The following is a 72,089-nucleotide window of genomic DNA, read 5'->3' on the forward strand; positions in this document are numbered from 1 at the left end:
CGCCCACATAAACCAGCACTAGTGCTTGAGAGGGGCTCCGACACGCGATGGAGTTCCAGGTCTGGTTCAGTTAATAAGGTTTTGAGTCTTTTTGATGGAATATTAGAAACGCTTGCCGAATTTTCTGAGAGCACTGGTCATACGAAAATCGAGGCTGACTCTCTCTTACAACAAATCCAGAACAAGACATTTGTATTTCTTCTCGTAACATTTAATATGTTGTTTGAAATGAGTGACTTCGCCACGAAGGGCCTGCAATCCGCCACTATATCTATAACAGATTGCATACATCTAATCGAGGGACTTAAGGAGAGCTTCACTGCATGCAGGGATAATTCCAAAAATGACTTGGACAAAGTAATGAAACTGACGGAGGATTTGATGTTGAAATACAACATTATGAACTGGGACGTCACTGCCTCCCGAAAGAGGAAGATGCCAGCCAGGTTGGGTGACTCTCATGTGGAATCGACAATGGGCAAATCGACCACTGTGAGGGACAACTCTGATTTAAGAAGATTATATAATGACATCTTGGACAGGCAGATAATGTAGCTAGACACTCGTTTCCAAGCAGACTCATATGGGCTGATGAAAGCCGCAGCGGCCTGCATGCCCAGTTCCGAGACATTTGGCGAGATGGCAGCAATACAGTCACCCAGTGCCCACTGTGGAATAACAGTGGAGGCTGCAGAACACACTGTTTTTGTACAGCAGCTAAAGAGAAATAAGGAAGATGGCAGGCTCTTTCCATCACTCATGGAAGCTATCGACACCTGCCCAAGTGACATATTTCCAAATATGAATTGTCTGCTGAGGGCACTCGTTACTCTACCGATGACCAGTTGCTCTCTGGAGAGACTATTTTCTACAGTCAATCGAATCAAGACAGATAACAGGGCATCGATGGTGACTGGCCGTCTGAATAGTTTATCGCTCCTGTCATTTGAAAGAGAACTGGCCGAGTCTTTGCAGCATGACGAGATCATCTCAGTGTTCAATACCAAGCCCCGTCGTCTCCTGCTGTGATCATCAAAAAGGTAGGCTAATTCACATTTCACTAATTTGTCATTTGTAATGAAGCCTAGCTATTTGGTGTGTCAATATAATATAATTGTTTATATTTTTTACTTTTTATTTGGGTGTTATTTGGATTTTTTATCCAGTCATGTGGATGCGGGATAAACCTGAAGCCACCGTTCCAGTCATGTGGATGACAACACCACTGCTATCATCGTAGCGATGAGCAGCCAGTTCCTCTTCATGAAGCGTTTGATGTCCATGCCTCGTCGTTGTCTTTTATCCATCAGTTCCATTTTGTTTATCTACTCTTCTCTCCTCCGTCTTCTATATACGAAGACGCGCGATGGGGTCTCACAGCAGACACAAAAGACTGTTGCATTTGCAACAACAGCGCAGCTGCGGTTGCAGACTATTGTGTGTGTGTGTGCGTGTGTGTTCTAGTCGCAGTATCGCCGCTCTGTATGATGCCAATTCAAGGATGCCGTCGCTTCGCAGGCTATAGCGACTCCGTGTGTGCGACTGTCAAGGATAAACAACCTGAGGCCGCCGAGCCTGTGTATTCTGTGGCCGCCGAGCCAGTCATGTGGATGTCAGTTTTACACACATTCTGAGGCCGCCGTGCCTATGTTTTTGTTTTCACTGCTAGTTTATGCTTATGCTTATGTTTAATTAGTGCATTAAAAAATAAATACAATCATTAATGACGTTTGAGCTCAGACCCCATGCTTAATGAGTCTCCCCCTGGCCCACTTACATTTCTCCAGGCCCACCCACACAATAATTCCTGGCTACGCCACTGACTTTTTTTTCGCTGCTATGGACAATCTGCAATAAATACACATTGTATGGACAATCTTGCACCAAAGATATTGAAGTGACTGTTATTTTGTATATATTGATTGTTGTGTTTTTTATCTTAATGTGTGCATATGTGTAAATGTGTCTGTTGATTGTGTATATAGGGTATCATAGACTATATATAAATGGATGTAGTGTCCGTGACGTCACCCATAGGATTTTGCAGAGTTGCTGAGAAGCCTAAAGTAGGTGGTTTCGGCCACTAACGGCTCGACAGTGACGTCAGAGTCTAACTCCAGCCTGCTCCAAATAAGGGCAAAGAGGCGGAGGCGGGACCTGCTGCCACCGAGCTGGAAATTCCAGAGCTAGCTGAGGCTACCAAGCTAAGCTAACATGCTCAGCAGTAGTGGTGGGAATTCCGGCTCTTCTTGGTGAGCCGGATCATTTGGCTTGGCTCAGCAAGAAGGCCGGCTCCCAAACGGCTCTTCAGTTTACCACATATTATACCTTTTATAATTCAATCAAATGTAGCCCTGACTAATGAATGATTTATATGTGTACACACATATCAATTAAATTTTTCAATACATCCTTTGTACTGAAGTATTCAAAAGTAAAAATTACATGTTTAATATAAATAATTTGCTGTGGCCAAATGTTTTCATTGCATTTATAGACCCTTGTAACTCTCTGATACCACCCAATGAATGCACTGACTTGCTTGTAGAACCACGCTACACAAAGCAGATAGCAACACCTATAAAAACTTAAGCATAGACATTTAAAAAAAGGGGCTATTGTATCGACATTTTAAAATTATATTTAAAGAAAAGGCCCTGACAAAACAGCAGGGCTCTATTTCAGTAACTATTAACTATAGAAAAAAAGACAGCAGCAGCTGACATCAAATCTTTGCTGAGCCTAAGGATAATCATAAATAAATAACATAGTGAAAATAAATATATTGCAATGCTCAAAACAGCAGCATCCAACCGTCTCTAATCCTTGGATATTACATGTCACTGCATGCATGCACGGAGCAGCTGTAGCGCGGAGATCATCATCATCATTCTGTCTTGTATTACTTAACAAAAAATAACAAAAAACGGCTCGTTGGCGGGCGCAAGCCGGCTCCCGTCGTTCACTTAAAAGAGCTCTTTGAGCCGGCTCGTTCGCGACCGACACATCACTACTCAGCAGTGCTGCTCTGTGATGCTAGCCGGCTAACCTACGTCTGTTGCTCCCGGTCTGCACATTTTACATTGCTTAAGGTAAGTGAACATGAAACTATTCAGCAAAACTTTCAATAATAATCTACAGTATTGAGTTTTTGGGATAATACTTGCATACAAATCTTAAAATGCCTTCAGGTTTCTAAAATATATATTTTGTGGTAAATTCAACAGTGGATCCAGCAAAGATTCAAATATTTGCATGATTTTAGTTATTGATTTTTTGCTGTCACTTAATTATACTTTTGATAATTTCAAGTCAAGCTTAGTTACATGTGATGGTAGCAGTGACGTGCGGTGAGGTCAATGCCTGGGGAGGCACGGACAGTATATTACAAAAAATGTTTTACTAACTACCGCTATTCATACATTCAACACAAATGAAAATATTAAATGGCCAGGCCCTTACCTTTACTTGTAAATGAAGTCCATTCGCCTATCCTTCTGGACAAAGATGTCCGTGACTTTGTTGTAGAAGTCCTCTTTATTGTGTTTCAGTTTTAAAAGTCTCTCTGTTTCTATAGAGATGATCGTCAGGGATCAAAGTCGTCTTTGGTCAGTCCGATTCCGACTGTATGTTTTGAGTCGTTTCAAAGCAGAGAACGACCTTTCGACAGACGCTGTTGTAGCAGGTATTGTGAGTACCAGCTGGAGTAACTTTGTCGCATCAGGAACCGTCTGCATCAGATCATTCTGGTCCAAAAAGCTGAGGAGTTGTCCGGGTGATTTGCATTCATTCCTCACGGTTTGTGAGCTATACAGTCCGATAAGATCAGTCTTCAGTCTAACAAAGTCAAAGTGCCTTGCATATTTTGATAGGCTCTGCAGTTTGGTGTCATCAAAATGTTGTGACATTTCATTGAATTTTGTGCAATCGACCAAACCATGGAAAGCCAGCTCACCGAAATGATCAAACCTAGCTTTCAGTTGAACACTGATATTTTCCAGAATGCAATGAAACATTCTGTTCCTCTCATCTCTGATCGGATGTCTACTTCGGACGTTGTCTGTCAGGCCAAGTGTGATGCATTTCTGCTCGAACCCATCATAGAAACTGTCAAACTCTTTTCTCTGGCGTTCCACAACTCCCATTGTGTCGCGGATTCGCGCACAGCAGAATCCAATGTCCATGACTTTATTCTGCAGCATACGAAAGAGTGCATCGGTTTCACTGAAAATGCCATTATGAAGAAGCAGGTTGATGCTTTTGACAGCCAGTGATCATATCCAGCAGCCATCATCAGGGTGTCATTGTCCCAAACATCGGGATTTTCGCTCATGATCCGGAACACAGCACGCAGATCCGATTGGTACATGCTGATAGTGTGCACTAGTCTGGAATTTGAGCTCCATCTCGTTGGCGCTGCTCTTGGCAAACATCGCTTCACAACTTCATCCAGTAGGTGGGTGCGCTTGGTCGATTTGTTGAAAAACGCCGCAAGTCACTCAACTGTTTTAAAAAACGTCCTGCACTCAGGCATACATTTTGCTGAATGCGAGAGGACGAGGTTCAATTTGTGTGCATAACAATGGGTGAACATGGCCTCAGGCACCTTTTCTCTGATCTTGGCCTGCACCCCGTTAAGAGCTGATGCCATCACAGCAGCTCCGTCATACGTTTGAGCTACCAGCTTTTCAACGCAATTGTATTTCCCCAGCACCCCCAAAACATAATCAGCAATAGCCGGTGCTCGCCTGTCATCACTCACATCATCAAATCCCAAGAACGCCTCCTTCACATCACTTGTATCCACATAACGCAGAATGACAGAGACCTGGGCTTTGTTTGTGACATCCGTTGTCTCATCTACTTCCACTCCAACAAATGGGGCTGCATTAATCTCATGCCTGATATCCTTTTTAATGACATCATTGACTGCTTCTATGAGATCATTCTGTATCCTATTTGAAAGGCCAGAAAATACTGTGGATGTTTCCAAATGCCTTGCTAATTTCTTATCTTTTTCAGCAAAGGCATGTAATAGCTCAACATACATGTAGTTGCCGCGATTCGAAGAATTTGCACTCTCATCATTCCCCCTAAATGCCAACTCCTGTTTGGCTAGGAAGCAGACAGCATTAATAAGATATTTTAAGATCTCACGATTCTCCTTTACCTTGGCATTGTGGATGCTGACATTTAATCTCTGCTGGCATAGGCGGCGCGTGAGGCTCAGGTTTGGGAAGGCTGAATAACTTTTTTTACCTGACGCTGCCCGCCTCCGGCGTCTATAGAAAAGAGATCAACTCAGTGTGCGGAGTTTAAATCTCTCAAGTCATATTACAGGATAAAGGAAATACAGTTTAAACTGCCGTATGCAGAGAAGACGCCGACGTGTCGCACTTATCATTCATATTACATCGTCAATCAGATCATCGATCATATAATATCATAATATATCATATATCTCCTTATCTGAGTCAGCTTCTCCAGCCGTATCTGGCCGTGCAACACTTACAGTGTCACATACTGTATGCAGAAGTATTAATTTAAGCAACACATTATGTTGACGAAACACTCGAGTCAAATGTAATTAAAGTCAGATCCACTCGTGTCTTAGTGATATCATAAAACTGTACTCTTTCAAACACTCGGTAGGCCTAGTTATTTTTCAACCAGTTGTTCTGTATTCTCCTTGCAGGTGCAACTTTGTGGCTTGTATCCTGGATTATATGTTTAAGTCATGGATGTTTAAAGCTCATATTTGTCTAATATTAGTTTACATTTCATTAATGAAGTATGACACTGCGCTGTCAGTACACTTGTCCCCGTTTGTGATTGGTCAAATGTAGCTAACCCCGCCCCTTTCACGTGAACGCGCTCTCAGCTGGTGAGAGAAACCCTGGCTTGATTTACCGAGTTGATAACCAGCGTCGTAGGACCGCTTAGCGAGATCTCGTTTGTTAGTTTGTTGTTGTTAGTTTGTTTGTTACTCAAACATATCCAGGGTATGTTGAACTGGCTTCGTAGTACAGGGCACAGGTGGCTAGCAGCGCTAATGTCAAAGACACAGACATTATACATTATATTTGTATTTTACCAGGATGCAATGACACAAATATTTGGGAAGGCTTAGCCTTCCCGAGCCTACAGCACCCGCCGCCCCTGTCTGCTGGTCATTGAGGGCCAGATCTATCCGAGAAGTGCCGAAAGTTTTTAATGCGATTTGGCTTTGAATGTGAGTGATCGATCTCTCATGTTTGTTGAGGCTCCTTGGTAGATTTTTCAAATCACCAAATCCAATGTTAGTCCAAACGTTGTCGCTAGTGGAGAACAAAAGGCAGGGAAAGCAGTAAAGTCGATTCTTCGTAGCACAGCCACACAGCCAGTCTTTTCTTTGGTACCACTCAGTTTGAAACGAACGTGTTATTTTCTGTCCATTCGTTTGAAGAAGGTCCTTAAGCTCAGGCATCGGTCTTCCATTGTTTATCACTGCTTGTTTTGATTGAAAGCTCAACTTTGAGAAATGTTCAAGGGTAGATATAAGGTTTTTCATTTTTGAAGTCCATTTGGTGGGAGTAAATCCGTGAATGAAACAACAGTTAAAAATAATTAAGTGGAGTTGTAGCCGAAGTGCATTTTTCAATGTTTTTATTTTTTTGATAGAGCTAGCTCAAGATCGCCCCTTCAGTGCGGCAGAGGTTATGGCTGCCTCCCCTGGTGCTTTTTCAGTGCCGTTGTATGATGAGACCAGCGAGCCTAAATATCATATATACGTGAAATAAGTTATTTAGAGACTATGGATGGCGAGGATAAATGTAATAAAGGGATCTACAAACATTACATTGGTGACATACAGTGAGATGGTGCAGGCATGCGCTTAGGGCCCGCTTTCCAGACAGTTTCTGTGGGGTGACGCATTCTGAGGTGAGGCAGATCTAATCTGTGCCTCTCCTTACCACACAGTAACTGGCTTGAGCGCGCTCACAAAATAAGTGCTCGCGCTAAATGAGTGCCCGCGTTCCAGCCAGTTGATGTGGGGTGACGTGAGGCAGAGCTCGTCCCTGCCTCACTCCTCAATCTCATCGCTACCTGTAGTTGAAGCGGAGCTCGGCAAATTTGCCGATTTTTACTATAAAAAGCGATTGGAATCATACAGAAATCACATTTACAACACAGATCAGTGGAGACATTTTATTATTATTATTTGTATTATTATTCTTTTTTTCCGTTACATTGGAGTATGACAGGGGAGGCTGACTGCACGTCGCTGGATGGTAGCTAGTTAGTGCTCTTACCTGTGTGCCTCCTCCAGAACCAGACTGTATTAAAACTCTTAAGTACCAGTTCTATCTACTTTAAACAATTAAAAAGACAAAATCAACTACATTTATTGAAATAACAATCTTCATTTTAGGCTGGAGAGGACTGAGGTGGAGCGGTCTTTCTCTGGGAGGAGGACCAGGCCTTATGAAGAAACCACCTAACTGCATCTGTGAGCCCATACTGGGCACAGCTGTCACAAACAAATGATGGTCCTGTTTGACTACACACTATTCAGTGTGCAGATCCTTCTGTTCACAATAAAAGTGTCTTGTATTGGTCTTTAATGTCATATCCGCTTTTCATTTTCTTCTTGCCCCTCGGAGAAAACGGTGAGGCAGTTGTGTCCTTCAGGTATGTCCTTTCCTAACAGAAATGACAAGAGTCATAAAACATATGACATTATTGCAGAGTAAGTGTGTTATTTATGAAAGAGGTGCGTTAGAGCAGTGGTTCTCAACTGGTCAGGCCTCTGGACCCACTTTTTTCTTTGTCAATAAATCGCGACCTGACATTTTGTACAACTCAAATCTATTCAACAAAAAATCATGCTGTAAAGATACGCTTCAGCATACTATATTAATTAAAGTGAAGTACAGGGCATATATCCCTTCACGGAACTAAAGTATGCCTTTAAAAAAGGTTTAATGAGATGATGGAATCAAAGATGAACTGTGTAACATAAAAAGGCACACATGCTGAAAACCCAACCCCAGAAAAAAGTCTGGAGGGATTCTCCCCCAGGAGATTTTTAGAAATACTAACATATAAACTATGCATTCTGGTACACTCTGAGAAGAAAATAAATGCATCTATTACTACCCGACATTTTAATAATATGTTATGCCATTGCTTGTGTTTCACTTTGTTCTGACAGCTGAACTTGCTGCTCCTTACAGAGAGAAGAGTAAAGAGGAGATAGTTTGTGTGAATTACTTTAAATTGTGGGTAAGGGTAGATAGCTCCCATTGTTCTGTGACCTGTCAATCATCAAACTGGGGGTCATATTTCATTATGTGTTCATTTTTATCTGAAGTTGTACCCATGAATGTATAAAGAATAGTTCTACCGCAAAGTTATTCTCCGTGGGGACTTCCGGCAACAATCTTGATTCTGATCAAAGGCCAGAAGACTCGAAAAAACATCAGCAAAGATGTTTTATTGAGAAGATGATCACTACTTGACAGAAGTTTTCAAAACCGTTTATGGTCTCCGGTACTTCCAGTCCAACGCCTAATGCATGCTCTGAGTTAGAAAATCGGGCATTTAAAATAAAAGTTTGACTTTAGGTAATTTTTTCTTTCTTCACTCAGACATCTGCGACCCACTTGAAACTTTTGGGTCGCGACCCACCAGTTGAGAACCACTGCGCTAGAGGGCTGTAGAAATAAATACAAAATTATTTGAATGTGTTTTTGAAATTCATCACTTTGTACTACAAAGATAATCAGATTATGAATGAACAGTCTGCAGATAATCAACATTAAAATATGTTATTAAAATAATATTCAACTGCTATCAGAACTTAGTGTAAATGTAGAATAATGCTGTTCGGTTGTCTCACAGCAAGAACCACTTTTACAGACAATATGTAGAGACAAATGGTAGTAATTTTCACAAAGTAAAATAATAATTGCCTTACATTTTTATAGACATGTGAAAGCTGACAAAAAAATCATGTTGCTTGTTAAAATCTAAATATAACTTTTTTCAAGGAAGGAACACTCAACTTCCTTGATGTCAGTATTTAGTCATGTTTAACCTGTTAAGCACCTTCCCCACGATACCGGGGGGAAAAACACGTCATCTGAGGAAACAGTGTCAGAGGGCATCTTAATATTTAATAAACTATGAATGTTTTATATCCATGTAATGGGAATAAACTCATCTAACTGATCATTTTTATTTAAAAAAAAAAAACCCACAATGCTAACGCTGAGCCTCTGAATTAGCAACGAGTGAAAAATGCTAACAGATTACTGCACAGAAACTCACTCATAAAACCCTTATTATGTATCTTTTCTGCACATCCAACCCATCGATTCGCATCGGGAGAAGACACATAATCGATGGGTACATACATTATCACTCTATGATAAGAACTCGCAGAGATAATAACAAGAACAGACATTAAAACATGTGGCGCTAGGTAGCTAATACCGGCAACATGGCCTACCTTGGTCGTTGTCTGGTCAAAAGTGATCTTCAATGGCATTAAAATGATAAAAACGCTGCTGAAGTTAATCCATAGGTTAATCCAATGTGTCTGTGTCCCTTTGACATGATTTCTGATAATCCATAAGCAATAAACCTGCTTTTCCGTTTCCAGATGTCAGAGCGAGAGATAGCTTCACTCTCATGCAAAACTACATGCGCAAAGCCCCCACATTTTTGTGTTAATGTTGGTGTCTATGTGAAAACTCCCCTTTGATTCTATTGGCTCTAACGGTCAGAAAGAGATGTCAATCACCAAAATCGACCAATGGGTTCCAGAGAAACGGTAAAAACGCTCATTTCCACCCAAATCACCTCAGAGGTGGAGTTTTTTTTTGCTAAATCTCTCTAAAAAGGTCAAATGTCACTTGTTTTGCATCAATCTTGATACAGGGTACTTATTCAGTGCTTCCCCTAGGATGGAGTCATAGAAGCCCTCAGACACTGTTGCTTGCAGATGTTGTGGTTTCGGACCTGCCGAAGGGTCCGTGGGGTCTAAGAGGGCTCTGGTATTCAGTTAGTTGTTGTCAAATCCTTGTAGGTCATTTGTGAATTCACTTATGTCAAGTGTTCTGGATTGTCCCATGGAGAGTTGTGTGAGTAGTAAAAGGTATTTTTCTGTTGAACATTCACACGTTCTGCATTTGGGTCCACCCTGCTCTGTTCTAAATCATGACTCGATGATTTTCCGGGTTCGGAACCGGCCTGCAACTGTCTCTGCAATAAAGGCACTGTTTGCCCAAAACAATCTTTATTTTCTTTTAAATAATATTTGAGTTTGGAGACAACAGAAACTGGATCATGGAGTTAAGGCATACGTTTAGTGAAAGACACAAAGAGTTGCACTATGGGAAATGAAGGCTACAGTGTTTTATGGAACTTCCTAAATACTTGGGAATAAAAGTGAGAATAAACACTACATGTAGACCAGGGGTCTGCAACCTTTTTGACCAAAAGAGCCATTTTGCTCCTTTTTCCAAAACATTTTTTTGTCTGGAACATATTTCATAGTTTTTTTTATTGTTGTATCAGACAAAAACTAGTTTTTTTGCATTTATTAGGCTATTTATTACATGATTAAAACTGTTAACCTCTAATAAGAAACAAATAACTCTTATAAGGAGAATTAAAAATAATACACAGGCCTACTTTAAAATAAATTAAACACAGCACTTGGGGAGTCCTCTGCACATTTGAAGGATTAAAAAATATTATTAAAATGGGCCCCCTTTGAAATAAATAAAACATATAGCTGCACCCTAAAAAGAGTTAAAGGTAGGGTAGGTAAGAATGGAGAAACCAGCTCGAGCGCGCTAGAATTTGAAAGTACACAACCGGAAGAAATATGCCTCTTCCTTCAGACTTTCTTACAGAGTCCCTCTTCCAACACACACGAACGCGCACATGACCAATGAGGGCACGAGATAAGTTTGTGCACAGATGGAAGGCTGACAGGCAGGTAGGCCATCCAGTTACTTTAGCCGGGCCGGCTCAGATGATTGGTCGTGCTTTTTACAGCGCCACGGCTTCCAGAGATTAATTTTTGTATGTATTTATTGTCAAAGCATTTAATATATTCATTGCTATCGGGACGTTAAGAGCATTCCATGGAATATAACAACAAGTGTTTTCTGAAATAAATTACATACCCCTTTGAATTATGACTGAAGATCGTCAGCTGTCTTCCTCTCCCGTGTTGTTCCTCGATACGTAAAGGCTGCACCACCGTTGACAACTTCTCTCTACATATCAAACATACCGGTAAACCAGCATCGTTTGCTGTGAAAGCATATAACTCTGTCCACACAGAATTAAATCCTGTGTTCCTCCGGTACTTTTCTTTGATTTATCCATAGTTCGCTCATCGAGCCGGGGGTCAGGTTATTCGCCTCCAAGAAAAGGAGCTTGCGCGGGACCGTAGCAGGATGTGACGCATATTTTAGTTGACCTAATTAAAACCGTTTTGTTTTTTATTTATGTGTCACAGTATCACCTCAAAATACAAGATACGAAACATTTTCAACCATGCAACACAATATAAATAGTCCTACAAATACTTTTATTTTATTTCCTTCTTATTTTTGTCTAAACTCAAGGGAGCCAGAGCAGAGGGCTTAAAGGGCTGCATGCGGCCCGTGGGCCGCGGGTTGCCGACCCCTGATGTAGTAGACTAATGAAGATAAAAGCAGCAATTAATCAATGACTGCAGATTTGAATCAGATTCTAATCTCAGGACATATCATGATTATTTATCCTATGATGAAATATGTCAAAGGTTCTGATGCTTTTGCATTGAACCTTAAATTGTCAGTTCAAGAAAAGAAACATTTCTATTCTGTGTTAGTGCTGACTGCAGCAGGGTGGAGATCAGACATGTCAGAGCAGATTCATCTTCCACTCAACCAGCAACACAAAGCTCAACAGGAAGCTCCTTTCATTTATGTACATCAACACTAAATGGACATTAAAGCTCTGTTGTCAGTCAGGTGAAGGTAAACTGTTGTGCAGATGAGAACAGTTAAACCATAAATATTTGTATATTTCTAATACTGCCTGTTTATATGTTTGATTGACAAATCTCAGCCTTTAAAAAGCATAGATTTGGTTGAACAAGGCTTATCTGTCCCAGACTTTATCTCAATTATCAAACACAACATTCACATATGTATAATAGATGTGCTGCCGTCAGAAGCTCAGAATCAATCCTGCAACGCTCCCATGAGTTTCTTTGTCTCTCTGCAGCAGGCAGTGTGTTTGGACTGAGCCCAGCATTTCCACAGCAGCTCTGAAAGTCATTAAAACCTCCACAGACACACAACTGGCTTTCATTTTGTCATTATGGCCCCCATGAAGGCCCTGATTGTTGGAGGGGAACCTCAGCCAGTGAAACAGTGCCATGGAGGGGGAGGGAGAGCAGGCTGACGGAGGGACCACACATGTCTTCATGGACAGGGGATCCCCCGCTAACCCAGGACTTTACCCAGGCCTGTGGGAATCAGCTGCCTCAGAGCACACGGTCAGTTTCTACAAACGTTGGAGCAATGTTCCTGTTGGATCTCGTCCAGTTGAGGTTGAGATGACATGGTTATTATTCAGTTCTTTTTATTAACTTCCTGGAATGCATTGATCTCAGTTGCCTCAGGGCTGGAAGGACCTGGTTATAGGTCATTCTGTTTGCATGTTCACCTTGTGTTCAAGAACGTCAGGCTTTTGACATATTGTGAATCAGTTTCCTGTCTTCCACCTGTAGGGCTTTAAGCCCCGTGTCCACGTAGTGCCTTTCTCTAAACGCCAGCGTGTTTTTAAAATCAAATCCATTCTGAACCGAGCGCATGAAAGCGTCCACCTCCGGAAAAGGCCCAGCGTCCTTCTCTGCAACCCTGTCTCCTAAAAATTACGTTCCCACAGAACTAAACTGCATTCTCAATTACGTTTAGCTAGAAACGTATTTTCTCCCACGTTACGTTTGTTATGAACGTATCTTAAATACGTTTATTTTCTACATATCTTTGCCATTTATTGTCTTGCTTATAATAATGAAAATAGTTATTTATAAATATAATTTTAGAGCACACATTTGAAATCGAGAATCGGGCTCGATATATGGTTAAATTAAAATCAGTAGGCGAGGCTGTCATTTCGCCAGCTGTTACTCTCATGCGTGAGGCAGAACATAATAGTTTTAACATGCCAAAAAGCTGCTGTGTCGTTTATTGCACCTCAAACATTAAAATAAATCCAGAGTTACGTGTTTCTATACTTCCTCTAAGAAGAAAGGACAGTAAAAGAAGAGCTCTGTTGCTTCAGGCTTGATCGCCGTTCAAATGACAGCGTTGGTTTCCCCAAAAGTGGGCGGGGCTGTAAAGTGACGTAGATTTTACTCTCATCTATTATTCAAAACCATTCTATTTATTCTAACGTAAATTACATGCCAGTGTTTTATCTTTTTATTTATTTGTTTTTATTTTAAATCGTATAATGTCGGACTTTTTTTCCGTCTGTGAGGAAAATAAATGGGGCTTAGAGCCTCAAAATACTGAAATCTGTATTTTTTTTAATCTTTTCCTTCTAATTTGTTATTCTTTTCTAAATAACACACTGTTATTTACTCAACAATAACACACAATTATCCTTGTTTTTATTTATTCATTTCATTCTATAATCTTGGGCTTTTTAGCCGTAAATAAAGTCACCGGAAACAGACGGGACATTTCGAGCGATATACACCACAAACCCACCAAACTGATTACCCAAGATCCTCAGCTTGAAGCTCGTTGATTGGATGTTTTAGCCGCAATGTACGCTGGGATATGGTGTTAATAAGATATGATATCCGACAACGAAAAATAAAATAATACCTAATTCAGAGTGTTCTTGCTTTTCTCTTTGGAAGTCATCACATAACGGCATTGAAATACACGGTTCGGCAGCATTAAATATTACACATCTGCCGTAGTTCTTTATTTATAGAGCCCTGATGAGAAGACTTCTGGACAAACAGGAGAACTGCTGCCAAAACTGAATACTTGACGTGGATCATAAATATATCAACAATTAAACAACATCTTCAATTTCTTTTCACAAAATACGTCTCCTTGCAGTATCAATAGTAATTCGGCTGACTTTTATATTTGATCCAATTGAGGTTATATTTACACCATAACGGTGCAGAGCTGATAGAAAAGGACTTGTAGTTTTTAAAGATATTACTGATTTTCTTTGAATATCAGAATGTAAATACTGAGTTGAGAGAATAGTCAGGGGATTTGGGCGATGGGAGACACATCTATGGAATCACAATTTCAATAGCTTACCATTAAATGACGGATATGCCTTTCTGTCTGTGATGTTTTACAAATCAGATATTAATGTGTAGAAGTAAAACAAGAGAAATAGTATAGCAATATCCTGTAAAATTATGTAAAAACATGAATAAAACTACACATCTTCAGATGTTATACATACATAAGTGTCCTACACTAATAATTCAAAGTTATTATTAGTATGCTGTGTGTACCTTGTGTGCACCGCCTAGTGGTTAAAGCATGTTATTAAATTATTTTTGTTGAATAATGTTTTTTTGATTAAAACAATATTAAGAGTACATACTTTCATGGGGGGAAAGTAGAGGGTCAATGATAGAAATATAGAATATAAAAAGTCAAGAAGATACTATAAGTGATCTCTACAATAAAACAGTTTAGTGCCGGATGTACAAAGATATTAATAGGAGGATGTACAAAACAGAAAAACTAATTAGCCTTTATTAACACATTAAAGAATACTTTAGGTTAAGGTCTTCTTTTAAACAAGAAAAAAGCTTTGGGGGTATCTATCTACAGATAGATATATTAAGCCTGACAAAGTACTTAACGTCTAAAATATTGCTTTCCTGCAATGTTAACTATGTTGAAGCACTTATTTTAACTGATATTATACACATTAATTATACTCTTATGTATGTAGATAGTATAAGAAATGTGCAGAATATGACAGTTTAATGGTGGAGGTACACACATATTGATAGATGTCTTGTAATGCGCTGTTGAGGAACCTGCGACCCAAGTTGTGTATAAGATCAATACACCTTAGAAAATCTTGAAATCTTGAAAGGGATGTGCAAAATAGCCATTATACAGTTTTTAATTAACTATTAGTAGAGAATAACGAGTAATGAATACTTTATAAAGATCTGCAGATAAATGTTTAGTCTTCTCAAGCACCAACTATCAAATATCTCTCCTGATGTTGGCACTTGACAATCACCTTCCCTGAATTTTACTCAGGTGTAACTAAAGTCTGCTTTAAGGGTTGTTTATATTCCACATCATTAATCAGAATCTGCAAAGTAACTCAAATAAATGTAGTGGAGTAAAAATACCAGGTTAACCTCTGAATTGTAGTGGAGTAGAATTACAAAGTAACAATGAGCTGTCATGTGGGTATATATTAATGCTGCCCATTATGGATACAAGCGATTTTCACCCATTTAGTAATTACATGTTTTAAATGTGTACACACCAATGTGTTTCCTATCGCCTAAACCTCCAGGGCTGTACACAGTTTAATACTGTCAACTTCTAAATTTGGGAAAAACGTCTTTTAAAACTACAATTCCCAGTAGAGACGTGCCATAGAGAACATGTTGCGAAACACAATAGCCAGCATGTGTATTTCTCGGGGGGCGTTCGAGTCCAGTTTTGAATAGTCTGCCGTGGTTTCGGTCCATTTCAAAGAGCTTGACGCTCGGCGTAACCTTGGCGCACTGCCACTCCAACATCACAGGGTTTGTCAACGGGACTGTAGTCCCAAACGATAGCTGGGGATTATGGGTAGTGTAGTGTCTTCGGCCATCCTAAATCTCGAAATGTCCCGTCTGTTTCTGGTGACTTTATTTACGGCTAAAAAGCATGCTAAAAAGCCCAAGAATTAAACGAATAAATAAAAACAAGGATAATTGTGTGTTATTGTTGAGTAAATAACAGTGTGTTATTTAGAAAAGAATAACAAATTAGAAGGAAAAGATTAAAAAAAATACAGATTTCAGTATTTTGAGGCTCTAAACCCCATTTATTTTCCTCAAAGACGACAAAAAAAGTCCGACATTATACGATTTAAAATAAAAACAAATAAATAAAAAGATAAAACACTGGCATGTAATTTACGTTAGAATAAATAGAATGGTTTTGAATAATAGATGAGAGCAAAATCTACTTCATTTTACAGCCCCGCCCACTTTTGGGGAAACCAACGCTGTCATTTGAACAGCGATCAAGCCTGAAGCCACAGAGCTCTTCTGTTACTGTCCTTTCTTCTTCGAGGAAGTACAGAAACACGTAACTCTGGATTTGTTTTAATGTTTGAGGTGCAATAAACGACACAGCAGCTTTTTGTCATGTTAAAACTATTATTTTCTGCCTCGCTCATGAGAGTAACAGCTGGCGAAATGACAGCCTCGCCTACTGATTTTAATTTAACCATATATCGAGCCCGATTGTCGATTTCAACGGTGTGCTCTAAAATGATATTTATAAATGACTATTATCATTATTATAATTGTCTTGCAATAAATGGCAAAGATATGTAGAAAATAAACGTATTTAAGATACGTTCATAAGGAACGTAACGTGGAGAAAATATGTTTCTAGAAGATATGTAGAAAATAAACGTATTTGAGATACGTTCATAACGAACGTAACGTGGGAGTAAATACGTTTCTAGCTAAACGTAATTCAGAATGCAGTTTAGTTCTGTGGGAACGTAATTTTTAGGAGACAGGGTTGTTCTCTGAGGGCAAGGATAATTTTGTTGGTGCTCATAGTGAAAAAACACTGTGAACAAAATATAATTTAATATGTTGTTGACATACCATTGTCATAGAAACCATAAAAAAGCGCTGGGAGTGTTTTTTGGTGAAACTCCGGGAGACGCCGCTGCCCTCCGACCTGCCAGCACCTTTCCCCAAAAAAAGGCGCTATGTGGACACAAGCTGTGCATTTCCTTGACTTATCAATGGATTTCAGACATGGACACCCTGACTAAGCAGATTCTCTCAGCTTTCTCTTTTCCTTCTCCACAGCTCTTTCTCTTCATGTGAACAACATTTATTTTGCCTCTACAGCTGGCTTCACTTCACCTTCACTGTCCGGCAGTAGCTCAGTCTTAAAATATGGAGTGTGGACTGGTACTTGGAGAGGTCCCAGTTCACCTTGAGGGGCACCGGACTAACCCCCCACTCCAATAGCTCCCCGGGCGCTGCACAATAGCTGCCCACTGCTCCTAGTACATACTCGCTGTGTGTGCTGTGTGCTCTACATGTGTGACCATTAAAGAGGGTTTCATCCTCCAATTCTCTTCTGCTCAGAACAACTGTAAAGAGACCGGTGTTCCTGTAGATATTAAGACACCTGTTAATTTCACTGAATGCCAACACAGATGAAAAAACACTGTAGTTTCTTTTTGTTTTTTTGTACTTGAATTAGACAATTTTGTATATATTTTACATTTTAATATTATTTTTCCACCCAATTTTTACCATTAATTTAAATGTATTTAAATACACATTAACCTGAATCCGACATATTGAAGCGGACAGAATAATGGAGGCAGCAGACATTATCTTTCAGCACGCACACATTCAGCGACACACAGAACTCCCTCAGGCTGGCCACCGTTCACCCTCAGCACGAGATTAGCCTAGCCTCCTGTACACAAAGAGGAGGACCCGCCCTTATCGCTGCTGTGTCAATCACAAGGCCGCATGTTACATGCTGGCTCTGTCAGGTTCCCCGTGATTGGCCGAGAGCCTATTCAATCCCCAGATAGAAAAAAGACACGCAGCATTATTATTGAAAATAGTTGGAGTTTATTGAGGAGGTTGGATGGTATGCCGTACAGCAAGGGTGCCCAACCCTCGATCGCGATCGACCGGTCGATCGCGGGGAGATTCCCAGTCGATCGCGAGATGTGTCTAAAAATAGAACAACAATATTCAGTTTTATCGTTAATGTCCTATAACATAATCTTCCTGTGCCAGAATAATGCACTTGAACGCATCAAAGCTTTGTGATTGGCCGGCGTGACCCCATGTGTCGGGGCGTGGCTGGTGGGCAGTGCACTAGTTCGCTAACGTTGTCCGTGTCAACACCAGGAGTGACAGTCCGCACACACACAAGACCGCAATTATGCCAGAAGCAAAACATATATAATTTTCACTCCGAGTGGGAGGATGATTATTTTTGTATCTATTCCAATTCAAAGTCCATCTGTCTCATCTGCAATGCGAGCGTGGCTTCATCGAAGAAGGGTAATTTAGGAGCGGCATTTCAAAACAGTGCACAAACGCTACGAGACGGAATTCCCTCCTAACGGAGCGTCCACACAGCAGCGTGCGTTGACGCTTGGAGGTGGGCGTATCTGAAGCTTGGGGATTTTTTGCGAGCAACGCGACCAACAACCAATCACATGAATCTCCTGCCTCCGACATACAAAGCAATAGCAATGTTAAAACGAAGTAAACTGGATATAAAATACCCAAACAGGCGAAAACCTACCAGTTTCATCCACTGTCTCTGCCACCTCCCTCCATGCCTCGCTCCTCCGGTTTGTATCCCGGTAGATGAACAGAGACTGATCATACAGCACCGGGTGATTCACTACCGCTATAATGAATTTTCCCTCCATTTTTTGGAATATGAGGAAATGACCTGCGTAGTCTCTCCCAGCATACACGCGGTTTGATTGGCTAGTGCTTGTACTGGCAGATTTGCATAAACGGGATTTCATTGGCTGACGCCTCCGTCGAGGCGTCAAAAGTTGAACATTGCTCAACTTTTGACGCCAGCTACGCCAGCAACGCTCCACGTCGCTTCCCAAAATGCAGTTCGGCTAAAAGTGACGTCACCCCATTCAAAGTGAATGGGCAGAAGCGTTGGAAGCTTCAACGCACGCCGCTGTGTGGATGGGCCGTAATTCTGCCCTACGCTCCCAAAAGGTGAGAGGCCTGAAAGGACAGCTAAATGCACAGCAGTCCATTTTCACCAGGCCCAACAACAAGAGCAAGGCTGCTACCAGAGCATCTTAACGTGTCAGTCACGTTCTTGCGTAACACATTAAGTCTTTCAAAGACAGCGAAGTTGTGAAAGAAGCATTCCTGGAGGCTGCCGATGCGTAATAAAAATAACAGTAGCATTTCAACAGGTTTTTGATATGATAAAAACTCAAGTTATATACCGTTATTAATCAGCTGTAAGTTTGAGTTTGTTTGAACTTATTCATTATAATTATTGTACAAAATGGTATAAGAATGCAAACTTAAATTGATTATAATCTATTATCAATTCAGGTTAAGAAACTAGTGTTGCTTGCATCCTATTTTAAAGGCATTTCTTTTTATAATCTACTAAAATGCAACAAAAAAAGGGTTTGATTCTATTAATTTTGTCTTTTTTATTGTGTAGCTTCAGATCTGAGTTGTCTTATTAGTAAGCCTAATTTATACTTTTGTAGCAACACTATTTTTGTATAATGGCAAAGAAAGGGTTCAGAGTCTTTTCTTTTGTTCCTGTGTCATATGTGGCAGCACTGTTCAATGTTTCTTGAAAACATTACCCACTGTAGTATGTGACGTGTGAATAAACTCCAACTCCGTATCAACAACACTGTTGTGTAACTTCAGTTAAATACTTGTATGTGTGTAGATTAGAAAGAGGTGAGATAAAGGATCTGCAGTATTTTATGAAGTATTCATCGTACAAAGGTCAGTTTTATACAAGTAGAAGTGTGTATTTACCTGGTAGTAGGCTGTCAGTAATGGCTACGCCTCTCTATTTGGACTGGTAGATCTCGGCAGACTGGCAACTTTAAAAGTAGCTCTCGGTTCAAAAAAGGTTGGACACCCCTGCTGTACAGGATGCTATTGCAGTAGTCGAGTCGTGATGTGATGAATGCATGAATCAGGGTTTCAGCAGCAGAGGAGGAGAGTGATGGGCGGAGACGGGCAACGTTTTTGAGGTGGAAAAAGGCAGTCCTGGTGATGTGATTGATGTGGTGGTTGAATTTGAGCTGACTGTCGAAGATGACTCCGAGGTTGCGGATGTGAGGGGGGAGATAGAGTGTGGCTGTCAATGGTGAAGTTGGCATTCTGGATGGTTTTGGTACGGGATGGGGGGCCGATGATGATGTCTGATTTGGCACTGTTCAGTTGGAGATAGTCAGATAGAGAGCCTGCTAGGTCCGATAATGCTAGCTAGCTAGCGGACTAGGGACCGGTGAGCAGGAAAGAGCCAGCAGGTAGGAGATGACAACACACAGAACCATTTTAAAAGCAATGTAAATAATAACACATTTGAAGGAAAAAGAGATAAAATACAAAAAAGAAATACAGATTTCAGTATTCTGACACAGAACAATTTTAGAAGCAATGTATTTCTATTGGTAGTATGTTTCGTGCCTGCACCAAATAATAACAACTTAGAAGAAAAAAAGAAAATACAGATGTCAGTATTCTGAGGCTCTGAACCCCATTTATTTTCCTCGCGTACGGCAAAAAAACTCCGACATTATACCATTTAAAATAAAAGGGATAGGCTTAGGGTAAGATATTGAGTAAGAAAATGTTTTTATGAACCACACAGCTTCTGGTCTTCCAAGACCTGACCGGACAAAAAGACGTGGTGCAGGCACGAAATATAGGCTTGGCAAGTGATTTGGAATCACTGCATGCTACACAGGGAGTCACTTGTTGCCAAAGACATGAGCGCTGAATTGTCAGATGTATGTGTTAATATAGTCAAGAAGAGTGCTTTGCCAACGCGTCTCTTCTCTGATGTCTGCTGCTGAGGGAGAAGAACACACTGCACTACTGTACCATTCTGAGGTTCGATGGCTCTCACCTGGAACAGTGTTGTCACGTGTTTGAATTATGCACGTCTATTCGGGAGTTATTACTTCTCCAAAAGCTGTCATTTTTGCTGAGCTGAACAAACTTAACAGTTCTTTGCAAGGTCGTAATACACATGCCATTCAGCTGTATGACAGAATGGAAGGCTTTCTCCAAAAAATGTATGAAGAATGGAAGATGAATGGAGCGCGTTGGGGAGGGAATATTTTCCATGTTTCCATCAGTGGATGAGCTAGGAGATTCTTCTGTGCTCTTGCCTCCCGTTACACGCGCAATCCTTGCGCACTTGGAGGCGCTCGAGGGACAATGTAGGAAATAGTTTTCTGAGGCTGACTCCTGGCACAGGGATACAGTTTCCATTCAGAGACACACAGCTATGGCACAGCCTGACAGTGACAGAGGAGGATCCGCTCATCAAACTATCCACTGACAGTACGTTCAGAAACATATATGAAGATAAACCCCTAACCCAGTTCTGGATCTCTTGTCAGAAAGACTTTCCACAACTGGCAGCAAAAGCTATGATGAAAGTCACTCACCTTTCTGAAAAACAAATGCAGGTCCAGACTGCAGCCTGAGGCTGATACGAGTGACCCTCTGCCTCACAACCTCCATCCGTCCAAGGTTAGATAGGTTGTGTGCTACTCATCAGGGTCAGACATCTCTCTAATGTTGGAGTATGTATGTTTAAAGTAAGAACATTAATCTGTGGGTTATTTTAATAGCTCAGTGTTGTATGCAAGATATATGTTCATAGATGGCAGTGGCATGGCCAACCTTGCACATATTAAACAAAAACATGAATTCATGAACCTGTATATTAATTGAATAGCTCAGTATTGAATGCATGATAACATGGTAGCTACAGCTCTGGAGAAAATTAAGAGACCACTCCAGATTTTTCTTAAATCTCAATCTTTTACATGAATGGCAGGCATTCCACTTCAGTGTCTGTTGAATTCAAAAACAGAGATATGTTGTCAGTCGCTTATAGAATAAAATAACTCAAAACACATAGATATATAAATAGCGAAACCAGAGAAATGGATAATGCTGCAGTGGTCTCTTCATTTTTTCCAGAGCTGTACGTTTATACATGGCACTAGGCCCGGTTCAATCTAAAACACAATTGTATACAATATATATAGTGCTCCTGTTCCATCAGTGTGGGGGTCCTTGGCCTGGAAACATTGAAGACCCCTGGTGTAAGCTACAGAGCTCTGTGCGAAGGCCATCACTTTTCCAGGTTCAAGCCTAACCCTCAGACACCATTTAGCATCTGGTCATGTTAGATTCAAGTGTTAATTTCGTCAGCTATTTTTTTATTTAGTTTTAGTCCTGTGTTAAAATACTTTTTGTTAATGAAAACTGTTAAGTCTTTTTTAGTCATCAGATTATATAGAACATTGCAATCAAACTAGCCAAACACCAATAATTTGTCATTTTAGTCAAACGTATTTCACAATAAGATTATATCTTGTCCTTATTTGATGAAAAATACAGGTTGAATGATTAAGAAAGCAGCTTTAGTATCTGGTCAGGTTAGTGGTGTTTTTACCAGCTGTGTTATGGCCACATTGCTTCCCTTCTGATAAAACAATGCATTCGCTTTTTTTCTCCGCCTCATTGTAGCGAAAATGGGCCCAAATATCACGTTGTTTCTTTCTCCCAAGCAGTGGTGGCTTTAGACTTTTTCGTTGTCAGTCATTTTGACGGACAGGATCGTAACATTTCCGTCATAATCCATTATTACCCGTCGAGTGCACAATTTATCACTCACTCGCGCTGACGGGGGGTATTCGGTTAACGCGAGTGCGACCACTGCTCCCAAGCCCTGTTGTTGCCATTTTATTTTCTGTTAAATAAGGTTAGTTAGGGTGCATTCACACATAAGTATGCTTCTCTGGTGAGCACTAGACCACAGTTTGTTACATTTTTCAGAAGGTTCGGTTTGCGTTCACACGGGCAAAACTCAAACGGACTATAAACTTTAAACACGGAAATGCTGTTCAACCATTGGTCAGACATTAAGGGGGTAAAAACGCAAATCCCGGCAATTTCTACCGGAGCCTCCACCATGGAGCATCGGCACTTTTGGCAGGTTATTCTCATGCTGCTGTTAATCTGGAGATTAACAGACACTAGCGGCCCGCGTATATGATTATATAATCAGACAACGTCCGTTAAAAAACATTATAACATAATGAGAGACGTTCTGCAGTAAGGAGGGGCGTTTCACCGACGACAGGTGTTCATACTTTTATGTAGCTAACGGAGCATTTTTACTTTACACGACACTGTTCAACACTTAATGCTGCTTCACCCTTTAAATGAACAACCGCGGATGTCTTGAAAGACTCTTTCGCTAAAGATTTTTGAAGACATCTGCGTTCTTGTGACACGTAAATACTACGCTTCCTATGTTTTGGTGTGGACTGCGTTCACACCAGCAATGAACCGCTCCAGAGTTCACTAGCAAGCGTTCCGAGACCACCTATTTTAGCGGGCCAGAGTCCGGTTGTTTAGTTCACTTAAGAGGTCTCGGACTGTGTTCACCCCGACCCAAATGAACCGCACCAAGCGGCTAAACGCACCAGGGTTCGATTCAACCGGACTATAAACGGCTGGTTTGAACCAAGCGGCAAACTCTGGGGAAGAGCCGGGACGCCAATACGGAAGTGCCACACACTGCAGTTCATCTAGTGGCCAGTAGGAGCAGTCTGCAGAAGGGAGCCATTTCCATAGACCCCCATGTTAAAATGCCCAACTTTACAGCAGAAATAAACATGTTTACATCGTGGTTCAAAAAACCATATTCTCTGTAAAGTTAGATTCCCCCTTCATGACTACTGTGTGGGGGGTGCATTTTTTCTCAACTCATCTGTTTAATTAATATTAAGCCTTAAAGTTATGCATATATTAGGGCGTGGTCACATTGAGTGACAGCTCTGTCAAGTGACTGCTGCTGCTAGCTTATTGTCTCTCTGCTAGCAGCTCCGTGAAGCTAGCTACAGGGACTCTGTCTGCTCAGTTCATCCAGGGAACACAACTTGAAGCCGGCCGTGGTTGTTTGTTCTTCATGCTTATATATCGGACTATTGTGACTCGCTCTGCGGTTGAAACAGACGGTGCATGAATGCGGTTTTTGCGGTAAGTGAAATTCGAGTACTTTATTTATGTGTTAATGATTTGAATCAGCTACGTAATGAATGTTAAGGCTTGGGTTAGCATGTAAGCTAGTGGTAGCTACATCGGTGCTAACGATGCTAATCGTAGTCTCCAAGTTAAAACCATAGACTGTATATATAAAGGTTAAAACGAAATAGACAAGTGTTAAGCGTTAAGTGGGATAATACTGTTGAACAAACGGCTTCTGTTTGAGCTTGATAAAATAAGGTTACATCCTTGTAACTTAGAGAGATATTTTATTATGTAGGTAGGAACTGTATGCATCGCTAAGGTTAATTTAAATTGGCTATGCTCAAGTATGTAGACAAGCTAATGTCGAAGTAGTGTATGTGAAATCAACCTCACAATAAGATGTGTGTATATTACAATTATTAATGTCATATTTCAAGATGATTAGTTAGATATTACAATATGGTTGGTTGAGCTGGAGTTCATTATTGAGCTTACACGTTAACGTCACAGTCATCTGAAGAACGAACCCAAACCTTGTTGCTTTTATTAATTGCATTACCAAATGGGTATCAAATAAACAGTAAGCATTGGTAACACAACTTCCAAAGTTACAGTAATATAAAAAGGACCCTGACTCGGACAATACACAATCCAACATGTTCAACAGAAGAGAATCAGTTATATTGTTTGTACACATGGTACTTTACATATATATCTGTTTGTTTAAGGTGTCCAGGTGATGCAGACAGGCTGAACCAGAGAGTGAGGGACAGAACTGGACTCCTCACAGCAGTGAACTTCAGCACAGGTACAAATGTTTTCTTTTTTTCATACTGTACAAAGAATCAAGAAAGATATTTGTTTAAATAAATGAAGTATTGACTTGAATACACTGATATACATTCCATTAAACAATACTAAATACTAGATCACCTACACATCAGTTAAGTTGAGGGGTTTTTCCATGCAAAAGGTTACATTTAGATATTTAGCAATATGATTTTGTCAGCTTTCTAATTTAATGTATTGAAGGCAAATATATTTAACACATAGTGAGAACTGCTACTATTTATCTCTCAATATTGTCTGTAAAAAATGTGGTAAAAGTGATTATTTCAGTCAGACAACAGAGCAACCTTCTACAGTTGCACTACGTTTTGATAACAGTTAAATATTATTTTGATAATAACATATATTTCAATGTTGATGACTTCATACTGTTCATTCATAATCTGATTGTCTTTGTAGCTGACTGTTGAAATAAAAAAAAACATTACAAAATAATTATATCTACAACCCCTAAACACACAAACACACCACTTTCATAAATAACACACTTGTTCTGCAATAATATATTTTATGTTTCATGTCATTTTTCTCCTTCTCTGAGGGTCAAGAAGAACATCCAAGAGGAACATTAAAAGCCGATGTTATGAGATTTTGAGACCAGTACAGGACATTCACTAAGAAACTACTTTTATCGTGAAAACACAGTCAGCTGATCGAATGCACCTATTTCCACATCTACACTCCATCAGCTGATTATTTCTATTTGCCTCACTTTATGAGCTTCACATCGCTTGTGCCTTGTACCGCAGAGTTTGCAACGTCACAAATAAATGGGGCCAATCTTCAGTCAGATGTGAATGTGTAATCTAACATTTTCAGTAAGAATAATGGACGAAAGGAATACAAATACAATTTATTGAAATGTGAACCAAAACTTCATCAAATGTTTTAAATAAAAAGCACATATGGACAGAAGGTGTAAACCTATTAAATGTATAAGTAAACACATTTAGTCAAATAAAGTGACAGACTAGGCCTGTGCAGTTGGTATCAGCTTTGCCCAGCATGGGCTCCTCCATCAGAACTGGTCCTCCTCGCTGAGGGAAGACCCTCAGTCCTCTCCAAACCAACAGACAGGACATCCATCACACGGAGGTTTCTCCATGAAGTCTCTGCTGCCCTCTGGACACCACGCTGTCTCAATCCGTCCACACTGAATATGAGAGGGGGAAAATGAAAATAATAAATGCTTTAGGCAAGGCAAGGCAAGGCAAGGCAAGGCAAGGCAAGTTTATTTATATAGCACTTTTCAACACAAGGCAATTCAAAGTGCTTTACAAAAAATGAAAGAGATTAAGAAACATAAAGTTGACTGTTGAGTTGCTCAGTTTTTTTAGATTGTCAATACTATTACTGTATAACTAATATCTCAGGTTAAGAGGCACATTCAAATAAAGATTGGTCTTTAAATACATTTTGTCTTTTGAATTGTTTGTCTAAAGTCAAAGATCTAGAACTGGTACTTAGTTTTAATGATACAGTCTGGTTATTATGCTGTTTGGAGGAGGTCTCACAGGTAAGAGCACTAACTAGCTACCATCACTTGTACCTTAGCTTGACTTAAATGTATTAAACGTGTAATTAAGTGATATCAAAATATAAATAACTAATATCATGCAAACATATTAATATTTGTTTGATTCCAGTGTTGAATTTAGCACAATTGCATACACACGTTAAGCGGTTTTAAGATTCTGAAGTATTATGCTAAAAACTCAATAACTTAGATTATTATTTATAGTTTTGCTGAATAGTTTCATGTCCGCTTACCTTAGAAACGTAAAATGCGACGGCAGTGTGCAGATGGGGAGCATGTTAGCTTAGCTTGGTAGCTTCAGCTAGCTCTGGAACTTCCAGCTCGGTGGCAGCAGGTCCCGCCTCGGCTCCGCCTCTTTGCCCTTATTTGGATCAGGCGGGAGTTGAACTCTGACGTCACTGTCGAGCCGTTAGTGGCCGACTCCGCCTACTAAGGGCTTCTCGGCAACTCTGCAGAATCCTATGGGTGACGTCACGGACCCTACGTCCATTTATATATACAGTCTATGGTTTGAACGCACCCTTAGACTATGAGTTAGACGGTTAGACCCGAGTCTTCCTGACAGTTCATATTGTGCCGCTGCCCGGTGTAATTCAAATGTACCGCCGCGCGCAGCACAGGCACACAGCTGCTGCCCAGCCGCAGCACGGGAAATGGAACTGCTGGGAGAAAAACTGACTATCAGACATGTAACGTTACCAGTGGCGGCTGGTGGAAAATATTTTTGGTGGAGCTGTTGATATAGTGAGTAAAAACATTTTTTTTTGGGAGAAATTACCCCTTAAATTAGGACTTCTGGTGATGTAATGGCGCGTTTCCAGTGCAGCGCAGAGCTCGCTTTAAGCGTGCCGAGCCGTGCGGGGCCCGTTTTTGGTTGCGTTTCCACTTGGCCTAGTACCGGCTAGCGGGTCCTAATTCACAGTTTTTCTGGCCCCATAAAATCGTGGTTCTAGGGCCAGGAACAACCAGGCTGAGTCGGGCTTAGTATGCTAAACTAGAGAGAGAATCGCTGGTAAGGGGGCTACAACTACAACAAGATGAACATATTTTACCATGATTTAATTGTAATACACGTTTCAAAATGATGCCGAATTAACAACATACTGATACCGGTTAGTAAAAACCATGAATTAACGCTTTGACAAGTCTGCAGACAGACGGCAGGCGAAAAACTCTTTTAAAATGCGTGTTTTCTAAATGGAGCTTGGCTAAGCTAACGTTAGCTCGGACCGTCCACACTCACAACAACGGCCTATACAGACATAAATAAACCAGCGACTGTATTCTCCATGACACAGACAGTCTGTGGTTTGTACTTGTTTAACTTTTGTCTAGTTTCTGAACAGATCATATCTGTCCCCGGCTGTTTGAAGAGCAAGCATGGGAAACAAAAGACATCATTTACCTGTTTGCATCCAGCTAGCCATGCCTTTCTGGTGTACCAGCTACGTGAGAAGCCTCGTTGATACGTTTTGTCTTTTTCACGAGCTTGCTGTGATATATATACAAATCGGGTTGGTCCGGTCCAAGGTCTTTAAGCAACAGTTTATCTCCCAAACTTCTCCTTTCGAAAGGATTGGAGATTAGCTCTTGAACGGAATTGGGCGGAGACTCCACCTGCACATGAAGCCATCCTCATCAACTACTGCCGTACTGCGTCACCCCACCGGATACGAGTCACTAGTGTCCAAACTACTCACAGACTGGACCGGGCGCTGACATTGGCGCCCGGTGATCATCAGATTTGACGACGCTGATTGGCTGAAATTATGTTTCGGCATCATAGTTTACAGATAGCAACAGTCAGCTGCTAGTGGCTGCTGCTGCACTGGTTGAGGGCTCCTTTCTTACCGCCCAGACGGGAGAGGGTAATGACCATAGACTGTATATATAAAGGTAATGACACATGGGCAAGGCCAGGCAGGAAACATGTGACTTATCAGTAACTTTAGACATCGTCGTAACACAATTTTAAAGGAGATTTTATTGTAGATTATACATTTTACTGATACCAATTATATAATATTTACCTTGTTTATTAAAAATACAAATAAAATAAAAATAATTTTTTTAAATTTTTTTTTACATTTTGTATGTGGGAAGAGGTGGGGCGGCGCCCCTATGGGCCGGCGCCCCTATGGGCCGGCCGCCACTGAACGTTACCTTTGATAATATTTCGTTTCCTCATTTTTCGTCAACGAAAGTAAAGAGAGATTTTGGCATAGTTTTTATTTAGTAAACTACATTTTCGTCTTGTCACTTTTCGTCAACGATATTGCATGATGATTTCGTTACAGTTATTATTTACTGCCGTCGGTGCCGTCTCGTCATCGTCTCGTTTTAGTCATGGAAAAAAAGGTCGTTGACCAACATATTTCGTCATAGTCAACGAAATAAACACTAGATTCAACTCAGATCACCTTGTACAGTACATCAGGACACTTGTGGTGTGGTGGGGGGTGTTTGAGTTTGATTGGAGGAATGTCCGTTTGGCCACTACCTCCCTCTGCCTCATAGATAACATGTTATCAGGGGTGGAGGAGTCAGCAGGGACATGGTTAGAGGAGGAGAGCAGCCCCACCTCTTTAATCATGTTCTCATTATATGTCATATTGTCCTTTTATCATATAAGTGGAGCGAATTACAGTCTAAGTATGTGGTTCTGATGCAATATTGAAAACAAAGACGGACGGACAGATGGATGGATGGATAGATAGATACTTTATTTAGGGGAAATCGTTTTGTCACTGCAGAATTTTGACAGGCAACATACAAGAATTACAAAATGTCTTAAAAATAGAATAAAATGCAAATACAATTTAAATGAAAAACAAAATATACATATTCTCAGTAGAAAAGACAAGATATTCAAAAGAGTATCTATACACTTTAAATATACAGAATCAATTAGAATACTCTGATATAACAATCTACTAACATAAACATATAAGCATAGTGTACATTAAAAAAGTGTGCACAGTAGCTTTTAATAAAAAAGTAAAGAGAGACAAAGGGAAAAGCCAGGAGAGAATCCTTGAGATTTGCCTCCACAGATCCTCCCAACACTCAGACGGCCTGAGGCTCCTTTTCACATCCTCGCCTATGCAGTCAGCTTTCTAGGTGCTTTAAAATACCTACATAATATATATATTAATATTAAACACATGATTCTTTAAAAGTACACCTTTATTCTGCTGCTGCGGCAACTGTTTTAAGACTGATAGTCTCTAAGAAGTTTGGACTAAGCCTGACCACACATGGTGATCCAAATCACCCAGCAGCCCTTTGGGCAGAGGCCTCTTTGAAGTCTAATGCCGGACTGAAGCAGGCAGGAAGCGCCCTGATACCAATCTGAGCCCTCCTGCATGGCAATTTAATCCCCCCTTCCACTGTTTTCCTGATGCACAAGCTACCCAAGATATGCTAGATGCTTGATTTTCAGCCTGAAATTGAATTAAGGTTTGAGTTTGTTTCCTCACAGCTTCTGGTTCGAGTGGAAATGGACGTCCATTTCTTTGTTTCTTAAACAAGTCTGTAGGCTTTAAGAGAGATTAAGTTGGTTGGCTATTAATGTTTCTACTTGAGTGTGTAATCTTCAGTCATTGTTTGTTTCTTCAGTATGTAGTGGATCTGGTAGAGCTGGTTTGAGCATAAATATTTGAGCCCCCAAATGTACCAGATTTTGTACTGCGGAGTGTAGTAACTGCAAATGGTCCTTAAGTTCTGAGCGTTATTAGCAATGATCGGCTCAACAGAGATAACAGACCTCAGAAAGTAGAAATTGACCAATCTAATTTAGTAATCAAACTACAACGTGTAATAGAGTATAATCTGTAGCATCTTAAGAAAGTTATAAGGGTGAAGTGATAAACTCAACTCAACTGTACAACAGCAATCTCACTCACTCACTCACACACACACACACACTCACACACACACACACACACACACACACCACACACACACACACACACACACACACACACACACACACACACACACACACACACACACACACACACACACACACACACACACACACACACACACACACACACACACACACACCCACCCACACACACACACACACACACACACACACACACACACACACACACACACACTGCTGTGGATTGCCTCCTCTGTCTTCTACTTGTTACATCCTGTTAACGCTCTCACTATTCCTCCTTTACATTATATTTTTCTTCCCTCCCCCTTCCATCATTGTTTTTGTCGGTTTATGCAATAAAAGCCTGCCCCCACTCTAACACATGAAACCACCACCATCCTGCCATGGGAAGAAGTCAATATATGTTGGCGGAGGCTGAGGCTGTGAAAGAATCTCACTCTGTGCTCTTATTGGAAAGACATACGCTGTGAGACACACATGCTCACAGCATTCTGTGCAGGCCAACATGACGACAGACAGCTCGAAGCGATAAAGCTTCCTCGGAACAAAACGGATGGGCCTGTAACAAACTTCCTCCCATCCTGCCCCTGTGCTGACACATAAAGCTGGCCTTACCACATGAATAAACCAGCAGCACAGAGCAGGGAAACTCATTTAAAAGCTACAACACGTTGCCTACTGTAGTTTAGAAACGTTCCAGCCTGTCCTCCTCCAAAAAACGACCAAATAGGTTGATTGTTCAAGCAGCTTATTACGACCAATAATCACGTTTTCGACCTCTAGTGGTCGTGTAAGAAACAACAATTTGCGGCATATGGGCAAACCCAGTCTCACAGCATTTCGTGTTATAGTCACAAAATGTAATCTACTGATTCGTGTTCACCAACACGATGTTCCCATTTTTTTCATGTTACACAGAACGATTTTAAAGGTCACATGTCATGGCCATTTCCACTGATCATAATTCCATTGTTGAGGTCTACTAGAATAGATTTACATTGTTCAATGTTCCAAACTCACATTGGTTTCTCATACAGCATCTCTGTATAGTATGTGTATTCACTCTCTGTCCTAAACGGCTTGTTGGAGCTCCTGCCTTTTCTAAATAACACACTGTTATTTACTCAACAATAACACACAATTATCCTTTTATTTATTTGTTTAATTCTATAATGTCGGGCTTTTTCGGAGCGTACCAGGACACCAAAAACGGAATTTCAAAATAAAGTCATTAATAATATTATGTATGAAATTATTTTGTCTATTAACTAGAGCGCCGGGTTATGTTATGACCATCTTTTCTATGTTGCTGTGGGGTTTAAAAGAACAAAACAGTAAGAATTAAACCAATAAGTAATAAGCCTTATCAGCCATAACAATCAACAGAATTCTTTTTAGAAGGCCTCACAAAATACTTTAATGTAAATACAAATACAAATGTGAAGGAATGTGTGTATAACAAAATACATCCGTCATAAACAATACCGGAAACATATATATATATATATATGGGACATTTTGAGCGCCATAGAGTGGTGCAGTGACGAGTCCTAAAACCCAGAAGTGAGTTAGCATTGTACCACTACTGGTTCCCTCGTCTCAGAGTCAATGGGTTTTCTCCATAGGATTTTGGAAAATAGCTCCAAATAAGGTCTGTGGTTGACACAAATGTATGAGACGGATCACGTTTTGTTCTACGGCATTAAATACATCAGCAGTGACCCCACTGGTGATTTTTGAAGAGTTTACGTGTCTGAAAAACGATGGTTGTTACCAAGTGGCTGAATAGGACTACAGAAGTTGTCGAGGACGTTGAACGTCATTACGCCGAACACGTAAACTCTCCCGCTAAGTTTGTTTGCCCTGTTCTGCTTGAAAGCAAGTACCTGTGCTCTTGCAAACTGTTAAAACAAACGCTTCAACTCGTACAATCTGTATTTTTGAATATCGATCGATGCTTCTGGCGATTTCCTTATACATAAGCTGTCTCTGTGGGCCCCCTTCCTCTCTTGATCCATGTTTCTCTTGCATCTTTTGAAATGTATTTACAAATGATTGAGCCAACAACTGTACACATGAATCTATAGTGGTTATTAGGGTAGTCACTAATGAAATAAAGTCAAACTAAAGTATAAGTAGTAATAATAGTGGTAACTGCTCAAACTGATTGCTTGGAATAACTCATGCAATGCAAATATGCTCCACACTAGATTCCTGGCTGACTGCAATCAATCTAAACAACTGCTTAAATTAAATTGAAACTTAAACCATTCTTAAACTGTATTTGTTATGTGTTCACCTTTCTTTTGAAAGACATTTGTTAGAGTTTGTTTTCCCTGAGTTTGCTTTCTTTCTTTTATTTTTTGATAGCGTGATTTTCCTTTCTTGAGTAAAGACATGAAAGCCTGTGGGTACACATTGGCGATTCAGCATTAGCTGACACTCTTCTTCTTCTTTGAATAATCTGCGTTTAGAGCAGGCCCCTCAGGAAGTGCGCCAGGCGCTGAAGCAATTGTTCATAGTGGTCAAACGATGGAATTACATGCCATGGGGCCCAACAATACTTTTTCTCATTGAATTACATTGGGAAAGAGACGTCCGTAAATCTTCTAATGTTTTTTGAGGTAAATCAACTTTCCTGTGCCAACACTTGCATAGCCCTTATGTATATCAATATATATTGTAAAATGCACTAAAAGCCGAAACCAGAGAGTTATTTTCCCTCCTGCATTCATGTGACAGAGTGGCTGAGACGCAGCGGCTGGGAGGCGGGGCTTATAGGTCCCATCATATGCTTTTCTGGTTATTACCCATCCCCTTGTGTTTTATGTAGCTAACTAGGACATAAAGACGACATCGCTGGAGATCCTGGGGGGGGGGGGGGGAAGTCTGTACTGCCCTGCCACAGTTCAACAGGGTGTTTGCTGAGAACACTACCCTGTATGATCAGTGTACCTGCCTTGAGGGATGAGGTCAGCTGTTGTAGTTTACATTTCCTCTCCTGGATAAGTTCCAGACTGCAAAGAAAAAAGCAGTCTATCAACTCAACCCTAGCTCTTTTGTGGGGGTCAAGGAGTTGAGGTGTACTGAGTGTTTAGGTCCGGACTTTGAATAACCTGTCCTTTAAAAAGTGGACAGTGGACCTTTAGTGAGAGGTTGAACAATGAGCAATGGCTACAAACACATATAGCGCACCTTGATCCAAAGCTGTGTAAGGAGTGTATTTACTGTTCAAAGGCTGAAACCTTGGAACATTTGTTGAGTGTCCAAAACTGTCAGAGCTGTTTCATCGTTTAAAATAAACCCCCAGAAAGTACGCCAGATGTTGAAGCAAACGTTTGTACTCCAACTTCTGTGTCAGACGGTGAAGCCATTGGGCTAAAAATACTTTTCCCATTGACTTACATTGGGTACGAGACGTTTGCAAATAAATGTTTTTTTTTTCTTTTACTAAATCAACCCTCCAGTAGGAACAATTTATTTTCCTTATTTAAAACATTAGGGTCTACAAGTTGTAAAATGCGCTGAAGCTGAATCCAGAGTTATATTCCCTTTCCATTCATCGAAGGCGGGGCTTAAGGAAAAACTTGCGCATGCTCTATTGGCCCAGATTTGTTACTTTTGCTCTCGACAGGCCATTTTGGCTTCATGCACCACTGAGCAACTTTCATAGGATGAATGGGATCCTGCCTCCAACACAGTTATCTTAATACATCCATGGTTTAAAAGGGTGGTTATATCTCAACTGTCGCGGGACCGAGACACTCTAGAATATTTGGATAAAATATTCAGGCTCGGGACACAGATGGTGGCTGCGGCTAATAATCTCGGCGTGTTGGGTGTCTCCCTGATTACCCCTCAGACGGGCCCTCCCGCCTCAGGACGGGAGCGATTATCCGGACAGCTGCATTGGTCAGATGAACAATCTGATCCATGGGGTGGCCGCCGCAGCGGGGTGGGTGATGTGCTTGGCCACAGTGGCGTCACGTCGTGTCGATAGGACTCACCGCCCTATCGAAGAAGGACCGAGAGGATCTCCTAGAAGCCCCCGTGTCCACGGGTACTCAAGTGTAGCCTTGTACTCATGTTCCGAATAACCCAGCTTCCCCAAAATAATCTTTTTGGTGTCTATCTACAGCGGGATCCTGAGTCGTGGATGATCCTGTTGCTGTGGTCCTGGATCATAGGTCCTGGATGGATATCCTCGTGGATTCATCTTCCTATTATACACGCACCAACATTGAGAGAGAGAGAAGGGAGGAGAGAGAAGGGAGAAGAGAGGAGATAGAAGAGAGAGAGAGAGAGAGAGAAAGACATTTGCGAGTTGCATATGAACTCAGGGTCGGCCCGTAGCACTGGCGTTATAAGCCGCTTTCACACCGCAGGACTTGCCGTACTTTAGTGCCGGCACTAAAGTACCACGGCACTGAATCCGCCAGGGGGCTAGTGCCAAACGCATTCACACCGCAGTACTTTCCCTGAGGCAAGATTACGCTGACGTCACTTCGTCTTCTTCTTCTCTGGGTTTACTGGCAGGCCGCAAAACCACTTCACGGCAGGTACAAAAAAAAACGAGAGAAGAAGAACTACACGGGGGAGGGGGTATAAAGCCCACCCTTCTGTATGAGGCGTTTGTTTACTTTCCGACCTCAGACATGATGGAGTTCATAAGGGTAATTTACAAATAAAATACCCCATTATAACAATGGACTTTATCTTTATGTATTTATTATATATTACCCCCTCAGGCTGATTTTGGAAAAGGACATTAACCCTTGATTGGTGTTTTTCCCTTATTTATCTAAAACAAATGACATGATAAATGATTTGTGTTTATGTGTGTAAGACTTGTGTTTCTGCCCCTGCCATTGCTGCACATTGTAGATACATTCAACCACCGACACCTGTCTGCTCTCACATTCTTCTATTCTGCACATTTGGGGTGGGACACAATAAATAAAGCTTCGCCAGTTTGTTTGTTTTATTGCACAGTCAAGACATAACAATAACGGCATCACGCTGTTCCAGGTGTGTCGTATGCATGTAAATTGAAGTTAAATAAAAGTGTGAAATGTAAAATAAAGTGTAAGTAGTTTCAAAACAATGTAACAGTGGCAATATATATAGCAGCAGACACACCTTAGTGCAAGTTAGGTGTCAGTATTAAAGAACAGTGGCAATATATATATATATATAATAACAATAGAAAATTGTTACCACTCTTATTATTGTGGTCTTTAATTTTTTTATAGTCCTGCCTGAGTTTCTTTATTTTTACCCGGCATCCGTGTGCACTGTGCACGATTCCCAGCTCAAGTAGCTTTTGCGAACATCGCTCAAAACATTTGGAGTTGGGAACTGCTTTATGTAGAAGCTGCTGCATCCCGTCCTCAGAGTAAATTGCCAGAAGCGCAGACACTTCCTCATCATTCCACCGCTCCGGTGTTGTAGTACGTGTGGTCATAACTGCTTTAAAGTACAAAAAAACTACTCCCTCAGGTGTGGATGTGGTTTTGTAGCGAGGAAAAAAATGGCTGCCTAACAAAAAAAAAACAGAGTCTAACGGGGCGTGGTTTGCAATTCGCCCAGCCAATAGAAATAGAATAGAAATTGGCACTCTTTTATCACCAGGTTCGTACCACCTCTCTAGCAGGGACTGAAAATGGCCAAAAGAGTTCCCGGCACTGAGTAGTCCCGGCGGTGTGAACGCGACATTATTGGTACTAACGGAACTAAAGAACCAAAGTACCAGGGAAAGTCCTGCGGTGTGAATGCAGCTATAGATGTTCGCCTAGGGCGCCAGATTTGTGGAGGCGCTGCGCTGACAGCTCTGGGAGAGAAAAAAACATTTTTAACCGTTGGTGCTCATCCTAATTTTCGGCCTTGATGTTGATTCATAATTAAGTAAATGTAACACCCTTTTCACCCCGGTTACACGTTTCATTTGCCCTGTACAATGGGCGCTGTAAGTGATGAAAATGGGGGATGTTGGCTTATCTGGCGCCCGCAGCTCACAGCCAAAGTGCGAGTGAGCATAGGAGAGAGGGAGGGTTGTTAGGGCTGTTGTTATTAGAATCTGGTGCTAGCTAAGAAGAAGATGTTTCTACAATAATGTGGAGGGAGAGTCCTCTCCAGTCAGGCTGATACTACAGCTCAGTGAGGTAAAGGAATCTGAGTGTTTAGATAGTTCACTTTAGTCTAAGTTCAAACTGTTTGGTCACAATTTATGTAAACACACATTTCCAAGGCACTCTTTTATAATTATTGGGATAAACAGGTTTGAAATCATTCCAATGCATACTATAGGACCGTAACCAAAAATATCCTTTAAAACTGGAGAGATAAAAAAAAGATGCATAAATAAATAAATGTTAAGGTAACATAAGATATGAATGAACAACACAAATACAATAAGTTTCATTTGTTATTGGCTATGGTAGGTTATTGGTTATGTTCACATACTTATTTGATTACATCCACTTGTCTAAGATGACAACAGAGACTTTCGACCCAAAACCAGCTGTTGACTTGTTGTTACAGCCACTGTTACCTTGTGCCCTTAACTCTGGTTGTGTGTGTGTATGTAAATGAGCTGTGCGGTTCCTATGCTGTCAGTGGCCGTACCGACCTCGTAACATCCGCGGTGATTGGACGGACGTCACCCAATCCCCGCCCGCTTCTGCCACGTCATCCAGGGGAGGAGCATAAGGGCCGGACACGGACACCATTCGGGAGGCTCTGTATTGTGTGACAGACGCCTCAACCCTCGCATTGTGACATTGCCATATTCTGTGATTCCTTAGACTGCCTAGCAGTGTGTTCAGTAGGGTTCTGTGCGAGCACACTGATTAGCAGTGTGTCATAGTATTCTGTGTTTAGTGTAGGGTTTGTGTGTGTGTGTTGCTTAGATCCAGGTTGATTAGCACCTGTAGACCAGCATTCCTGTGTGTATACTGCTTAGATCCAGGTTGATTAGCACCTGTAGACCAGCAGTCCCGTGTGTATATTGCGTAGATCCAGGTGATTAGCACCTGTGGACCCGCACCAGCTGTGTTTTCCCACAGCCCCGTTTTGTTTATTGTTTTGTTCCACTTTTGAAGTGAGGTACTTTCTTTATTTTGTAGCATACTGGCGAGGGAGGCCCCGTGCCCGCGGCGCCCTCCACCTCTTCGGCCCACCCCGTGGAATCGGCTCGGTACCGGCATTCACGGGGACGGGCTGCCCGACCCCGGCAGGCTCTGCAGCAGCAGAGAGCGGCCGGGTGGTGTGCTCTGTCATCGCGGAGCTGACTGGCGGGGAAGGAAGTGTCTCGGCGGAGGGAGAGAAACTCTCCACCCGGGACACGAGCGCGAATCCCGCCTCTTCCCTGTATAATGCAAAAATCTGATTTTTTTAAAATAAAAATTATGTTGATATGTATCCAAGTCTAAGTGTCATTTGTTTCCACAATTCTACACTTACACATAATGTTGACCGTACAAATTCCCCACTCGCTGCCCCAGTTGTAACTCCAACTGGTAGCTAGTGGGCATGCGCAGATGAGTGATAAACCGCAGGAAGTGCTATCAAAGCGCTATGCGGGTACAGGGGCATTATGGCCGGCGTATTACTGTCAGGGAACACACTACGCCTAGGGTAAAGACTCCAATTAATGCAGTTTACCATAGGGGTAAAGGGGACATTATGGCGGTGCGTTCAGGGACCTCAGTAAAAAATCGGCCCTTTCTGTGTCGACCCCCCATGGGCAGAACTTCCCTTCACAGGGAGTTTTGCGGCGGAGCGGGTCAACAGGGAGTAACACAGCTTTATAGCTGGGGCCCCGCAGCTGAGGGCTTGTCCCCTAACACAATGTTATGGGGAATGGAAACTCAGTTGTGTGTTAACAAAGTGGATGGACAGGACGCTGAAACAGGGTTATTCACTCCAGTTTTGCAGCATCCAAAGGCATACGAGAGGTACATCTATCAACCCAGGAGGAGATGGGTTTCCTCTCGGCAGAGATTCAGGCCCTGGTGCAAAAACAGGCGGTGTCTGTCGTGCACCCTCAGCGCAGAGAAAAGGGTCTTTATTCCATGTACTTCCTGGTTCCCAGGAAGACAGGGGAATTCAGACCTATTCTAGATCTCCACAGCCTGAATCGGCACATTGCCTGCATAAAATTCTGCATGTTAACTATAAAACAGTTACTGGGGCTTGTGCAGCCAGGCGATTGGTTCATTACCATCGACCTGAAAGACGCGTACTTTCATGTAGAAATTGCTCCAGAACACAGAAAATATCTGCGTTTTGCCTTCCAGGGGATAGCCTACGAGTACAACAGATTACCGTTCGGCTACTCCCTATCCCCACGCACGTTCAGCAAATGTGTGGCCACTGCGCTCCAGCTGCTGCGCGCCCATGGCATGAGAGTTTTCTTTTATCTGGACGACCTCATAGTCAGGTCCAGGGAATGGGCAATGTTTTGCACAGCACAATTGATCATACACCTAACTGTTATGGTTTGGGAAAGGTAGGACCCAAAAGCAGACTACAAAAAAAGCTAAGTTGGTCTAGAAAACAAAAACGAGCTTTATTGTAAAAGCTGATGGCAAAAACATGGCAAAAACACAAAGGAAGCACAAGGAAGATATAATACAAAAAGCTGACGATGACTGACATGGAGAGTGACGGGAAAAACAAACAATGAACTGACACCGAACACAGGAAGAGACAAGACTAAATACAGGGAGGGGTAATCACGGGACGAGAAACAGCCGGGCAGGGAAGGAGAAACACAAGGGCAACAGGTGAACACAATCAGACACACCAGGGAAACTAACGACAGGGAGGAAAACACAGGGAGAAGGACCAGACAAGAAACAAGGAGGAAAACATGACAGGGAGAACAGAAAAGCAAAATAACCCCACAACTAGACACAACAAAACTCAAACCCTGACACTAACCAAGTTGGGCTTTGCGATCAATTGGAAAAAGAGCACCCCCATATCTCACCAACAGGTGCTGTATTTGGGAGTGGTGCTCGATGCAGGCGTGCTGCGCGCCACCCTGTCAGAGAGCAGACGTGCGTCCCTGCTTCGGGCGGTTCGCAGACTGCAACAGGGAGCAACAGTGACAGCTTTGACTATCATGCAGACTCTGGGTCTCATGGCGGCTGCTCACGTTGTGGTCCCGCTCGGGTTACTGCATATGCGCCGCCTGCAGAGCTGGTTCTCCAGCCTGCGTTTAGATCCCAAGAGGCACTGTGACGGCCCCAGAGCCTGTGTGCAGGTGTGTTACAGGTCTTACGGTGGGGTGGAGCTGAAGAGGCCAATCAGCGCGATCGCGGACACCTGGCCGGAGCCGAGGTGCTATTAAGCCCAGCTGCCCGGAGTCACAGGGCGGCCCTGACTCTCTCCAAGCCGGCCGCATGAGGAGTAACACGGTGATCCTTTCCCCTCGTCCATCTATTTTGTGCATTATATTTAACAACCGCAATAAATGTGCCGTGGTTTTTGGAAACTCGTGTACATCTTGTCATCTTTCCGTTGTGGCCTACGAGCCGGTCATAACAACTGGGGGCTCGTCTATCGTGAGTATGAACCGCGAGTTGGTTGGGTTGTTTTGGCGTTAGCTGTACCTAAATTAGCCTGTGTTCGTGGCTAGTTGGTAGCCTGAGTTTTTTGAGGGGATTCCCTCTGAGGACAGTGACGTATGTGGCCTTATATGGTGTTGTGTATGCACTCTACGGGTGCCTAGGCGTTATTTTGGAACGCGTATGGTCCCGGGTTTGTGGGATTTGATGAGATGTGTTTTTGTCCGATAGCGGTGGTCTGTTCTCTTAAATATTTGCTGAAACATAGGAGGTAGTGGTCTCGCCTGTGTGTACAATACCTGTAGGAGTGTTTCCCCCTGGTAGGTTCAAGAGGCGTTTCCCCTTTGGGTTTTGTGTTGAGGTACGGCGGTTAGAGCTTCACTTTCCCTTTTCCCTAAACTTGCTCGGGAGCACTTCCGTGGTTCAGGGGGGTTGCCGATTACCTGGTCGCCTCTCTCGGTCCAGCGGGCTTTAAGTACATAAGTACCCACCACTACGCCTCATGAAGACTAGGGGGGGAGTTACCTAGTAAGTTTGTGATTAGGAAGTCAGCTAGCGGGGCTGCTCATTTCTACTGTGTGCACAGGTGGGCTAAGAAATTGCATTTCCTCTATGTAAATAGCTATTATTGGGTAAATATGGAGGATATTGTGGGGGCGTTTGTGGCTGCACCTTCTGAAGGATTCTTGGATCAGTGCACCAAGGATCAATTGGTGAACATAGCTCAGTATTATGGGTTTGAAGTTGGCGATAAAAGAGTGAAAGAGTCGGTGAAAGCGAATTTGAGGGCTTGTTTGTTGAAAAGTAAAGTGTTTGATACTCCTGTCCCCGGGCGCACAAAATAAATGGCGGGTCAAAGTGCTGTTTTGAGTTTCGAGCAACAGAAGGAGTTACTCAGATTACGCTTAGAGTTGGAGACGGAAAAGGAGTTGGCCGTGGAGAAGATGCGACAGGGCATTGAGCTGGAAAGAGCGGTGTCCTTGGAGAAATTGAGGCAGGAAACTGAGCAGGCTAAGTTGGAGTTTCAGAGGGAGAAACTGGAATTAATTAGAGAGGGCACTCTCGTGTTATTGTTACAGTGTGTGTTAACCGGGAGGGCTCAGGAGGCTTATTCGTCTTTAAGTGGCAGTGACTATTTGCGCTGTGATTTAGTTAAATCTGCCGTTCTCAGGGCTTACGAGCTGGTGCCTGAAGCTTATCGTCAGCGGTTTAGGAATTGGAAGAGAGGGGATAAATCTCACCTTGAGTTTGCTCGGGATATTTCCACCGATTTCGATCGCTGGTGTGCGGCAACTGACGTTGATTCTCACGGGGCGTTGAGGGATCTCGTTATTTTGGAGCAATTCAAAAATTCTGTACCGGAGCACATTGCAGTGTATATCAGTGAGCACGCAGTCAGGACAGCTGCTGAAGCTGCTGCTTTAGCAGCTGACTATGTTTTGACACACGTTGGTGGAGGTGCTGCCATACAAGGCAGTCACGGTGGAAATTCCTCAGGTATGGGAGCGTGGTCTGGTCGTCCAGTGAGACCTGCTGGGCAAGACAGTGGGTATGTACGTGGTGCACGTGAGCCTGACAATGTGACTATGCATTTAGGGCTAAAGCTGAGCAGGAAGGGACTAGTGGTAGTCCCAGGCCAGCAATGTTCGTGGCACCTGTCGCTGAGCAGGTGACTGATCCAACCTCCGATACTGGAGGTCCCCGGATCACCTCCGGAGGGGGTCTCCACTGGGACGGGTGACCTCCAGAACAGGATGGGGAGGGACCTGCCTGAAGAGAGCTATAGGTGGGCACTGGTCTCTAACAGAAACACAGCACAGCAACCTCCTAGAGCTACGGGCAGTAGTGTTGGTCCTCCAGCATTTCAAACCCTTAATTCAGGGGAGACATGTACTGGTCAGGAGCGACAACAGCACCACAGTGGCATACATCAACAGGCAGGGCGGAGTCCGCTCCGCCGCCTTTGACCACAGCGGAGAAACTGTGGTTATGGGCTTCGCAGGTGGTGTTGTTTCTGAGAGCCCTCCACATCCCGGGACTGGAGAACAGGTGAAGCGCCCACTCGCCTGGCAGGGGGCCGACCTCATGTCGAGGGGCGGCCCCCTGCCAGGCGAGTGGGCGCTTCACCCGGAGGTGGTGAAGCAGATCTGGGCCCAGTTCGGGAGAGCAGAGGTGGACCTGTTCGCCAGCCGGCGCAACAGCCACTGTGCCCTGTGGTCCTCCATGGCTCAGAGCAACGATCCGCCCTTGGGGTGGACGCGTTCGCACACAAGCCATGGCCAAGGAAGCTGCTCTACGCCTTTCCACCGCTGCGTCTCATTCTCCCTCTCCTGGGGAGGGTGAGGCGAGAATGTATGTCAGTCATCCTAGGGGCTCTGGATCGCGTCGGGGCGCCGTGGTTCTCAGAGATGACACAGATGAAGGTGGATCAACCCTGGGCAATTCCCCAGTTCTGGGGGGGCGATGTCTCAAGATGCAGATGCAATCGGGGCGTTACCCATTCTTGGCCAATCTCTCCAGGCTTGGCTCCTGAGAAGGATAGGCTGAGACAGGATGGATTGTCTGACAGTTATTCAGTCTATCCAGGCTGCTAGAGCGGGATCCACCACAGCCTGTTATAGGCCAAAGTGGCTGCCATTCCAGGGATGGTATGAGGAGCGGAGAATAGAGCCCCTATCTCCCTATCTCGTCCTACCATGAGGGATTTGGCGGCCTTTTCTCATCCACTGATGTCGCGGTTTTTACAGGGCTTCAGGAGGCTGCGCCCAGTAGTGCACGCCTCCGCCCCGCAGTGGGACCTGCCGTTGGTGCTCGAGGCTTTGGTCACAGAACCATTTGAGCCTCTGGAGCTCCCCTCCCTGAAAGCACTGTCGTGGAAGACAGCATTGCTACTTGCCTTAACGTCAGCCAAGAGAGTATCAGAGTTAACCGCTCTATCGGTGCACCCAAGTTGCTTGTTGATCCGGGGTGACCAGAGTGGGGCGACACTCAGACCGAACCCCTCCTTTGTGCCCAAGAGCCTAAGGAGTGCGTTGAGGTCGAGGGCTATTCAGTTAGGGGGCTTTAGTCTTCCACCCCATAGTGTGGCCAGTGAGGCTAAACTGCACCTCCTCTGCCCGGTGCGTGCGCTAGCATGTTATGTGGAGCGCACGGCTGCCTTTAGACGCACTGAACAGCTGTTTGTGTGCTTTGGGGGTGGGGTGACCGGGAAAGCTTTGTCCAAGAAACGCCTGGCAGGATGGCTCTGCGAGTGCATTGCACATTCTTACGGACAGGCGGGGAGAGCCTGCCCCGCGGGGTCCGTGCACACTCTACATGGGCTGTGGCTGTGTCAACAGCCTTATTCAACGGCGTGAGTGTAGAGGACATATGCGCGGCGGCATCCTGGTCGACGCCAGGTCCCTTCATAAAGTTGTATCTCTTGGACATGTCCGGCTCTTTCTCATCGTATGTGCTTGCTGGGGCAACACAGGACTGGTGAGGAGGGGGGGGGGGTGTGTGGGCCAGTAGGTATCTGACCCCTTCCCCGGACGTAATGCGTTTACGAGCCCTCCACACTATAGTCCATACACACTCTGCACATGCTCCTTAGGGACTCGGGAGAGGTGGTGCACAGTGAGCCCATACAGGGCTGGGGGCTCTCTCCGACTGCCTATGGGCGAGGGGGGGGGAAGCCTCAGCACTTTTCCGAGCACACTTTTCATGAGGTAAGCGCGTCGGAGTGTGCTCTGTCAGCCGTGGCCCAGACTTCTCCACGGTCACAACCGAGGTAAAGGAGGGTGCGGTGCAGCGGCTGCTAACCAGAAAGCCGGTCAGGGGCAGTGGGGTGGAACGGTGTTGTTGGACGACAGCACGTGTATACATCGGGGCTGTGAGAGATATAACAAGGGGTTACGTATGGTAACCCTTGTTATATAAGCACAGGTAGAGCCCTCTACTCGGGGCCCTGTCGGTCCTATGCCGCTCGCTGAAGAGAAGTGTAGGATGACAGTCAGGAGGCGAGGCCTCCTTTTATGCGGTGAGATGCGCGCACATTCAGGTAGGCCCGCCCCGGGGCCGGCTACGTTTATAGAAGTCTCAGTGGATGAATGCTTGCATGATATGATCAAGGGGTAGTACCCATAGAGTCCAGTAGAGGGCTCCGCCTGTGCTTATATAACAAGGGTTACCATAGGTAACCCATCGTTATAGGTCAAAAACGAATGTGAGATTGATCCAGGAGGAGGTCAAGCAGCTTCACCAGCTCCTCTCCAGGTTTCATGGTGGAGGCTATACAAACACAATAAGCTAAACTGAAGCAAATGGACACTAAGCAGCAGATTTACTTCCACTGATGAACTAATATGGTTAAATAGTCCCTTACTTTGGGAAATGTTCTCACAGTAACTTTGTTTCCATTCACATACATTGAAAAGTAGGTCAATTTTATAGAACTTCCTGCCCCTGCTCTTTCTTCCCCTCTATATCCTCCTCTTCTGATCCTTTTCCCACTTCCTCCTCCATCCATCATTTGTCCTTCTATTCTTCCTCTTCCTTGACCCTGACCTCTTCTTCCTCTTCCTCCTCTTGCTACCCGTCTTCCACCTTTTCCTTCTCCTTTTTCTCCTTTTCCTTCCCCTCCTCAGCCACTTCTGTTTGCTCTTCCTCCTCTTTCTCTTTTACTTATGCATATCATCCACCTCCTTTCTTCTACACCTATCCCTCTTCTGCTCCTCCTCCACCAGCCCCTCCTCCACCTTTCCATATGAGAGGGTGTAGTAGAACATGTAAAGGATACCTCTCACATTCACCGACATGTCTGCATGCATGCAGCACAGACTTCATAGTACAGTCATAGAATGGCATTTGTTGCATGGTTATGATCACTTTGCATTTCTTTTTAAGAATGCAGTTCCTCCAGCTCCGGGTCCCACTGCAGAGCTTCCTATCTGCACTGTGCTGCAGTGATAAGTGCAGCAGCATCTATCTCTTTGAGTTTCCTCTGTTTGGACAAGGTCAGGTGACAGGCCCTGCCAGATATTTGTGAATGAACTGTGTGTGTGTGTGTGTGTGTGTGTGTGTGTGTGTGTGTGTGTGTGTGTGTGTGTGTGTGTGTGTGTGTGTGTGTGTGTGTGTGTGTGTGTGTGTGTGTGGTGTGTGTGTGTGTGTGTGTGTGTGTGTGTGTGTGTGTGTGTGTGTGTGTGTGTGTGTGTGTGTGTGTGTGTGTAGGCACGTGCACTGAGGACGTCCATTCATACATTCCTTCCTCCCACAGTAACCTGAGCCTGGAGGAGGGAGAGAGAGAGTTGGAGGGAGGAGTCTCAGTGTCTTTCTTTGTGGGCAATACACATTTGGTTTATATTTCCGACTTTATATTTTATAGTTTATATTTTTCCGACGTATTGAGTGATTTATTATTCTAGAGAAGTCTTATAGGGTTTGCACTCAATTGATCCTAAAAAGTCTGCAGGGCCTGACGGCCTCGACCCGTTCTTTTTAAAAATTGCGGCGCACAACCAGTAACTGATATTTGTAATCTCTCCCTGTCCACTCACACACTGCCAGCTGTGTGGAAGCAAGCTCTGGTATTGCCCCTCTTGAAAGCTGGTGATCCCGCTGAGTTGAATAACTATCGTCCTATCTCAAATCTTTCTGTGTTATCAAAGATTCTTGAGTCCCTAGTTTCTACCCAGCTAAAACTTTTTTTAAATGTACACAACATCCTTAACCCTATGCAATCTGGATTCAGATCAAAGCACAGTACTGTGACTGCCAGTCTGAAAGTCTTAGACGATATTAAGGCTGCTTTGGATACAAAATCAGTTTGTGTTGCATTATTTATTGACCCAGCCAAAGCATTTGACACTGTAGATCACCACATGATGTCTAATGTTATGTTGATGTCTCGTTTCGGTCATAATGCCATTTGCTGGTTTCAGAGTTATCTAACTGACCGTACTCAATGCTTCAGGTTGGGTAGTACTGTCTCTGAGCCTGTCACCTTGGAGAAGGGAGTTCCACAGGGCTCTATTTTGGAGCGCTTGCTCTTTTTATTATATGTAAACAATATTTGTAATCAGATGCAATTTTCTACCTATCATATGTACGCTGATGACACTATTGTATACTCATATGCTCCTTCTCTGGATATGGCCGTTTCTAATTTAAAATCTGATTTTATCACGCTGCAGCATGCACTTCTTGATTCCAAACTGCTATTGAACAGTAAGAAAACCAAAGCAATGCTCTTTGCTCCCAAGTCAGCGTCCTCTTGCCTCTCCATTGACACCCTTGATGGCGTCTCTGTTGAGTTTGTCGATACCTACAACTATCTGGGCTTTTGGTTGGACAGTAATCTGAACTTCAAACACCATATTGAAGTTCTAACAAAGAAATTGAAATTCACTCTTGGCTTCCTTTTCAGACTTAAATGTTGTTTTTCAACTTCATCCCATAAAAGGTTGGTCTCTGGCTTATTCCTGTCCCAGCTGGACTACGGTGATACCATTTATAGATTTGCCTGTCCCTCTATTTTGGCCAAACTTGACCCACTCTACCATGCTGCACTGCGATATACCAAATGCACCCTATAGGACTCATCATTGCTAACTGGATGGTCCTCACTTAGTATGCGTTGGATGCAGCACTGGTTTTTATTAATGTATAAAGCCATTTTAGGTAAGCTTCCACTGTACATATGTGCCAGATTTGCTCCAGTTTGTGACTCTTACAACCTCAGATCCAGTGCCTGGATACGGTTCCAAGTTCCTGCCGTGCGGACTGAGGCTGGAAAAAGGAGTCTTTTTTATGATGGTCCTTGGTCTTAGAAATGACCTTCAATCAAGCCTAAAACTGAGGGCACTTGTCTCAATAGCATGTTTTAAATTGAAGTTGTCTGAAGTCCTTACCACCAGCTGCTCTTGCAGTAATAAGTAGTGTATCTTTCTTACTGTCCCAAATGTGCACAATGTAGTGACTACTTTTCGTCTTTTGTTTACTTAGTCTCTGTATTTGATATGTCTGTGTTATGTGTAATAATGTGTAACGTGGCTGCCTCCTTGGCCAGGTCAGCATTGTAAATTCGATTTTATCTCAATGCTTTTATATCTGGTTAAATAAAGGTTAAATAAAAATATAAATATTCATTATAAACCGGTGATGTTGGTACACACATTGACGTTGCCTCATGGAAAGGCGATACAAGACAAAAACGTTTTAAAGAACGTCTTTCTAAACCATTCATGTTGTAATCCACAGCGTGGAAGGAAACGTCAATCACACCTTTACACTGACCTGAAGAATCAGCTGTTATCAGAGATTAGAGGGCTGAATCATGAACATCTAAATATGTTGGTCATTCAGAATTCATTCAAACATTAGTAATGATAACATTTGATTGGAGTTGTAATGGAAACAAGATTGAGAGCGTGCAGAAGACTGTGCGACTCCTGTCTTATTGTTATTCGTTCAAACCGTAAAGGCTTTATTCCCATGTCCAGTAGCTACCATAGTTATGGCGATAGAAATCTTAAGTCCCAGGATCCTCCAAAAATGTAACACAATGTATATGAGACATATAACAATAAAACAATTCAAAATAGTGCAAGAAGAAACAGAGCAAAATCAAAGAGTGCAAGATTATGATGCAAGTAATAAAGATGCAGTTAACTATACACGTAAAGAAAATACAATAAGCTACATTTTGCAGAGAATGTTGTAAGTGCCAAGTAGTATCGTCAGTGTTTTTATTTTTTATCATGATTTTTTTCCCACTTCAATAGTGTTTGTCTCCCCTTAGAAATACACTTTTCCTTTCCTCCCTGATCATTGTTGTATAATATAAAACTGACATTTGAAATAGATGACAACATCTCCAACGACACACTGTTGTCCAGAAAGATGCTGACTCAAATTCTCTCTATCACTGCTCCTTCTCTTGTGTGGTACTTTAGAGACTGCTGGGGTGGCAAGACGATTCAAAACATAATGCTGGAGCACACACACACAGCGCAGATCCCCAGTCTCCCCCCCCCTGTCTGGTTGCAGCCCTCCTCTGTCCTGTGACCTCCAGGCATTTAACCTCTGCCCTGCAGGGCCAATATTAACTCTTGTGTGATTGTTCCAGGGCCGCCGACTTCCCCTGGCCCGGGCCCTGAGAACATTCCTGGGCCCCGTCGCTAGGAGAGCCTCGCTGTCACACCGCTGACCCCCTCTATGGCCAGGGTTACCCTTGATCTTCTACACACATATACACACACATACGCACACATACATACACTCAGCACCACCCCCCCCCCCCCCCCCCCCCCTCCCAGTGGGGGCTGCTCTGTCACATAGCTGAAGCCCACCCAGTCCGCCTACTAGCTGCCACTGTGGGATCATCTGCTAACTCACAACATCTGCTGCATCATCAGTACCGGCTGCCATCGGTTCAGCATCAGTTTGCGTTTACTTGCAGGTTAGGATCCCAGTCTGACAGGTTCACAGGGAACATGAGAAAGCTTGTTTCCACCATCACAACACTATCAAGCTTTCTGAACGGGAGCATACAGGTGTGTCTAAACTTCTTGAAATCTCATAGTCACTTTTTTCTTAAGCAAACAGAATAGTCAGAAACCTGAGACGGTGTTTACTTGTCAAAGTTTTGGGATTTCTTTCGGGGAACTACAGTTATCATCTCCAGGAGACTGAACTGGAATGAGATGTTTATATGTGCAACAGATTATAAATACATAAAGGGTTTCCCTGAAGGAAAGAGATCCCTTCATCAGCGTTAAAATTATCATTTTCATTTTAGGATTTTCTTAAGCCTCATTGTGAGGTCTATAATATTTTCAGATGGAAAACGATAATTTATGGGATTCTTATTCAGAATTTCATGAATTGTATAGGTTACTTCATGAAGTGGAGAACAACTCCCCGTTTCGTTTGGTTGATATCAGGGCGAAGGAAAAACTGTTGCTAATGCAGATATTTATTAAAACTTAAAACACAATACATATAAACATAGGACAGCAAACTATAGGGGACTTTTTATTTATTACTGTCAATACTAAATTGGTTGGAGCCAGTAGGTGAAATGCTGCCCCCTATGTGGCTCTGAACCTCACTGTGCTCTTCAGATCACTTCTCTGGAGATCTGGGAGAAGGTTCCAGACACAGCTCTGAGGCTCAGAACTCTTCAGGCCATCAGGATATACATTATTTACCACCATTCCTATTCTATTAGTCTTTGTAGTGCACAAATTACAGTATCTGCTGGAATAAACAGCAAGTAACCAATAACATGGATCGGGGGGGGGGGGGCGCAAAATGAAGAACCCTCCGCAAGATGAGGCCCCCTCCGAGGGTCTGCAGTCTGCGTGATTGGCCTGTAGGGAGGCCGATCACTACTTAAATGGCTCTACTTAAATAAATGGAGGTAAGAATTTGCATTGATCTTTTTAAGTATTTCCAACTTGATCGATTCTTAAAGGTGGGGTAGGTAATTCACTTCAGAAACACTTCTTGTTATATTCCATGGAATGCTCTTAACATCCTGATGAAATGAATGCATTAAATGCTTTGACAATAAATACATAAAAAATGTCATCTGTGGAAGCCGTGGTACTGTAAAAAGCACGACCAATCATCTGAGCCGGCAAAAATAACTGGATGGCCTACCTGCCTGTCAGCCTCACAACCTTATCTCGTGCCCTCATTGGTCATGTGCGCGTTCGTGTGTGTTGGAGGAGGGGCTCTGTGAGGAAGTGGCAGATTTTTTCCGGCTGTGTATTTTCAAATTCTAGCGCACTCGAGCTGGTTTCTCCAAAATTACCTACCTACCTTTAAATTAATCCGAGTACCCATTTATAATCTGATTAACTCAATTAGTTCAGTACTACAAACATAATTTGCTTTCACCTTTAAAAACTAAATTAAGTTGAACCAACTTCATTTGAATCGTAAAGATGGAGTGATTAAGTTGCATTTTGTTTAATTGAAGCTATTGTAATTTATTTATTTAAGTCCATACTACTCAAAAATGTCCATGCAAATTGTTACCTTCATTTGTTTGAGTATTAGAAACTCTTTTCTTTGAGTCAAAAATAATATACACATTTAAGTTCCACTTAACAGTTTATTTTAACCTGTTAAGCCCGAGAGACCCCGGTACCGGGGCCCTCCCGCAACATCTTGCAGGAAACAGTGTCTGAGGGCATGTTCATTTAATAAACTATGAATGTTTTATATCCATGTAATGGGAAGAAACTCATCTAACTGATTATTTTTTTTTTTTTTTTCAAAAAACAACCCAAGGCCCGGGGGCCAAATCAGGCCCTTGGTGGATTTAATGTCGGCCCGCAGGATCATTTCTAATTACTATTAGATCTGGCCCGCCGGTATATTGCACGCACACCTTCACTCCATCCTGAGGGTCTCCTCAGCTCAGAGCCTGAGCCCAAACATTGATGACCTTGCACCCGAGATGAGATGCCAAGTATCTGAACTAGCATCACAGAGCAGCACGCTGAGTTTAATGGATGTTTCCTTCTGCACTTTCTCTCACGACAACAGGGCATGTTTGGTTTTCTCTTTGAGGGAAATAGTTTTGTTGAAGCTGTTGTTGGCCTGTGGGAAAATGTACTCATAAGAAATGAGTCTGGAAAAGCTGCAGATAGAGCCATAAGAAATGAATGCAACTGATTATTTAATGTTTAATGTTGTTTTTATAGGCAATAATTTAAGCTTTGTTAGTTCCAGGTTTAATATGTGCAATAAGTTCATTTCAATAAGTTTTGCAATAAACATTGAACCAGTCCGGCCCTCCACTAATACCCATTTTTTTATTTTGGCCCACTGTGTATTTGAGTTTGACCCCCCTGATCTACAGAGATCGGGCCTCAGAATAGACCGGAAACTATTCTTTTACTGTTCTGTTTTAATTTCATTTTAGTAATATTTTGTTTTGATATTATTGTTTTTTATTAACTACTAGACTGCTGGGTCATGTTAAGACCATCTTTTCTGTGTTGCTGTGGGTTTTTTCCATCGCTTTTGTGTGACAAATATCAAAACAATAACAAAATATATCAGTTGTAAACTAAACTAGAAACAGCAGTATCTTTTATTTTGTTAACACAGTAAACTTGACAGCTTTTTAACCCAAAGCATGTTATTACACGTTTAGAGTAATTGCAATGCAGGTAGATTGTGTTGCTTTTTAATGACTGTATAAAATGCCTTTTTCGTCTTTCATTTTTGTAAAGCACTTTTGAATGTGTTATATTTTATGAAAACATTAAAATTAAAAGCAGGCTGAACCAGGATAAACACTGATTTGTGCAATAGGTCAATGTCAGTATGTTGTCTGTGTATACGTGTGTGTGCAAACTGTGTACATGCAGTGTAAGGCATGTCTGAATATGCTATTGTAATTTTATAGTGTACTATGTACGTAGTAGTTATGATTTTTTTATCTTTTGCGGAACTGAAGGACGGAGTCCAAAACTACTTTCCTTACGAGGACAATAAAGTGTATTTAATCGTATCATTTCAACAATCGATGATCCAAATTTGCGTCCGATATGACGTAATATCTGAAATGTGGACCCACGGCCCAATCAGAAAGTTGCTATCAGAAACAATGCCCGACTGTTTTGGACGTAATATGGTCTGTGTTCACATTAGCATCGCTAACACTCAGAGCTAACCTGTACTGGAGAGCATGTGTGTGAAGAAGCAGGAAATAAAAAGGAACTCACCTTGTGGTATAACCGGCAAGAGAGAAAGCCTTTGAGCTCCATACTGTTTCAGAGAGAATCCTTGATAATCCATGATATGGCGTTTCATCACGGCAGCATTTAGTTTAGAGAGTAGCTGCCGGGTCCCGCATGAGCTCAGACCCCTCCTTTTTTTTTTTATCTTTTTTTTTTTTTTTAAAGCTTTATACATAAAATCAGCACTTTTGAAACAGGAAGTGAAACAGAGGGATATGAGGCATGGCTACAATGGGTGATGTGTTTGGTATTTATTTATATAGACATGTTTTTGATATATTTGTATACAGTATCTGAGACCTATGCTATTGCCTAAAAATAGCATGATAGGTGCACTTTAAGCTACATAATGTTAAATCTTTTTTGTGCAAAAGTGTCCTTCATGGTTCAACTTTAAGACAATCCTTTTCCAATACGTATTATTGTTGTGCTGAACCCATACGATGATCATTGACAAACTGCAACATTATTTGAATACTCTTCAAAATACGTCTTATACTTGGGTTACATTTTTACAAGTATAACATACTTTAGTTATTTACATGTGTTTTAATAAGAATTATACATATGCTACAGTTTTTGCAAGAACTCATTGTCATCAGTCAAATAAATATAAGTGGTTAAAGCAAACAGATTTACGGCATTATTTTACCCCTGCTCTCCAGATCATGTAAGGTCCATTTCAGTTGTGGCATGTGGGTGTTTGCTTCCGTTGTGTCTGTGTTTGCTCTGCTGCCTGCAGTCACCTGTTGGATTTCCCCCAACACAGCGCAGATGTTGAAGGCTTTTAAGGGAAGTTGAGCAAATGCAACGGCAGCAGCCCCCCCATCCCCTATCAGAGTCCCTAGCAGAGGAAGTTTGCTCAGGAGACACCTGTATCCTCACCTCAGGGTTCATAAGAGCGAGACACTGTTGAGCGTTACGTAACACCTGCAGCCATAAAGACCTCTCATCCTCCGCTCCAACAAGGAACCAACATCTACCTGCATTTAACTAGCAATTCAATATAGGTACATCATTTTTTGTTTCTGTAGGTATTGTCATAAATGTGACAGTTCAATTATTGTTTACTATTGAGGTTAAATTGAAGGTGTTGTACTGGATTATATTAAGTGGTGTTTCTAATTTATCCTCTGTTTTTTTGACAGACATAAGAGTGTAGTGGCCGTTTATCAAATGTACATAGTTCTAAGGCCACTTAGCCTACAAGGCAAACTTGAGCTCTGACTCGTGTTTCGAAGCGTCCAACTACCTTTAGTGAAGGCCACGGAGTCACAGGAAAGTCTTGAGGGTTTGTTCATGTAAATCACAGCTTCCAACTCCATGGTCCATGGTCCAGTGCCGATTTAAAGACACTTTTAACTGGATAAACTAAATTAAACACAAGTACTGTAACTCTATCCGGCGTGCAGATGTGTGCGCTCAAAAACGTTTTAGCACCATGCCTGCAGACTTCTCGTTGTCTGACAGCAGTAGTGCCATTTCAAACTCTTGGACCCTGCGCTCTAGAGTCTGCTTTCCAGCATGGAACTAGGTTGTAAACAGAGGTCGCGTTAATGACGGAAAAATCTGAAAGCAGTCCGTCATTTTGACGGATTAGAACAAACTCAGAACAGCGCCAAAGTTTCCCCGCAGCAGGGCTCCGGTGTTATGTCTTGTTATGGATGGCCGCCAAAAAGGAAATGATATCGTTTCCAGACCTAACTTTGCCGTACAAAGCATTGAAATGTCTGGGAGTGTATGCTTTCCGCTGTGGCGCGCTCCCGCGGGCATGCATAACACCGGCGCTAACAGTACACGAGCGCGCCCGCCCCCCCCCCCCCCCCCCCCCCCCCCCCCCCCCCCGGGTAATAATGGATTTTGACGGAAATGTTACGATCCTGTCCGTTAAAATGACGGGCAGCGAAAAAGTCTAGCGCAACCTCTGGTTGTAAACAAAAATCTAACTGAACCTATGCGACGTCCATAAAATGTGGATATATACAGTATTATTAAAACATAATTTTAAAATAATTGTAATTTAAATTCAAAGAGTATACAACTTTCTTGCCAACATAAATATTTGGGTGACTGTGGCTGCGAGGGAGTGCGGTCATCTTTCAACCAGAAGGTTGTGGGTTCGATCCCAGCCCATGCAGTCAACATATCGATGTATTCTTGGGCAAGATACTTAACCCTGAGTTGCTCCCGATGGCATGGCCAACGGTGTGTGAATGTGTATGAATGTTAGTTCCTAGAGTAAGCAACACTGCTCTGTGTGAATGGGTGAATGACATGTAGTATGTCAACCCAGTCTCACGGCATTTCGTGTTCACCAACACGATTTTTAATCTATTGATTCGTGTTCACCAACACGATTTGCCCCTTTTTTTCGTGTTGCACAGCACGATTTTAAAAGCAATGTATTTCTACTGCCTGCAGCAGGTCTTTTTCTCCGGTCGGGTCGAGGAAGACCGGAAGCTGTGTGGTTCATAAAAACATGTTCTTACTCAATATCAAGCCACAGTTATTGCTTTTATTTTAAATCGTATAATTTCGGACTTTTGTTGCCGTCTGTGAGGAAAATAAATGGGGCTCAGAGCCTCAGGATACTGAAATCTGTATTTTTTAAATCTTTTTTTCCTTCTAATTTGTTATTCTTTTCAAAATAACACACTGTTATTTACTCACCAATAACACACAATTATCCTTGCTTTAATTTATTGGTTTGATTCCATCATCTCTGGCTTTTTTGGCGTCCGTCAGGAACTGAATTTCAAAATAAAAATAACCGGAAACAGACGTAGGCATTTCGAGCGATTACCCAAGATCCTCAGCTATGGTTTTAAGATCGCTTATTGGATGTTTTAGCCACAATGCATGCTGGGATTTGGTGTTTTTATGATATGAAATCCGGAAAACATTTTAAAAGAATAAAATAATACTTAATTCCGAGTGCTCTTGCTTTTCTCTTTGAAAGTCATCACATAACGGCATTGTAATACACGGTTCGGCTGCATTGTATATTACAGATCTGCCGTAGTTCTTTATTTATAGAGCCCTGATGAGAAGACCTTTGGAAAAACTGAGAATATGCCGCCGAAACTGAATACTTGACGTGGATCATAAATATATTCAACAATTAAACAACATCTTCAATTTCTCTTCACACAATACGTCTCCTTGAAGTATCAACACTAATTCGGCTGACTTTTACATTTGATCTAATTCACAGATAGGTTATATTTACACCATAACGGTGCACAGCTGATATAAAAGGACTGTAGTTTTTAAAGATATTACTGATTTTCTTTGAATGTAAGAATGTAAATACTGAGTCTGAAATAGTATAGCAATATGCTGTAAAATTATGTGAAAGCATGAATACAACTACACATCTTCAGATGTTGTACGAAAACACAAGTGTCCTACACTAATAATACAAAGTTATTATGACTGTGTGTACCTTGTGTGCACCTCCTAGTGGTTAAAGCACGTTATTGAATTATCGTGTTTTATTTGATTAAAAAAATATTAAGAGTACATACTTTCATAGGGGGAAAGTATAAATATAGAATATAAAAAATCAAGAAGATACTATAAGTGATCTCTACAATAAAACAGTTTAGTGCAGAATGTACAAAGATATTAATAGGAGGAGGTGCAAAACAGAAAAACGAATTAACCTTTATTTAAACATTAAATAACAGATTAAGGTCTTCTTTTAAATAAGAAAAAAACTTTGGGGGTATCTATCTACAGATAAATATTAAGCCTGACAAAGTACTTAACGTCTAATATATTGCTTTCCTGCAATGTTAACTATGTTGAAGCACTTATTTTAACTGATATTATACATATGAATTATACTCTTATGTATGTAGATAGAATAAGAAATGTGCAGAATATGACAGTTTAATGGTGGAGGTACACACATATTGATAGATGTCTTGTAATGCACTGTTGAGGAACCTGTGACCCAAGTGTTTCATTCATTGCATAACTACACCGTAGTTGTGTATATGATATGTCAATAAACCTTTGAAAATCTTGAAAGGGATGTGCAAAATAGCCTTAATATACAGTCTTTAATTAACTATTAGTAGAGAATAACGAGTAATGAATATACTTTATTACTCGTTTCCATTCATGTCAATTGCAGAAACATGTTTAGTCTTCTCAAGCACCAACTATCAAATATCTCTCCTGATTGTTGGCACTTGACAATCACCTTACCTGAATTTTACTAAAGTCTGATTTAAGGGTTGTTAATATTTCACATAATTAATCAGAATCTGCAAAGTAACTCAAATAAATGCAGTGGAGTAAAAATACCAGGTTAACCTCTGAATTGTAGTGGAGTAGAATTACAAAGTAACAATGAGCTGTCATGTGGGTATTAATGCTGCGCATTATGGACACAAGCAATTTTCACCCATTTATTAATTATATGTTTTACATTTGATAACACCAATGTGTTTAATACTGGCAACTTGTCCCTCGAAATGTCCCTGATAGGCCTACGTCTGTTTCCGGTTATTTTTATTTTGAAATTCAGTTCCTGACGGACGCCAAAAAAGCCCGAGATTATGGAATTAAACCAATAAATAAAAGCAAGGATAATTGTGTGTTATTGGTGAGTAAATAACAGTGTGTTATTTTGAAAAGAATAACGAATTAGAAGGAAACAAATATTTAAAAATACAGATTTCCGTATTCTGAGGCTCTGAGCCCCATTTATTTTCTTCACAGAGAGGCAACAAAAGTCCGAAATTATACGATTTAAAATAAAAGCAATAATTGTGGCTTGATATTGAGTAAGAACATGTTTTTAAGAACCACACAGCTTCCGGTCTCCTACGACCCGACCGGAGAAAAAGACCTGCTGCAGGCAGTAGAAATACATTGCTTTTAAAATCGTGCTGTGCAACACGAAAAAAAGGGGCAAATCGTGTTGGTGAACACGAATCAATAGATTAAAAATCGTGTTGGTGAACACGAAATGCTGTGAGACTGGGTTGAGTATGTAAAGCGCTTTGAGGGGTCTTAAAGACTGGATAAAGCGCTATATTAGTACGGTTCATTTACCATAATACGCCTGAATGCCACAACTTACATTTCACATTTAAATGTCAACAGCTTTATACCACTATAAAACACTTTTGTCTGCAACATGGACGACAAGTTTGATCATTTCACCCGCCCTGGAGGCAGAGGTGTAAAGTAATTAAGTACAGTTACTCAAGTACTGTGCTTTGGTAGAATTCTGAGATACTTGTACTTTATTTGAGTATTTCCATGTTATGCTACTGTGTACTTCTACTCCACTACAATTCAGAGGTAAATGGTGTACTTTTACTCCACTACATGTATTTAATACCTTTAGTTACTTCATAGATGTGGATGAATGATGTGAAATATAATCAAGTGTTGAATCAGACTTTAGTTCCACCTGGAGTAAATCCACAAGCTACCCTGCAGTATACAAAGTCATTCAAACTAGCTGCACCTTTACCAGCTTTGAGAACACTTTCATGATCAATCATTATAAAACATATCATATATATTATTCTGAAATGGACCAGTCTGCACAATGACTACTTTTACTATTGTAAGAAATTAAAATCAATGTTTATATGGCGTAATTTAGATTAAATATATTCTTATAATTAAAGCTGTTTTATTCTGAAAAATTGGAAGTTCACAACACCTAAAACTTTTATTCTGAAAATCCTTGATTTCCGGTTAGCATTAGCATTTGGCAAACCATACGTTTTGAAACCGTGAATAGAAGGTGAAATGACATGAAGTGTTGTACACTAAACACACTGTCTTTAACAGTCATTTATTGACGCTGCAATACTGTTATTAGGGAATGTTTAAATAACCACAGACATTAGAATGCTGTAATTAACACCAGAAAAATTACAGGAATTGCTTCGGACCCGCCCCCGTCGACGCCAGCCAATAGGAGAAGACTACAATTGATAACCCTTGATGGACAGGGAGAATCGATCTCTTCTTCACCCTCCGCTGCCCCAACGCGAACGGGACCAATAGCTGGGAGACGGAGAACCACCAACACATTTCATCGCCGCATCATTTGTTTAATTAAATTCTGTTAACTTTTATAAGCTTCCTTGTACTCTTTTCAGTTTATCCTAGGCTAAATAAATCCTAACACTATATGTTGATGATAAAATGTACTTTTACTTGAGTGACATTTTGAATGCAGGACTTTTATTTGTAACAGAGTATTCCTACTTTTACTCAAGTACAGGATCTGAGTATTCTGCCCCTCTGATGATAGGAGTAAAGCTCAGCTCTGTATCTGGGTCAGAGTGAGCTCCTCCTCAGAGTGAGCTCCTCTTATGCTATTTTCCAGCAGCTGCAGCGGGAGTTGGCCACTGCTGGATACCACCAGACTCTGGAGCAAATAAGCAACAAGCTAAAAAAACTCAGAAAGACTACCAGGATCATTGTTGTTGTTTTCGCGCCATGTGGGTGTCATAAGAAGGCACGTAAACGTTTACGTGATGACGCAAACGATGACGCAGCTTCACTCGAGCTCCACTCGGGCTCTGAGCGGTGGAAACACAAGTGGTGCTACAGAGAAGAACCGGTTTAGCACCAGAAAAGCAAAAGAACGGTTCTTGAACCAGTTCCGGGTTTGGTGGAAAAGGGGAGTGAGCTCCTCCGAGTGAGCTCCTCAGAGTGTGATCCTCACAGTGAGCTCCTCCGAGTGAGCTCCTCAGAGTGTGATCCTCACAGTGAGCTCCTCCGAGTGAGCTCCTCAGAGTGTGATCCTCACAGTGAGCTCCTCAGAGTGTGATCCTCACAGTGAGCTCCTCAGAGTGTGATCCTCACAGTGAGCTCCTCAGAGTGTGATCCTCACAGTGAGCTCCTCAGAGTGTGATCCCAGGGTGTCCGCGGGGTCTTAAAAAGTATTAAAAGTTGATAAATCAATTTAGCGAAAATTAAGGCTATTAAAAAGTATTAAACGGCATTTTCCAAGGTATTAAGAAGGTCCACAGCAACGACAACATGAAACACCCTTTAATTTACTGAAACAACATGTCGGGAAACCCCCTCAAGGTGGCACCATGCATAGCGTGCCATAAAATGCTGCTTCTTATTTTAAGTTTCGTTGCCTTGCTCCGCTCTGTGGGGGGGGGGGGGGGGTTTATCTGCTGGTGGACTACCTGAGAGATACAGCAGGAGAACACGCCGTCCACCGCGGAGAATAAACAGAAGGGCAACCAAGACAACCATGCTCCGAGGTCTTCTTCGCTGCTTTTGGTGTATTTTGTGGTGGCAGCAGCGCCACTTACAGGCCTGGCATATGTACTACAGCGTTTCCAACATTTCCAGCGGTCTAGTGTGAATGGACACGTTAATGAATCGAATGCGTGTGAACGGAAGACTTTTTTGCGTTTGCGTATGCGTTTTACTGTATGCGTCCTCGTTGGGCCGGGGTCTAAGCCAAACTATATCCGGTCACAGAGATCTGCTATTTTAAAGTAAGGTCAACACATATCGACCCTAAATATAGTCTATATTAAGAACCAGAAAAGTCTTAACATATATATCGTTTTTTGTAAACATATGACAAATGTGTGAGGGTGATGACGTCAGAGCATCGTCCTATGTGCCGGGCTTAGCCCCGGACAGCCCCAGCCCAATTTAACCCCTGGGTATTTGTGAGGGAGCTCCTATATGGCATTACCCCGCTGAAGCTCACCAAAGTTTAATATATTTCATAGTTCAAAGTTTTGTCAATTGTTTTGTTTATTGGTCAAATACTGGTTTCTAATGGTTTCTGAGGAGTTTTACTGGAATGAAAGAGCACAGAGTACAGAAGCAACAAAGCAGCATCCTGCATTAACCCTGACCTTCACAGAGAGGTTGAAGTTCATGGAGAGGAGGCTTCAGTAGTCTGTCTGCACTCTGTTTAGTTGTGCTATCTTACAATCAATATAGTAAATGTGAGGTAAAGTGTGTCGCCAATCTAACCGGTTAGAACTCGAAGTTGCGATGAGGTCTTAAAATGTATGGAAAGGGTCTTAAAAAAGGTCTTAAAAGGTATTAAATTTGACTTCAGGATTCCTGCATATACCCTGGATCCTCACAGTGAGCTCCTCAGAGTGTGATCCTCACAGTGAGCTCCTCAGAGTGTGATCCTCACAGTGAGCTCCTCCGAGTGAGCTCCTCAGAGTGTGATCCTCACAGTGAGCTCCTCCGAGTGAGCTCCTCAGAGTGTGATCCTCACAGTGAGCTCCTCCGAAGTGAGCTCCTCAGAGTGTGATCCTCACAGTGAGCTCCTCAGAGTGTGATCCTCACAGTAAGCTCCTCAGAGTGTGATCCTCACAGTGAGCTCCTCAGAGTGTGATCCTCACAGTGAGCTCCTCAGAGTGTGATCCTCACAGTGAGCTCCTCAGAGTGTGATCCTCACAGTGAGCTCCTCCGAGTGAGCTCCTCAGAGTGTGATCCTCACAGTGAGTTCCTCCGAGTGAGCTCCTCAGAGTGGGCTCCTCAGAGTGAGCTCCTCCGAGTGAGCTCCTCAGAGTGGGCTCCTCAGAGTGGGCTCCTCAGAGTGAGCTCCTCAGAGTGTGATCCTCACAGTGAGCTCCTCCGAGTGAGCTCCTCAGAGTGGGCTCCTCAGAGTGAGCTCCTCAGAGTGTGATCCTCCGAGTGAGCTCCTCTGAGTGAGCTCCTCAGAGTGGGCTCCTCAGAGTGAGCTCCTCCGAGTGAGCTCCTCAGAGTGGGCTCCTCAGAGTGGGCTCCTCAGAGTGAGCTCCTCCGAGTGAGCTCCTCAGAGTGTGATCCTCACAGTGAGCTCCTCCGAGTGAGCTCCTCTGAGTGGGCTCCTCAGAGTGAGCTCCTCAGAGTGTGATCCTCCGAGTGAGCTCCTCAGAGTGGGCTCCTCAGAGTGTGATCCTCCGAGTGAGCTCCTCAGAGTGGGCTCCTCAGAGTGAGCTCCTCAGAGTGTGATCCTCCGAGTGAGCTCCTCAGAGTGTGATCCTCCGAGTGAGCTCCTCAGAGTGAGCTCCTCAGAGTGTGATCCTCACAGTGAGCTCCTCAGAGTGGGCTCCTCAGAGTGAGCTCCTCAGAGTGAGCTCCTCAGCGTGAGCTCCTCAGAGTGAGCTCCTCAGAGTGGGCTCCTCAGAGTGAGCTCCTCAGAGTGAGCTCCTCAGAGTGAGCTCCTCAGAGTGAGCTCCTCAGAGTGTGATCCTCACAGTGAGCTCCTCAGCGTGAGCTCCTCAGAGTGAGCTCCTCAGAGTGAGCTCCTCAGAGTGAGCTCCTCAGCGTGAGCTCCTCAGAGTGAGCTCCTCAGAGTGAGCTCCTCAGAGTGAGCTCCTCAGAGTGGGCTCCTCAGTTGCCATATCGACAACAACAACAATGATCCTGGTAGTCTTTCTGAGTTTTTTTAGCTTGTTGCTTATTTTCTCCTGAGTCTGGTGGTATCCAGCGGTGGCCAACTCCCGCTGCAGCTGCTGGAAAACTAGCTTGAGACCGTGTTGTGCCGTCCACCTTCCTCTTGCGTTGACCAAAGCCTGAGGAGGTCATTTGTCTCTTCAGCGGTCCACTGCAGCTAACATTTACTGGCATCCATCGTGGTTATTAGTTGTTTGTGTTGCTGAACAGAATTTGCGGCATTTTGTTGTTATTGCTCAGGTTAATCCTGCCTCCGACGTAAGCGTAAGTATTGGTTCTTGGTTCTTGCCGGGCAGCCGAGTGGGGTCAGCTAAGAACTGGTTTTCGGTGCTTAGATCTGTGGTGGAAACAGGAAGAACCAGAGCTAAATCAGGCTGTAGCCCGTAGCTGGCCCTTTGGTGGAAAAGGGGCAAGAGTGGTCTCCTCAGAGTGGACTGCTCTGATGCAGGATGCTGCTCCGCTCACCACATGGCTGCTGACTGATGATTCCGTACTGAAGATGTTTACGGCTGCTGTCACACACTCTTTCAATTAGGCTAATTGAGTTGCATCCCATTGGGTGTGTATGACAGCAGCGTGAAGCTGAAGTATGAGTCGTTTATGAATACGTGCACACTCACTATCCGGTCTGCCATCTGCCGGCTGCCTGCTGCTCTCACCCTCAGTGAACTAACCTACTCCATCTAACATGACACATAACGTCAGCGCGCGCACACACACACACACACACACACACACACACACACACACACACACACACACACACACACACACACACACACACACACACACACACACACACACACACACACACACACACACACACACACACACACACACACACACACACACACACACACACAGCCCAAATTGTGCTAGACCATTAACCCAATTAACCTTGTGATAATGTGTGGATACCATAAGAGCATATATGTGTCCTCAATCTGTCCATTAGGTGCTTTTAGAAGCGTATGCCCAGTGGTGTGTGTGTGTGTGTGTGTGTGTGTGTGTGTGTGTGTGTGTGTGTGTGTGTGTGTGTGTGTGTGTGTGTGTGTGTGTGTGTGTGTGTGTGTGTGTGTGTGTGTGTGTGTGTGTGTGTGTGTGTGTGTGTTGGTGGGGCAATGGGAGAGGATAACTTGTACACTTTAGGCATAATGCGCTTTGGTTAACAGGTTTGAGGACCTAACCATATGGAAGCTCAACATATCAGCACCAAAACAGATGAACCCTGACCAGGGAGATTAAGTGTCTTCATTTAGCATGAACATGAAGATCTGGGTAAGAATAGATTCGGAAATAACAACCATGCTAAAATAAAATTAAAAGATATTCGTAATGTCAGCAAATGAGAAGTACAAAATCCCCAATGTTTTGGGCAAAAATGTTGCCATTGAGACGGTGAGTTCTGAACGCCTTTAAACATAAAGCTTTTACATTTCAGGCATCAAGTGTTCAGTGTGCTTGAGACCAGAGGTGGGAAGTGAATACGTACATTTACTCAAGTACTGCACTTTGTATTTTATGCTACTTTAAACTTCTCCTCCACTACATTTAAAAGGGAAATACTGTAATGTATTAACAGCTTAAGCTACTTTTAACTAAATCCATCTCAAAAAATTAAACTAGTGTACTAACTCTTTAAGTCACAAAAGAGTTTTACAAAAAGTCAATCAGAACTTTGTTTGCCTACAACAATACAATTATCCTTGGTGCAACAATAATATCTAGGAATGTCTCGTAATTATATATGCACATGAAGGCCACAATGAGTACTTTGACTTTTTATACTTTAATTACATTTTGATGATAATCATTTTGTACGTAAGAGTGAGATTTTGAAAGTATTTTGACAATAATGTATTGATACTTTTACACAAGTAAAGCATCTGAATACTTCGACCTGTTTAGGGAAGTGTGTAAGTGTGCTAGACACTGTGATGATCTGACCTCAGCAGAGCGGGGTCCTGAACACCGTCATCCTCCCATAACAACACACACACTCAGGTAGCCACCGCCCAACACACACTGCCTCAGTTTAACGAGCAGAAGCTTTGGTACAGCTGTGAAATGTGTAATAGAAAGCATTTGTGCGTGAGCGTGGATGGTCCTAATGAGTTGAGAAGCAGGTCAGCTCTCAGACGAGGAGGCCTCCTGCCGAGGAGCGGTCAGCACGTCGAGGGCCACGCTTCAGGACACAAACACACATACACAAGGAAGCTGATCAAGTGTATGCAATGAGGTCAGGGAGGTGTGTGAGAAGAGGAGGATGGCGTGAGAACACAAGGCGACGAGGGGGGGAAATCCCTCTTACTTTTTTTGTGGATCCATATTGTTGTGCAGCGGTGACCGTAGGCTGGACACATGCCGGCCATTTGGCCAACAGGTGGTCCGACGTGGTCCGCAGACAGTGAGGGACAAAGGAGGGACATTAACTTTGGTTTTAAACAAGATGAGCAGAAGTTCAAGATTCAGTTAATTTGTAGGTTAAAAAGACCAATCAACTGCCCAATTTCTTACCAACAGCACATTGGATCATTATCAGTCGTTAATGAGCTTATCTAAATGAAATAGAACTGATACCTACTTTGGCATCACTTTGTTAGAAAGAGTGATAGGGGCCCTTTTTTATTTATTCAAAAAAACACAACTGCATTAAGAACCAAGCAAACCAAGTGTACAATTCGTTGTACACGCTATTTTCAGAACATTTTTAACATACAATCATAATGCAAAGTGGTGGGGGTCACCAGTATAAATGACGCCTGTGGATACCTAAAGTAGGCAGCTGCTCTGTAGGTCCAGGTTACTCCTGTCAATAAGTCTTTATATTGTAATTGAATTAAGATTTGTTTAAAAAATTGCACCATCAAAGTACAATATCACGGTAGGTGCTGCATTATTTGCCAATATTGTGGATCTGTGTGTTCTTCTAATTGAAGATCTTTTTCATATGACCCGCCACACATGGTCCAACTTTGGTTGGGCAGTAAAAATGACTGCAGCTGAATGCATAGACAGAACTCCTGCTGGTCTTAAATCCCAGCAATGAACTTAGTAAGTACAATGTTCTTAATACTGATATGTAAGAGATAATGATGGCCAAAACTTCAAATGAAGCATAACGAGTAAAGCTAAGGGGTTTAGAAAGCTAGGATCAACTGTCACAAATGTACAAATGCAATACATATATAGCCCTTTACAACTCAGGCCAGAGAGAGACATGGGAGCCAAATCAAGATCCAAAGTCTCTTAGAGCTGATATTACAATTATAATGAAAGGATGCACAAATAAATCAAATGAAAATCAAAGAGAAAGGGATGGATGCTCTCCATATAGTGTCTTTATGATTCCCAGAGTCTATTTTCAAATGTTCCCAATGTGGAGAGTGCTCATTTGAACCAAGCATCTTGTCTAACTTACCTCTGAGTACTTTTAGTTGAATATCTCTGAACTATTCAGAAAGGTGTTAATAATGTCACAGTAGCAATTGACAAAGAAGCTTGTCTATCCATCTTCAGCTTAATACATCAGACGGCATCATTACAAAGAAAGGGCAGCCAGGCTGGGCAGTGTTTCTGCATGTGAGGGGGATACTTGTATGCCATATCCACGTTCTCCTGAGGATCGTCCTCCTCACTCTACTGCTGTCAGACTGAGCAGCGACCAACCTCTGCTTGGTGTTAACGCTGAACAAACAATGTCAAACAAATAGATGCTAGTCTATCATACAACATTTTAAAATATGCTGAAAGTCAAGTTCTAATAAAATGCTGGGATTATTCTCTGTTTGTTGCACTTGGGTTCAGCAAATCAATGTTAAAATCTCCACAGGCAAAAGGCTTGGTGTTTGTGTTGTTACAAAGTTCAGTTAGCTTTTTCTCAAATGTGTCAATACATGATACATTTTCTTTCAATTTCCACTGTGTTGCATTCCATAATGTTTTCTTTAGCAAAATACATATTACTGACGGACCTACTTTTGTTACTTTTATTAATATAAAGTGCAGCCCCCCACCTTCAGAATTAGTCCTATTAGTAAAAAACATTTTCTATCCCTCAATTTCAACCATGTCAGCTTGCTCCTCACTAAGCCAGGGTTGCGGTCGAATTGCCAAAAATCAGCTGCTATGGTCTTTTCCTATCCACTATTCATTGACATCTGTGTGAAACATCCCAGGTTTAAGGAATAGTGCATAGGAGAATTCAAAATGACTGAAGAGAACTGGGTTTCAAGAGAATCCGACTGCACTTTCGCTATCAGACATATTTATGACACGCCAGCAGATCTTATTAATGTGTGTCTGCTGTAGGGAGACTACAGTTCTCTATAAAGAGGACTACTGGAAGACATCTAGGCCCGTCCACACAGAGACGATATCAGTTGAATCCGCTAACGTTCTCTATCGCAGGGGTTCCCAAACTTTTCAGCCCGCGACCCCCAAAATAACAGTGCCAGAGACTGGCGACCCCCCACTATCACCTGGTGACTGAAACATTTAATAAAACGTGTGCACAGGACGCACGCACTAACCTCTTAAGCCCTGAGCCTGTTTTTCAGGTTTCAGGCTCGAAAATGCCACTAACACAACAAAGACTATATATTCACTTCTAAAAGGGGTAAATTAATAATCTTTTCTCTCAAAGCAAGGTTACATCTGTGAGTTGGATGTAGAAGTGTCAGAATCAATATAAATGTTTTTATTTTAAAGTAAATGTAGATGGAACATAGTAAAAACATGTAAATTGAAGTGAAAACCACCCTTGAATGATGGGTTAGTAGACTAGTAGACTAGTAGCTTTAGGAATCCAAACTATAACATATAATAAGTACCCTGTATCAAGATTGATGCAAAACAAGAGACATTTGACCTTTTTAGAGAGATTTAGAAAAATAAAGTCCAGGCGGACTCACCTCTGGGTAATTTGGGAACCATCAGTTCCATTTGAACTTTTTCACTGTAAAAATCATTGTATTACTTTGAATTATCACTATAGGTATTCATTCCATCCAAATACAACTGTTGTGTCTGTCTGTCTGTCTGTCTGTCTGTGAGTCTACTATCTGTCTGTCTGTCTGTGAGTCTGTCTGTGAGTCTGTCTGTCTGTTTCTGTCTGTCTGTGAGTCTACTATCTGTCTGTCTGTCTGTGAGTCTGTCTGTCTGTCTGTCTGTGAGTCTGCCTGTGAGTCTGTCTGTCTGTTTCTGTCTGTCTGTGAGTCTACTATCTGTCTGTCTGTCTGTGAGTCTGTCTGTGAGTCTGTCTGTCTGTTTCTGTCTGTCTGTGAGTCTACTATCTGTCTGTCTGTCTGTCTGTCTGTCTGTCTGTCTGTCTGTCTGTCTGTCTGTCTGTGAGTCTGTCCGTGAGTCTGTCTGTCTGTCTGTCTGTCTGTCTGTCTGTCTGTCTGTCTGTCTGTCTGTCTGTCTGTCTCTGTGAGTAAACGTCACGGGGCAGCTGGCGGCGGGCCACAGGCTGATAGGACACCACATTGTGTAGAGGGCAACTGTCCACTCTGGACTATTGTCTTGACGAGAGCTACTGTCTCTTGGACAAAAGAAGCACCTGCCTGATGATTCAAACACACACACACACACACACACACACACACACACACACACACACACACACACACACACACACACACACACACACACACACACACACACACACACACACACACACACACACACACACACACACACACACACACACACTGGTCTACCATGTGCCTGACACACAAGGCACACTGTGTGTCCATAACCTCCCATTACACAAAGGAGGGGAGTGTGATGTGGGGCTGGACATGTAACACGCTCAGGGATTGTGTGTGTGTGTGTGTTAAAGCTATGGATATTGCTGGGAGAGGTGGGGGGGGGGGGGGGGGTGTTTATGAAAATTGGCGGGAGAGAGCTGTGTTTGTGTGTGTGTGTGAGAGGGGTGGGAAGGCTTGCTCCAGGGATCAGTTTGGCGGGAATGTCAGGCTTGTTGGATTCACATCTGTTCACCAGTGTGCCAGGCTGTGCGCCACATTCATTACACACACACACACACACACACACACACACACACACACACACACACACACACACACACACACACACACACACACACACACACACACACACACACACACACACACACACACACACACACACACACACACACACACACACACACACAAACAAGCTCATCTAGCCATTGGTGAGGAACAGAGAGGCATCATGTTGGCATGTGCCTGATTAACAACAGGTCAATCTGTCCCTCTGTCCCTCTGTGTGTGTGTGTGTGTGTGTGTGTGTGTGTGTGTGTGTGTGTGTGTGTGTGTGTGTGTGTGTGTGTGTGTGTTTGAGCGGCGGAAGCGACACTAAAACACTTGTTGCGCATCTGTCCTCCGACGCATGTCCAGCGAGCGGCTCTGCAGTCACAGAGAGCCTCTGTTGGTCCAACAGCTTCTATTGACAGTCATCCAGAGGCACAGCAGACTCAGTGTCAGCTGAACATCCCTGCTGCTCCCACACAATAATCCAGCATTCATCTGCTGTCCACATCATTATACACCGCTCCTCACCAGGCAGCTCCACTTCCATGGCCCCAAAGTCCTCAAATTGCTCAGAAATAAAATCAAATGTACATGTCACCCGATGGACATTATATAATATGACTGCATGCTCCAAACAGTCACTATATTTGTCAAATCAGTGAAGTTCTTTCTAAAGCTGTTTGGCACTTATTTCAAGGTCAGGTATTTCCTGTATTTGTTAACCCGTTTAATGTAGATTACTTGTTACCGATTACTCATTTGTAAAGTTATCAACCTTTTTTATTATTAATATTATTGTTCACTCAACAGTAGGGGTTACGTTCATTACACATTACATTACTGATTTACAGATCACAATTTTACTCAGTGTAAAAATAAAGATGATTGCTCTGATATAACTTAAGATGGTCACCATGTCTACAATAAACACTATATCTGTGTGTGACAGCTAACCTGTGTAGAAACATTCAGAAGGTTAATGAAAACAGTTATGTTCTGACTGAGGCCCCATTTACACAGAAAACGAAATGAACCGAATTCGATATCAAAAAAGTATTCCGTTCACACGCAATCGGCTCAATAAACGTGTCCGTCCACACGAGACTGCTCGACCCGCTGGAGACGCTGTAGTACATTTGCCGGGCCTGTAAGTGGCGCTGTACTTCTGCCACAAAATACACCAAAAGCAGCGAAGAAGACCTCCCAAGCATGGTTGCCTGGTTGCCCTTCTGTTTTTTTCGCCGGTCAACATGTCCGTTAAAGTTTAAATCTTCCGGACAAAATTAGAAAAGTGCTGGTCAAAGGTCTTCTTTGTTATTTATTGAGCTTTAAAACAAATTGATAACGACTCTATATAATAATATAAGAATAATACACAGTCTCTCTTTTACTCCCCCTCTCCTGACAGCCCGTTAGTATCCGTCTCATGCAGCTGGATAATCCAGTAATGAGTGACCCGACAGTAAAAATAAACATATTTATAACTAGTTTAGGTAGTTTGAGAGGTAATTAAAATACAGGGATGCAAACACGCATATGGTGAAAAAAAAGAGAACAATTCGAAGCAGAAAAAATACAGCGTAATATACCATCTGACAAAGGCCGGTGCTATAATGCTTCAATTAACTGGCTATTCTTTATAATATACTCAGATCAATTAAGGGTTTTTATTATTATTTAAAGCAGGGGTGGGGAACCTTTTTCCTCTCAAGGGCCATTTCAATTTTTACAACATCCTCCGAGGGCCGTACAAATAATTGAACTCAACCTCTGCTTAAAAAAACTAAAATCACAGCCCATTCATTTTGCCTTTCTTTCATGTTGTGCAAAGAAAAAGCAACCTCTTAATCCAGATGCATGTGCAAGGTTGTGGCATGACCACCAAAACAGAAATATATGGACACAAGATGTGTGCAAATGTATTAAGTACCCTATCCATGTGGACATCATTTAAGTGGGGGTGGACCTCACATTCTCTAGGGGGGTCTGGGGGCATGCCCCCCCGGGAAGATTTTTTTTTAAATGAGAGCAACATTAAGAGATCTATGGATACATCTCTCAACATCCATATGAAACATACCTGTAAGCAGATTTTTCTTTTTCTTTATGGATATTTTACAAATCACTCCCCTTTTAACACTAGAACCGCCAACGGGTCAATTTTACTCGCAGCTGTTTTTTGATTGTATGTAACTTTTTTTCAATAAAATATTGACTTTTCCTGAAAGTGTGTTATGGAGCACCCTCTGTTGTTAAAAATGGTTAATATGAAGTTAGATTGAAAAAATTGCCATTCATACCTATATCCACCAGCGGGTAATATTTAGGGTTGGGTACCGGGTTGGGAACCGGTTCCGACATTTCAATTCCAACATCATTTAGACATTCCAACATCATTTAGACATGTGCTTTTCGGTTCCGCTTTTCGATGCCTGAGGAAATGTTTCTCGCCGCTCTCCGTAGCGTACTGTATGACTGCGGGGGGGGCGGGAAATGTAGCGTTGTACCTACACTTCCTACAGCGTAACCTGAGATTGCGTAACCACAATTTATGTAAACACATATTTCCAAGGCACTCCTTTATAATTATTGGGATAAAACAGGTTTGAAATCATTCCAATGTATACTATAGGACAGTAAACCAGACATATCGTTTTAAACTGGAGAGATAAAAAAATATGCATAAATAAAATAGTAAAATAAGATATGAATGAACAACAAAAATAAAATACGTTACATGTATTTGTTATTGGCTATGGTAGGTTATTGGTTATGTTCACATACTTATTTAATTATTAAAATGTAAACCGATCTTTTTCATATGGGTGTTTAGAGTTGTACACCCTAGATCTAGTCTCTAGTAATTCTGCTTAAAGTGCACCAGATTGAAGCATTTTACTTTAAAATGTTCAAACATTTCTTCCCGGTATGCCTGAGAAGGCAGATATGCTTGTTTTTCTCAACAAGAACTGTTTTTAAATGGGGGGGGGGGGTTTCCTTTAAAAGTTGGACTGTTGCACTGTTGTAGCTTCAGTGGTTCTCAGGTTACAGTTACATAGCAGTGAATATTACTGTAAACTAACTTGTGTAAAAGTTTCTCGAATAAATGTAATTTTTTTGGTGGAAGAAGCATGTATCATTTTTTTACCCTGCCCCTCAAAGAATCGGAATTGAGAACCGTTAAGAACCGGAATTGAAAAGTAGAATCGGAATTGGAATCGTGGAAATTGAACGTCAGTGACGGCAGGCTGAGATCCTCACCGCTGATTAGCTACCGCGAGATCGCGTCGCGCGAATATGACGCTCGAGTTGAAAAAATGTAACTTGAGCGTTTGTCACGGCCCCCTTCAATCGCCTCAATCGTGCCGCGGAATTCGCGCCCACAGCTTCATGCTTGCCGTCGGAGCAAATTCGCGTCTGTCCCTGCATTGACTTTACATTTAATCGCGCCGCTCCCAAACATTGCATCGCGTCCGGTGTGAACGCAGTATAACACCAAGTGTTTAAATCAGCACTGGTAGCGATATTTTATACTTGTATACAAAACTCACTGTTCTGTATGATAAATAAAAGAACATTGTACCTTGAAAATCAATAGCGGGTAAATGTGACCTGTTGGCGGTTTTAGGTATACAGCGACTTCTGGCGGTTCTAGTGTGAAACAGGGGGTTACGTATTGTAACCCTAGTTATATAAGCACAGGTGGAGCCCTATACTGGACTCTATGGGTACTACTCTCTATCATGCTGTGCGTGCTTTCACCTACTGAGTTTACGTAAACGTAGCCGGCCAATCGGGGCGAGCCTACCTGAATGCGCGCGCAGGCCCACAGTATATAAAGGCGGCTACACCCGCCGCCCACTATCCTATACACTCTTCAGCGAGCGGACTAGGAAAGACAGGGCCCCCAGGTAGAGGGCTCCGCCTATGCTTATATAACTAGGGTTACAATATGTAACCCCCTGTTATATTTCACACAGGCCGATGTATACACGCCCTGTCATCCAACCCTGTCAACCAACAACATCGACCCACCACACCGTCCTTGACCGGCTTTTGGCTAACATCCATTCCATCACCACTTCCTCCCATCCGGTTGTAACCGTAGAGAAGTCGGGGCCGCAATTTGGATAAGGCACACTGACACACGCTTACTTCGTGTAGAGCAGGGGTGCCCAACCTTTTTTGAACCGAGAGCTACTTTTAAAGTTGCCAGTCTGCCGAGATCTACCAGTCCAAATAGAGAGACGTAGCCATTACTGACCAGGTAAACTACCAGGTAAATACACACTTCTACTTGTATAAAACTGACCTTTGTACGATTAATACTCCATAAAATACTGCAGATCCTTTATCTTACCTGCTCTTTCTAATCTACACACATACAAGTATTTAACTGAAGTTACACAACAGTGTTGTTGATACAGAGTTGGAGTTTATTCACACGTCACATACTACAGTGGGTAATGTTTTCAAGAAACATTGAACAGTGATAATAATAATAATTATAATGAATACGTTCAAACAAACTAAAACTTACAGCTGATTAATAACGGTATCTAACTTGAGTTTTTATTATATCAAAAACCTGTTGAAATGCTTCTGTTATTTTTACTGTCCCCAAAAAGCGCGTCGGCAGCCTCCAGGAATGCTTCTTACACAACTTCGCCGTCTTTGAAAGACTTAATGTGTTTCGCAAGAACGTGACTGACACGATGAGATGCTATGGTAGCAGCCTTGCTCTTGTTGTTGGGCCTGGTGAAAATGGACTGCTGTGCATTTAGCTGTCCTTTCAGGCCCCTCCCCTTTTGGGAGCGTAGGGCAGAATTAGGAGGGAATTCCGTCTCGGAGCGTTTGTGCACTCTTTGGAAATGCCGCTCCTAAATTACCGTTCTTCGATAAAGCCACGCTCGCATTGCAGATGAGACAGATGGACTTTGAATTGGAATAGATACAAA

The sequence above is a fragment of the Gymnodraco acuticeps genome, unplaced genomic scaffold (assembly GCF_902827175.1).
Source record: "Gymnodraco acuticeps unplaced genomic scaffold, fGymAcu1.1, whole genome shotgun sequence".
In the NCBI taxonomy this organism is placed as follows: Eukaryota; Metazoa; Chordata; class Actinopteri; order Perciformes; family Bathydraconidae; genus Gymnodraco; species Gymnodraco acuticeps.